This window comes from Epinephelus lanceolatus, chromosome 18 (genome assembly GCF_041903045.1).
Source record: "Epinephelus lanceolatus isolate andai-2023 chromosome 18, ASM4190304v1, whole genome shotgun sequence".
Lineage (NCBI taxonomy): Eukaryota > Metazoa > Chordata > Actinopteri > Perciformes > Serranidae > Epinephelus > Epinephelus lanceolatus.
Genome location: NC_135751.1, coordinates 33954580 through 34026446, shown reverse-complemented (window position 1 = coordinate 34026446; position 71867 = coordinate 33954580). Strand labels below are relative to the sequence as shown.

General features: G+C 40.1%; 4 protein-coding genes across 6 annotated transcripts in view; 1 reads left to right on the top strand and 3 right to left on the bottom strand.

Moving 5' to 3' along the window:
- Positions 1-12552, bottom strand: part of arhgdig (Rho GDP dissociation inhibitor (GDI) gamma) — a 61411-nt gene extending 48859 nt beyond the window's left edge. The window contains exon 1 of one of the 2 annotated variants that reach the window (XM_078161313.1): positions 12477-12552. The gene's annotated coding sequence lies outside the window, so the exon portion shown is untranslated. Of the gene's footprint in view, positions 1-9109; positions 9274-12476 lie in introns of those variants that run through there. The other variant, XM_078161312.1, reaches the window with a different exon arrangement.
- A 4331-nt stretch (positions 12553-16883) lies between these two features.
- clcn7 (chloride channel 7) lies at positions 16884-36592 on the bottom strand. 2 transcript variants are annotated; one of them, XM_033645097.2, is made up of 25 exons: positions 36349-36592; positions 35143-35220; positions 33024-33089; positions 32567-32632; positions 32283-32415; positions 30883-30992; positions 30294-30374; positions 30131-30193; positions 29778-29861; positions 28877-28970; positions 27926-27990; positions 27671-27787; positions 27521-27575; positions 27286-27346; positions 25260-25401; positions 23227-23320; positions 22877-23049; positions 22224-22275; positions 21857-21984; positions 21628-21713; positions 21306-21438; positions 19815-19874; positions 19547-19723; positions 18608-18688; positions 16884-18445 (listed from the first exon to the last, which is right to left on the bottom strand). In XM_033645097.2, exons 1-25 carry the CDS (start codon positions 36460-36462, stop codon positions 18359-18361), a joined length of 2400 nt encoding a protein of 799 aa, XP_033500988.1. In that variant the 5' UTR covers positions 36463-36592; the 3' UTR covers positions 16884-18358. The 2 variants fall into 2 exon arrangements, with proteins under 2 accessions (XP_033500988.1, XP_033500989.1); XM_033645098.2 differs by lacking the exon at positions 35143-35220.
- A 1554-nt stretch (positions 36593-38146) lies between these two features.
- ptx4 (pentraxin 4, long) lies at positions 38147-45538 on the bottom strand. Its single transcript, XM_033614369.2, has 5 exons — positions 45379-45538; positions 45072-45252; positions 42323-42501; positions 41076-42109; positions 38147-40863 (listed from the first exon to the last, which is right to left on the bottom strand). Exons 2-5 carry the CDS (start codon positions 45195-45197, stop codon positions 40166-40168), a joined length of 2037 nt encoding a protein of 678 aa, XP_033470260.1. The 5' UTR covers positions 45198-45252; positions 45379-45538; the 3' UTR covers positions 38147-40165.
- A 1224-nt stretch (positions 45539-46762) lies between these two features.
- slc2a6 (solute carrier family 2 member 6) lies at positions 46763-57584 on the top strand. The gene is made up of 8 exons (XM_078161317.1): positions 46763-47117; positions 48810-49081; positions 50909-51005; positions 51173-51272; positions 51413-51606; positions 52887-53062; positions 53176-53450; positions 55793-57584. The coding sequence occupies exons 1-8, from the start codon at positions 47067-47069 to the stop codon at positions 56119-56121; spliced, it is 1494 nt and encodes a 497-aa protein (XP_078017443.1). The 5' UTR covers positions 46763-47066; the 3' UTR covers positions 56122-57584.
- Positions 57585-71867: the final 14283 nt, after the last annotated feature.

The following is a 71867-nucleotide window of genomic DNA, read 5'->3' as shown; positions in this document are numbered from 1 at the left end:
CTAAACCAATATATACGGGTCAATAAAGGTCAATCACTGAATAATAGATATCAGCTGTGGTTCACCGCTGATCATACAAATGATTTAGATTCTTCTTCTACAGTCTCTTTAGGTTTCTTGAGAAAGCAACTTTAAGTAATTTACATTAAAAAAATTAATAAATTGAGATTATAAATACCTTGGCTCCAGATATTGACCCTGGTGGTGTCATGTCAGGCATGTACTGGTGTATTTTGCAAGAGAACATGAAAATATACAAGTCAGAGCATTTAATTGGCACACATCCGGTATGTGTTCTTGGAAAACTAACATCCTACTACATCTTACACAAACTGGGACATTCCCAGTTGCCTACAGTGACGGTCTCATCACTGAGCTGAAAGTTTAAAGGCAGAGCTCAAACAAATATGTAAAATATGAACCCAAGAAAAATCTGCACGGGCACAAACTGAATCTATTTTTGAGCCCGAAGGGTAAAAGAGACTCGAACAGGAATTTCAGTCTGGCCTGACCTGACCTGTTCTCCAGGTCCAGTCAGTGAATAATTAATGAGAAGCTGGAGGCCAGTAGAGACAGTGAGGTCACTGTGCTCTCAGCTATGATACATTCAACTAAATGAGAACTAATAGAGATTATTATATTGATTGAAGACCATCTTATAAGAAAAAAACAGAGGCATGTTTCATTGTGTATCGAAAATACACATCATCTAATCGTCTGAATGAATTCACATAACAGTGAGGTCAAAAATAATCAATAAAAAAAATCCCCTTAAACTGGCAAAAAACATGTTAACAGCCTGGTACAAAAATCACTTTTGGTCTCTATAGCTAATTTCAACGTTTGTGACAGCTGTACAGGGAGTGAATTTTGAACCCATTTACATTTTATTAAGACTGAAAGTTAGCTTTGACTGACAGGCTATCTGAAAGGCATCAACACAGGCTGATGTTGTGTTCACACTGCGCAAATAAAACATTTTGTGTGAGTAAATTACATGTAAGGTCAACGTAAAGACGCAATTAGACGCAAATTCTAACCAGGTAGTGGGATGGACGCAACAAACCCAACGCAAATGACGCAAATTAAGCGAGTAGTGCCATATCACGTCATATGCTTATTCATGAGAGCTGAAAAATCGAAACTTCGGCAATCAGTTCGTGCTGTGATAACCAATCAGCATTAAGATCCTCCGGGAACGTAGGACGCCGAGGATGTTCATTTATCAATATCAGCACAAAATATTCTGGGGTTCAAACTCCTGTAAGTAACATGACAGGAAAGTTCGTACCGCGTTTGGTGTGAGCACAACATAAGAGTCAGATCCACCCCTCGCTCCTCCGCAGCTCCACACTCTTATCCAAATGTTTGGTTCAATTGAACTCAAGTTCGTTTGCCCCCTTAGTGCGGTTCGTTTGGGCAGGTGTGAACACAGCAATCACACTCAGGTGCACACCAAAATAACCGGACCAAGACCTTTTTGAAGAGGTGGTAACAAACTGGTGCGGTTCATCTGTGGTGAGAAGGTGTTCCGACCTGAATCTGAACCAACTGCAGTCACATGACACATTGTTTGGGTTAAACATGAGCATGTTACAGTCCTGGAGGATTATTAATGTGCACCTCCTCCTGTACTGCCTTAATATGCACATTCAGCACATCCAGTGCATCAAAACATTGTTTTCTAGTTGGAGCCGCGCCTCGTTTTCAAACTGTATGGTTTGACTAAAATGAACAATGACAGCAATATAGTCCACGATGAGCAGCGCTAAAATCAACCTGCGTAGTTGTCCCTCCATTGTGACATTAGAAAATGTCACATTTATCTTGCAAGTGTACTCTTCTTCAGCGTTTGCGTTACTTCCTGGATTTTTCCCACATGGAAATTCTGACCAATCAAGAGCAGCTTTCTCACACAAGGCATTTGATCTGGTCCGCTTGTAAATGCTGCCGTGAGAACATGAACCAACTCTAGGTAATTTTACAACTTTGTGACTAAATTAGTCCCTGATTCAGACCAAAGCGAGACAATTCTAGGTCTGAAAGTATCCTAAGTTTGTGTTCTTGCATGACTTTGATGAATACAAACTTATCCTTTCAAAGTCACACAGTAACACACTAACTAATCAAAGCAGCAGCAGACCAGCAACTCCGGTGTTCAGCAAAGTTAAAAGCCAAAATTGTGGTTTTGTCTGTTTGAAGAGATGATAGATGTAACGGCTTCAGTTCCCTATTCGAAAGTGCTGTCTTACAAAAAGGTAAAGCACTGAAAATATTCTAAATATAAATCAATATTGATTTTTTTTTAGATGGCTAAATCACGTTTGCAGCTGCTCTCATTCACATCAGCAGCTTCCATGGCGGTATTCCAAACTAGGGGCGTGCTGACTGCAATCTACTGCATCTAATACACTGACTATGTTTAAGTACCTCATACAACCACACATCAAATAATCCGAACTGCCCCTTTAAGCCTCATTGTACAAATCCATCATCTTAAAATGGTAAACGGCAGTAAAACCTGATTTAATATCGTTGCCTTGCCCGACCAATCACCCCTGTCAGTGTCAGCAGCAGAGGGTCTTCCTCCTGTCTGTCCTAAAGCAAGCTGTGCTATAAACCCATTATATTCATATTGCTTTATGGAAATATAAATCATCAGCGGCAATGGTCCCCGGTGGAATGAGTGGCGTCTATAAAAGTGTGTGCTTGAACAAGGATGGTGTCATAAAGAGTGTGTCAGCGTAAGGAGCCCCCCCAGGGTTCAACCAAGCATAGCCACATTTTTTACTCAAACAGGAAAAACCTGATAAAACGCTCTGCAGGCACCGGCTGAGGGCCCGCTGTGCTGAGGTGTTATTGTCATAACATGGAGTCAAAAGCTCAACCTTCAGCTGAACCAGTCCATCACTCATCTGTCTGGACAAATACTCTCACTACTTAAAGGAGCAATAAGCGAAATTCATCATTTCTAGATTGAAGGAATTAAAAAATTGCTATGTGAAGAACTAGAGGTGTAATTTCATCTGGAGTACAGCATGACCTCACACACCCTCTCTCTGTGTTGATCTCCAGCCCCTTGTTTACAAGCCGGTCCGGCTGCGCATTCATGTACGTTCATGTGAATCCGTGTATTTTCAAAGTGAAATGGCAGAGAGTGGAACAAAACGTCCACCTGAAGACGACCAGGATCTGACATTACCTCTTAAGAAACAACAGTTGTTGGCAAAGAAGTTGTCGGATAAAGAAAGGGACAGAACTCAGATTAACATTGGCCTTGCATTTCCAAGGTAGAGAGCACTACAAGAGCTAAAGGGTCTACAATCTGACTCAGAGTTAACTCTTCTTCTCCTGGACAGGTAACAGTTAAGAAACAACATAAAGTCAGATGTCTGTTTTAATTAGTGTTACAGTAACGTTAGGCACATGTCGCTATGTCGATTCAGTTAAACTTAATGTTACAATCGTAGCATGGGTTAATGTCCGGAGCTTCGGTCCCAGCAATGGGTCAGGCGTTACGGTTGTGTTAGGTGTGTAGCCCGGCAGCCCAGCTAACATTTGCAATTAGCATTGTAAAATGTAGCCCGGCGGGCAGCCTGGTGGCTGTGTTTAGCTATTCCCCTGCCTACTTCAATGATGATGGTACCTGTAATAAATGCAATATATTTGCTGAGATGGAGGCGAGGCTCAGTGACTAGAAGAGCTGGTAGAAGCGCTCCATAGCTGTAAGTTACTCCAGTAGCCGTAGTAGCTCTAGTGCTAACTCCAGGAGCTAACGCTAACGTCCCTACTCTTCTCCGTGAGCCTGGCGGGCTCATGGGCTCACGGCTCCAGCTCACAGAGAAGAGTAGGGACGTTAGCGTGGCAGCCGACTAGTGCTAACGCTAACAGGAAAGCAGGGAAATAGCTAAACACAGCAGAGACCAAGAGTGAGTGAAAGACATCGCTAACTGTTAAACTAAGCTAAACTAAGTTGGCTGTTTAGGTTTTATTTCCTCGCCCCTGTGGCGAGTGAATCTGCCTGTAGTGAAACCGGGGCTAACCGGTGCTTCTTCCTCAGGCTCCACTTCACTCAGCTGCCAGCACAGCCAGTTAGCCTCTGCTAGCTTCCCAGATAACGTTAGCGCTGGCTCTCCATTTGGATCCAACCGGAGCACCGTGCCCTGGTTTGTTATTCAGGTTAATGTGGGAAGAAGCAGCAGTTATATCGGGCAGCTGAGTGAAGTGGAGCCTGCGGAAGAAACACCGGGACCGTCTGGATGTAATAGTCCGCGGAGGTGCTGCGGTGCCTGGCTGCATAGACGAGGCGAGTGGGGTGGGGGGTGGAGAGCAGAGGTAGAGGGAGGTGTAGCTCATGACACACTTTGTTTTGGTCTACAGGCAGTGCACAACAGCAAACCTAGCGGTGAAACGATTTCGCTTTTTGCCCCTTTAAACATACAGCTGGTTATGACAACAGTGTGAAGACTTAACGAAATGTCACTGTCAGATCAACATTAAATTGAGTTTAACCCAGTTACACATAAATATACGCAACAATAAAGCAAAAGTTTTGACATTTTGGGAAATATGCTTCTTCACTAACTTGCCAACACATTCTCACTCTGATCTCGTCACATATCGACATTTGGTCATGGACTTTCCACGTCCACATACGACGTGAAAGGTACCCTGGGTGCGTTGATTGTTGACGTTCTGGGACGCAATGTCAAGTTCTCTTCTTTCAAGATACACTTTTGTTTTCACAGGAAATTTAATATTCACATCCAGTCTCTTTCAAAATAAACACACTACGTTGGTTCAAAAACTAGTGGCATTTTATTTCCTTCAACAACTAACACACATGGTCGGGTGCAGGCAACAAAAGCATGCGGTTTGGCTTTATAACCTTACGGGACGCGAACACCGCTCTACTGGGTGAAAGTCTGTATTTGTTGGATCAACCCACACTACTCTGACTTTTGCTGCCTTAACTTTTGTTCTTTTGTGCTGAACTATAACGGTGATAGGCTGCATATCATGGCGACGTTAAAGGATGGCTTTTTACGTCAGTGTCTGACGCTGCAAGTCACTGCCCAATCACCAGATTTCGACAGCTTCAGACTGACACCAATTGATCTTGCTGAGAGTAAGCTAAGATGATTGATACCATTCTCATGACTGCACAATAAATATGAAGCTACGGCCAGCAGCTGGTTAGCTTAGCTTAGCATAAAGATTGGAAACATAGGGAAAAATTAGCCTTGCTCTGTGCAAAGGCAACTCAATCCACCTACTGGCACCTCTAAAGATCTGCAGAGGCCCATTTCTGCCAGTGTCATAAAGAAAAACAAAAAGATCCCGTAAGTCATTACAATAACGAAGTTTCTCTAAATGATAAATTATCTCAAAATAATGAGAAACTTTTTAAAATAATGAGAAACTTTCCTCAAAAAATGAGTTAGTATCTCGAAATAATGAGATTATTTTTGCTAAATATTATTGTTTAGCCATCTCTTCAAGAAGGTCTCGGTCTGGTTGTTTTGGTGCACACCTGAGTGTGATTGCTGTGTTCACACCTGCCCAAACAAAGCACACGTAGGGGCCAAACAAACTTAAATTTAATTGAACTGAATCAAACAGGGCAGGTGTGAAAGCACCCTAAAAGTCAATTTCTGCAAAGTCATGCAATTTCGTGGCCCTGCTTTGATTGTGCAAGAGACTGACACAGCAAACCAAAACTCTGACATGTAAGTAACTCATCAGAACATCCGACAGCTGGTCGGGAGCAGTTGACCATGATCAGTCCTCGCTCCCCGGTGTACACTGCACTGCACACGACACCTGACAAAGCTGAAATTTGGTTCAAATTAAAATGAGTTGCACAGCTCAAAAATCAGGTCAGAAATGTGCTCAAATCATACAATGTGTGCCCAGGCTATAGTCATTATTTCGATAAAGTTTCTCATTATTACATTATCACACTGGCAGAAATGGGTGTCCATACTAATTAACATGATAAATCTTGTTTGTTTAATCCGTACAAAATCAAAGAGTATAACCAATAAGCTGTGGTTTTACAGGGTCATGGAGTCCTGTAAAACCACAACTTCCTGTTTGAAGTTAATTTAAAGCTCCTCTTGTCTCACCACTGCAGGTGCCTGGCACTTCCTTCTGGGTACTAGGAGCGCAAATAGTCTTAGTTGCTGTACCTATCCCGCTGTTTGTAAAATCACAGACAAAAGTTATTTAAAAAAAAGGTCTCCTGTCATCTGGATAAGCCGCATGGGTGCTGCTGACGACCGAGGAAAAACAATTATCGTACAGTGTCACACCTCAAATTGAATTCACGGACTGATATCACATGGATTTGCAAGTGTAATCTGCATTGATTTGGCAAGTTATTCCATTAAGCTCTGGATACATGAGCTCTGGTAATTGCTTTCTCACACTCACACACACACACACAGATACAGTATGTAAGCTATACACTCGGGCTGCGTGTGTAAAAAAGTGCCTAAATGGTTTCCCGACAGCATATTGGGTGGGGAGCATTTATCTCTGCTTAGTGTGGAAAGAATAACGCAACTCATTTGGAGCCCATTCAAGCATAACCGCCTGATTCAGTCGGACTGAGAATGACTGAATAACCCAGACGTTAATTCTCTGAGGGAATGAATAATAATTTAATGTGGTAAAGTTATTCGCCGGGCAACGCTGATTGAATAAACACAAAGGTGTTTGTCAAGGAATGATTGAATAAGTATGGAGATGATCGGGGGTGGTAATCAGGTTTGTCAGGGGATGAGGAATGAATAAGAGGCTTTTTTTGTCAGGTGATGAGTGAGTATTATGTTCACGTATGTGACTCAATTTATCAAAGGCAGAGGAGGCGTTCCAGAGGGTAGTTTCAGCAATAATGGGACACAAACCCAGACGATATCATGATAAAGTGCACATTCTGTAAATACACACACACAGAAAGTCACATCCAATGCAAACGCAACATTGTTATGAAGGTATTGTTTTTAGCCATGTTAGCAGAGAGGCTCTAGCAAAGTCTGTCGATGGATTGGTCCACCACTTTGGTCAAGTAGAAATATCTCAATACCTACTCAATGGATTGCCATTAGATACTGTACACACATTCATGATTACCAGAGGATGAATCTTAATGACTTTAGTTGTCTCTTAACTTTTCATCTAGTGATACTATTGAGTCAAAATGTCAATTTATATAACTAAAAGCTGACCTACAAAACTAAAGTCAGTTTATGTTTAGTGCTGATAAGCAATGATGGCATGCTAACATGCTAAACTAAGCTGATGAAACATTAAACATTATATCTGCTTGTAGCATGACAATATTAGCATGCTGATGTCGGCATTTAGCTCCTTTAGGAGATCAATGCTATGTTTCCTCAGCCCGATGATTTTTTTTTTCTCCATCCAAATTAAGCCCCCTGTTCCCTCAACATCAGAGCCAACCCTTCCATAAACGGGTTATGGTTGCCGAGGATAAAATCCATCTATAAGTTTCTGAGATATCACTCTAACAATATTGATAACAGACAGACAAATAAACAAACACACGGATGAGCAAGAAACATCAATCGCCTCAATGTCAGGAGGTACTGATCTGAGGGAACACAGGGTTGAGGTAACATAGGGTTAACGGAAAATAGGGTTAAGGGAATGGGGTTGAGGGAACATAATACTGAGGGATTAGGGTTGAGGGAAATGGGCTGAGGAAACATAAAGCTGAGGAAACAAGGATAAAGGAACATATGGCTGAGGGGACATAGGGTTGAGGTGTTAGTGTTAAGGGAACAAAGGGCTGAGGGAACACAAAGTTGAGGGAACAGTGAGTGAGTTGGGGGAACAGAGCTGAAAGAACTTAGGGCTGAGGGAACAGGAAAACGGAATGTAGGGCTGAGGGAACAAGGATAAGGGAACATATGGCTGAGGGGACATAGGGTTGAGGTATTAGTGTTAAGGGAACAAAGGGCTGAGGGAACACAAAGTTGAGGGAACAGTGAGTTGGGGGAACAGAGCTGAAAGAACACAGGGCTGAGGGAACAGGATAAGGGAACGTAGGGCTGAGGGAACATAGGGTTGAGGGATTAGTGTTAAGGGAACATAGGGCTGAGGGAATATAGAGTTGAGGGAAGCGTGGTTTAAGGGAACATAAGGCTGAGGGAACACAGGGCTGAGGGAACAGGATAAGCGAACATAGGGTTGAGGGATTAGTGTTAAGGGAACATAGGGCTGAGGGAACACAGGGCTGAGGGAACATCAGGCTTATGGAACAGGGTAGAGGGAGCATAAGACTGAGGGAACATGGGGCTCGGACAGCAAAGGGCTGAGGGATTGGGGTTGAGGGAACACAGGGTTGAGAGAACAGGGTTAAGGGAACATGGGGCTTGGGGAACATAGGACTGAAAGAACATACAGTTGAGGGAACATAGACCCACTCTCCTCATTTAGCTTTGTTTGTTTTCTTATCAGTTGCATTTCGTTTTTACTAACACTAACGTGGATGCACACACACACAGACACGCACACAGAAGCATACAGTACATTATTCAAGATCATTCAATCAGATATCACTCAGATACTGAGTGTTATCTGAGCTGCAACCAACGATTACTTTATGAATTATTTAATTATATTTTGTGACCGATTAATTAACCATTTAGTCTATAGTGTCAGAAAATAATCACTGCAACATCTAAAAGCCTGAGGTGTGGCCTTAAAACCACTGGTTTTGTCATAAAACAATCCAAAAACTAAATATATTCAATTTATAGTGACCTAGAAATACAGAATAGTTTCAATACACTTACTGTACTATGTCACACATATATAATACCATGCATGTTTTAATAGAGATAGAAGAAGTGACTCATTTCCTGCACAAGTCAAGAAACTTTCAGTGCATTGCAGATTCTAATAATTTTTTAGATGACACACCAACAATTAGTAGTGACAGCTCTGTGAAGGAGAATATGAGGTTCACAGTTGTGGAGCAGAAATGAAAACTGCTGCCAAGAAACACACTCAGATAGTATCTCTTGATTTTGATGAAGCTGACATTCAAGTGATTTTTCAAGAGAAATAAATCTTTTACCTTTTCAGACAAGGGCAACAAACTCTTGACAGAAGCTGCTCTTGCTGCAGAGATGTGATCCCACTGCTCAGCTGTCACACTGACAGGAGACTTGTAGACATGAAGGCTGAGTGCAGGCCCAGCCCACTCTGGCCACAGATCACACTTCCAGTTTGCAGCCGTTGCTGTAAAAACACACTGTAAAAGTTTTTTTTTCTTTGGTACATTTTGTTCTGTACTATTCAGTTTCATGCAAAGAAAGTCACAGAGTATCCCGCCTATGTTTACTGGATACACTCGGCTCAGTGGACACAGGAATAACTTCTAACAGGGTAGAGATTGTAGCAATCAGGAACGTTGACACTGACATTTAGTCAACCCTTATTGCTACAGTCCTAATAATAGATACCAATCACTGAACAGCGTACATGCAGTATGCTGAAAGTTTAAAAGCAGAACCTAAAATATAAAGTCAAAAACAATCTGCACGGACACAAACTGAATTCAGAGGCCCAGGCTGGTCTGACATGACCTGTCTGATATGTTCAGTCATTAATGTGAGGCACAGCTGGAGGCCTGTATAGACAGAGAGGTTTGTGCCTCCAGATGTGATGAAGAGAGGAGATACTGTCAGATACAGTTAAGAATGACAACTACAAATCACGTTTACTTTACCAAAGAATACCTAGAGTTTTTGTCATACTTGAGAAAGGATCATTATATCTGCAAATATTTAGTCGCACTTATTTCCAGGTCGTCTGAGCCTGCACAAATGTGTAGACACTTATAAAAAAGGACAAAAATACACATTTTTCTCTTTACTTGTAGTGCTATTAATTTAATCTCGATTGTTATGTATATGTGTTGCTGAGTGTTGGTGATATTAGCTGTACTGGTAGCTCACCTAGCACCACTGAGCTAGCCAGCGTTCTAGCTCAGCAGAGCAGGATGCAATAAATGTTTACATCTCATGAGTACAAACCTCTCATCCATGAGTAGATGCACACTTCCTTCTGCGCGGTGATACAGTTAGCAGATGTAGTTCGGTAGAAAGAAAATAGTTCCTACATGAAATTGTTAACAACAAGGTATGCGGATTATCGTCTATCTGGTGACCGGGTCATGATTTCTGGAAAAAGACATTGCTGTTGAGTTTTTGGCACTTTGAGCACCACAATAAGGCCCCGATCACGCAGAAAGCATTTTAGCAGCTGGAGGCGCCTTTTTGTAATTGTTTTTAATGAGAATGAAGCTTTTTGCTTGCAGGTTTACGTTGGGCTGCACCTCGTGTTTCTGCGCTCAAGGCACCTGGCATTTTTTGAGTTGAAAAAACTTCAGTTCAGAGCGGAAAAGCACCCCACATCATCTGTTTTTTCCGATTATCCAATCCAACACATTCTCACTCCGACGTTGTCACATATTGCAATTGGTCATGAACTTATATAAATGCACTACATCGGTACGCATAGACTTTTTTTCCTTCAACATCAAAATCACAGTTAGGTATAAGAAAAAAGAACAAGGTTTGGCTTTACAATCTTTCAGGATGTGAACACCGCTCTCCCAGGTGAAAGTCACCATCACCCCTCCCGTCCACCCTCCTCGGATTTTTGCCGCCTTAACTTTAGTTTTTGTCCCACCACGCTTTCCCCTGACACTGCTGTTAAATTATAATGGCTTTCACCCTCAACCAGAGCCACAGCAAGTACCCTCTGTGCCCATTTTCTAGTCCCTGTTGAGTCAGCCCACCAACATGAGCTTAATACTTTCTAAGGATCGTCAGGTTTACCAAACTAATAAATACCCCATATATAAACACAAAACTGCTTTGCTAATAGTGATTATTTTAAAGATACTTCGGAGATCATTTAATAAAAAAATAGAGGTTTATACATGAAAAGTACGCGTCATTTGAGGTGGTTCTCTCATAAAAAATCCTTCCAACTGTAAAAAAAAACAAAAAACTGTACAAATCCATCATCTTAAAATGGTAAATGGCAGTAAAACCTGATTTAATATCATTGCCTTGCCCGACCAATCACCCCTGTCAGTGTCAGCAGCAGAGGGTCTTCCTCCTGTCTGTCCTAAAGCAAGCTGTGCTATAAACCCATTATATTCATATTGCTTTATGGAAATATAAATCATCAGCAGCAGTGGTCCCCGGTGGAATGAGTGGCGTCTATAAAAGTGTGTGCTTGAACAAGGATGGTGTCATAAAGAGTGTGTCAGCGTAAGGAGCCCCCCCAGGGTTCAACCAAGCATAGCCACATTTTTTACTCAAACAGGAAAAACCTGATAAAACGTGCATAAAAAATGTGATTTTAGTTTTTACTCTACACTGCTGTGAAAAATTAAAACAAAGCAAATAAACTGCTGCAGAAACATAGCCAACAACAGAGACCTTCATCAAATCATCCCACGTCTTCAGCAGATTGTAAACCCCATAATGAAGCTACCTCACCTTTTGGCTTCCTGCAAGACTGACAGAGTCATTTTGTTGCGTAACACTGATGTCCTTTGCTGGTTCAATACCTGGACGGTTCTGTCCATTAACATTTTAACAGCAGCTTGTCCACAAATAACAGTCAGGCTAAAAGGCTCAGCGGCAGTCAGACTGTCCCTCCTTCTGCTGTTTTTAGCTGATTGATTATTATACTTCAGGCCGTGTACTACTCCTGCAAGGAGGGTCATTTCTCTGTCATTTGTATAGATTTTTTTTACCTCTAACTTCAAAACAAACCCAACTGGAGCTGTATGTAACCTCAGCCGGCAGCGGGTGAAATTACAGGACAGATTAAACATTCAAGATACAACATGACAGAGTGAGGCTAGCTGTTTCCCTTTGATTCCATTCTTTATACTAAGCTAAGCTAACCTGCTGTGGGCTGCAGCTTCATATTTACAGTACAGACATGAGAGTGACAGTTGTGATAAAATATTTCTATAACAGCAAGATGAAAGCCAAACTGAAAGCTCTGAGTGCACTGATAGATGCATGCCCCTATCGATGAGCAGCATTATTTGTACGACACTTTCCAAAAGTCTTTAAAGGGGTAACTTTGGCGTTTTCTAACCTTGACCCTATTTTCCCATGTGTTTGTGTCTAAGTGACTAATGGGAGCAACAGTTAAATTGGTCCAGTATTGAGCAAGAGGACTGCAGCAGGCAGCTGTGAAACGGGCGAAAAAATCTAAGTCAGGGCATGTTCGCACTGTCAATGTACGTCAACTAAAGTGTCTGACAACATTATGGTAAAGATTCCCTGAAGAGGTGGACCTCTTTGTTAAAGTGTAGGATCCTTTTGTTTAACCAGAAACAGCCTCAAAATCTCCGTCACCAAACCCACCAGACTCCATTAAAATAAACAGTAATTTAAAGCAACCCTTACCTATCTTGCATTTCACACAGCTCTTTGAAAAAACTTGAACAGCAAACACTCCTCCTCCCTTGTATGCCCCACCCACCTCTTCCTCCTAACCCTAACCACTGCTGAGAACTACCTTTGATATGCACAACTGATGCTACAAAGTCAAAGCGTGCACAGAGTTCTCAGCAGCAGAGTTCTCAACATATGATCAGAGCTGCAGTAAATTCAAACATCAATGGGCTGCCACCAATATAAGCTAGAACTCATGCATGCTATATGGAAACATGCATGGATTTTGGCTTTGAAGCAACTTGGTGCTTCTAGGCCAGTTCAATAAGCAAGTGTTTTTATGTGGCCTTTTGCTGACATCTAGTGGAGACAGAGAGCAGTGATATAAAGGGTGGGAAGTAATGTGTGTGTCTGTAATGATTTATTCTGAGCAGTGACATCATTCCTCAGGGAATTACAGTATCTGATCCAGCCAGGTGTGTGACAACATACTACATACAGTGTGATGTACTGTTTCCCCTGTAAGATAACATTCCCTCTGCTCACTGTCGGCTGCGTAACTTATCAGCTCCCAGAGTATCATCTATTCGACTGAGGCATATCTGTTGGTGGTAAATGTATTTAATCCTGAGACACAGTTCTGTAACTGAAAGGACAAAGATTTGATCCTGGGAGAAAGACGAGACAAAAGACAAGCTCAGCTAACTGAGGTGACACAAACGTAGATCAAAACCTGGCATCGGGTGCTTGTGGAGAATGAGAAACAACAGGATGGACAGGAAGGAGGCACTGAACACATTAAACCTTTGGTCATGGGAGTGACAGAAAACAGAATCTCAATAAAAGTGAAGCTTTCTGGATCCATCAGCTGGATGCTTTAAAGTATCCTGGTCTCAATGAGGGTACAGACGTCACATGTTTTTTGTGATTTGTCATTATTCTTTACAAGCCATTATGTGGGTCATGTGATGGCCTCCGATTGCTTCCTGCCACTATATATGGGGCCATACCTGCGCTGTATGTTTTGAAAGCCCTGACGAAGGCCTGTAGTACGAAGCAGGATTTGGAGTTAGCGAGGTAACTTAAGGGTTAACTCAGGGTTTTCAGTACTATGAAGCTGGTTCTCTTTTTACCAGGATAAATCACCGTGGTAACTTGTGCTGCTCCGGGGCAGGTAATGTTCACGGTATCGTATCACAGCCCGTCAACACAGTGACCTCTGACCAATCAGATCACTGAAGAAAAAAGTATCCATGGACACAAGTCTGGAGTCTGAGGTAAAAAGGAGGAGCCTATATATTGTTAGAGGTCAGGAGAATCATGTAATTGTTTCAGGGCTCTGTTTCCACTGGTTTTAAAACCGAGCTTCTCACAAACGGAGAGATCGTTTACACACTAAACACAGGATTTTAACTTATGCAGTTTGTTTTAGTCTGCAGTGACAGTGTTGATATTTTACACTCTGCTTCCACCACTGCAGCTCAAAATAATGAGACACCTGCGTGATGAGAACGAGGATAAACCAGATTTTATTAATAAAATAATCCACACACTGTTAATTTGCTCCTGTTATTATAAATGCAACGTGTGGGTAAGAAAGATGTCCTCAGTCAGTAACTAGGCTACTTTTCCACTCTTTACTTCAGCAGCAGAAAGAGTCTGGTGTTACTTTAAAGTTTTATGGGACATATTCAGAGGAGTTCATCATCATCCAATTAAACATCAAAAAATACTGTATACTAATGTCACATAGGCCCATAGCTCAGTCATATCTGCACGTAATTCTCGGATGACAGTGAATTTATAGAGTGTTTTCAATGTTTCTAGACTTGTTTCTACCGTCTCATAGTTGCAGACACTTTCGCTACCATTTCATCTCATATCATATGAAGCAGCCTACTTCAGTCATGGCTCTGATGAGGTCGCTCGTAATCAACACTCCCGCCTCTTTCACATGAACATGCTCGTGGCTGGATAGGAAAATAAGAGTTGACTGAACTCGTTTATAACCAGCTTTGTAGTACCTGCTATCCAGACAGCCAATGTTAGGTTTAGTCAAACCAGATTTAAAAAAAAAAAGATATCCAGGGGAAGTTGAACTGGCTTCGTGGTACAGGCCTCTGCAGTGGTTGACACGTGTTGGCTCTTTTAATGATTTAGTCACTACAATAAAGGCTTTTTCAATATTTCCCTCCTTGTTTTTCTATATTTTTTCAAAGTGCCTGGATCGCCTTCCAGACGATAATTTTGTTGACTTTGAATGATGACTTGTTTAAACATGACTGTTTATCAATGGGGCGTTGGCAGCTTAGTGGATAGAGCAGGCGCCCCATGTACAAGGTAGCAGCCTGGGTTTGACTCCAGCCTGTGGCCCTTTGCTGCATGTCATTACCCCTCTCTCTCCCCCCTTCACGCTTAACTGTCCTATGTATAAAGGCAAAAATGCCCCAAAAAATATCTTAAAAAAAAAAAAAATTGTTTATCAATACCATATCAGCAAACATTTAAATCCATACTGTGGAGAGTAAAAATGACTGTTTTGCTTTCAATCAAACAGACAAACAAATGATATAACAATAGATAAATTTCAACTTTATTCATTCACAAAAAGGTTCATCCAGTGGTTATAAAATAGAGCTTAGTCTATATTTAAACATCTAGAACAGTACAACAGAACAAAGACCACAAATGAGACAAAATCAAAGAGTAAAACCTCTGACGTGCACAGAGAGAAAGAAATAACACTGATCATTGAAGAAATGTTAGATTTACAAATTCAAAAATTAAATAACTATAAATCTGTGTTGTGTGTGCTGACTCGAGTAACGTAGGATTAACTTGATTAGTTTGAACAGAGGCTTTGTGGTAAACAACGGTTTACATTCATATAGAGTTTCATGAGGGACACTTGTGTGTATTTCTCAACAAAAGGGGACTTTGTTTTCAGTAGTAGGCAAAGTGCAGACGTCTGGAGGTGTTAGAAAGGATGTACCTGTGAGCATTAGTCCATTTTCACTGACAGTAGTACAAATATATATATACTCGGTAAAGCTGACAGAAGAGGGAAGGAAGGATGTGTATCTTCATGTAATAACCCTTCTTCAAAGCACACTCGTGAAAGCATCTCAAATCCAAACTGACCCCACATGAGCCCAAACCAGACACTTAAAATATCAAACACTAACAATAAATAACAGCATTCGCTCAGTGCAAAACTACACAAAAATTGGAAAATATAAACTATTTTGGCACCAACAAAGACGACCTCACAGGGTCAGTGACGTCACAAACCGACTCTTGAATATGAGCACTCGCTTAAAATCAGGTTTTCAAAGCAAACCAGCGTAAATGTCTCATTACGTTCAATAATGAGACGTAAAAATCATCCATCTGAATTATCTGAAAACATGTCATTCATCAATGACTATAATGTATCACTGCAGACCGTCTACAGGATGTTGAGGAGACATGATCAAGCCCTATTTGCACGGGATTCACAGGTTTTTGTCCAAAAGTGGGTCGTGGGTCCATTCTGAATGGACCACAAGTGACCCGCAAACATGTCAAGTTTGTAAAAAAAACAAACAAAAAAAACAAAACAAAAAAAACACACTTTATTTTTAAGTACAGTGAATTTCCGGCACAGAGCTTTTATTCTGAAGTGCCATGTCCACCTGTAGAATGAGTGAGTGACTGACAGCTACTTGACAGAGACAGCAAACCAGCTTGACGACATCGCCAAACACAAATATGATGCTGAAATATATTAAACTGTGTGGACCTTGAACTAATGACTAAGGAGAAATCTGGACCTCATGGCTGGACCAGGTGGGAACCACTGTTGTATACTCATGACACACTGCTAACTTGAATCTGTCATAACCTGCCACATCTATTTAAATGTCTAAAGGTTGTGGTTCCTGTTTATGGTTGTTACTGTATTGTGTAACTTCCTGTTTTCAGGTCACTGAAATATTTTCTAGTAATTTGTGTTAATTGATTTGTCAAGTAAAAAATCTTCTGCAAATTACCAAGTTATTTCTCCAAACACAGAGGTCATGTGATAAAATAAGTCCCGCTGGGGTCACATCTTGGGTTTTTGTTTCCTCCGCGCCTCGTTTCTGCCTCTTTTTATGTAAAGTTATGTAGACTGTGTGATTCAAAATGAAAGCTGTGACAGTATTCAGGAGCAGGAGGTGGCAGAATCGGTTCTGTTTTTGTAACCCACATTTAAAAAAGAAATGAATGAAGGAGGAAATGCTGTAAAACACTGCTAGCGGTGTGTGTAGTGTTTGTTGTGCTAAGTGGAGTTGCAAATGAGCATGCTCATCATATTTGGGGAATAATGCTAGTAAACTTGAGTAAAATACCTACAGTATTTCGCTTATACCGTGTGAATATGCCTCACAAAGCTACACCTTTTTTTTTTCCCATTACAAATTCTGATACTTGACACTGTATTGGTCAGTAACAAGTACCACTACTAACCCTGTATGGATGCAAAATTATTGCTGGCATTGTTGTATGGTACGGCTCAGGTTAAACCCTAAAACTAGTGGGACTTTCCAGTGTAAAATATTGCCAAGTTGCTGACATTGTGAAGTCAACGTTAAACTATTCACTGGAAATCAATTCATCTTCATTGCATCATAGTTGCCAGCGGCTGAACAGTGCATCTTGCTGTTTAGGCTACTGTTTTGGAACCGCGAAGAGAACTGATTTCCACGAAAACTGCTGCTTATACAAGTTCCTTATTAAATCACCCTGTATCGGATCGATGCATAAACTTGTGTACTTGCTGATTGGGTTGAGCTGAGTTCTCGGATAAATAGCGTATTCGGTACAGATAATACACTTTTTTATGAGTATCAACCGAGTAAAATGTGTCAATATCTGCAATGAAGGAAAATCGTCAATAAAGCTCAATCCTGAGATCATTCTGTAAATAGTTTTCTGATAAATAATTAATACAGCAACTTCTGATCAATTTCAGGCTTCAATAGCAACTTCTGGTTCAGTCCCACCCATTTCCAGTTTTAGCCACACCCACTTCTGGTTAAATCCCACCATTTCCGAGTACAGATACAGATACCAATTAGTTGGTTGAACAGATACACATAATGGTGAACTCGCTCATCCCTACTCGCCAATACCAGAGCCAGCATTGTAAGCAACATCGAAGGCATTTCCGATATTGGTAAAGGAACAACTCTACACAAAACCCAGATGTGCAGATGTGGGAGTTAATTTCTAAATCCCGAAGACAGCCCGTAATACCAGTCCCGTGCAAACAGGGCTTTAGAACAGACAGTGACATACTGAATGTTATAATGTTTTTGCGAATAAAAAGCAGCGGGTTTTCCGTGTACCAGCCAACACAGATCAAATCAGTTCTTCTCACTGGGACTTCCTCTCCTCAAGCTGGCAGTGACTGTTTAATTTTATTTTGAAAATCTCCTGTTGTTCTGGCTTTGTTGACCCGTACATTAAGTGTCTGGGGGTGAGGTCTGTGAAAGTGTAAAGCGCAGGAAAAATCCTCCAATAAGGCATTTTTTCTTTTCTGTTCATTATACATTACTTTCTATACGACCGAAAGAAAAGGAAGTTCAAGAATCCTTTCAAGATAAAACATTTCACAAAGATCAGGGGGAGCTGTTTTTTTCTTCAAATGTTTTACACCAGGAGCAGTTTTACATTAAAAGTGTCTTTCGTTAATAACCCAACAGACCTGTATATGGGGGTTTCCTTGTGTCGTCACGGTGACCATTTTGGCATCAAAGAATAAGGGAGACCTCTTGGCCCTCGATGGTGTCCTGCATAGAGCTTATGAGGCATCAGGTGGTCATAGTTCAAGTGTGTAAGAGTGTAAGAGTGTGAGTGTGTGTGTAAGTGTACTATGTCTGGGCCAGCTGAAGTTCTTCCAGTCCATGTTTGCCCATGTGATATCTGGCCAAGTCTTTTCTGGTCACAAGTCCAATCACCTGCAGTGGGTCACAACAATCAGCGTCATCATCATAATGGCACTTGATTCATTACATGTTATTTTAATCAACAGATGAGGAGGTGTTCCTGTGAAGATCAAAAGCACACAGAGAAATGAAAGTAGGGCATTCAGAGATAGACACACAAACACACACTCTTACCCTGTTTTCATCATCCACCACGACCAGGTGTCTGAGGCCCAGCGCTCTGAACAGCTTAAACACACGAGGCAGAGATGTTTCCTGCAGACAGACCACCTCATTTTAGTCCAACTACATTCACTTGTACACAACTTTTATACAAACCTTTAAAAAAGGGTTTAACAGAGGGAAACAAAAACAGAAAAAAGACCGCAACACTAAAAACTTAATGGTGTGTTCATACCTAAGGCAAAGTGAATTTTCCAGTAACTGCAACTGAGAAATATCCGTCCCTAACAGCTGTGCTAACAGTTGTGCTTACTAACTGGAAAGGCAGCTAATGGCTAACTTTGCTGTAAAGTACAACCTATAGCTGGAATGAAGTGATGTGAGCACGGAAACTAAAGTGAACCGAGAGGGCAACACGTTTTATTAACGTTTACTTTCCACAATAAAAGACCAACTTAAATGACTAAATTATTACAGCTTACACAAGTCTCAAATACACATTTTCAGAACTTACCAGGTAGTCCTATGGCTTCACTCACTAATTACTAAGACCTCTCTTTGTTTGTCCTGTCTCTGTACAGTACTGACGTTGGGTCGTAGAGCTCCCACAGATAGCAACACCATTTGTCCTCCATTTCTGATTCTCGGTAACGTCAGGAGAATCTCAACTAGATCTCAATGCTAATAGGCTTTTGCGACACAGTGTCGCAAAAGTTGAAAAATGTCAACCCGCACAGATACAGTGAATTTGTAATCTCACCGCACGAAATGCTCGCTTCACATTCACTGTGTGCACACCCCATAAATTTAATAAAACAAACAATAACCGTACTAAAGATAAACAGAACAATAAAAGACGGTGGAACATGCAAAGTTTTTTAATATTTGTAAATATCTTTATTTTTTTTTTACTTTTATTTGACTATTATTATTATTATTATAAATTATTACCTGTGGTACAGTGTAAGGCGTTGCGTTCATGAACTCCGTGAGGTCCATCATACACTCCCTCTCGTCCTGGGAGACGTGAATGCTCTGGATCGGGGGGAAGCGGGGATAGGCGTCCCTGAAGTCCTTCAGCTGGAGCTTCCTCTGCGTCAGCCGGGACCGGGCCAACTCCACAAACACCTGCCAGGACGGAGCAGGAACAGACACTGACTGACTCCATTCAAATCATCACAACACAGATGAACATCTTTTTTTCTATCGCTGATGTTACCTTGTGCTTGAGGAGAACGATGAGCTGAGAGCGGAGGATGAGGCCGCAGAGCTTCGCTGGCTGAATGACAGAGAAGAACAAAGGTTTCATTAATAAAAGACAGTTTCTATTTGCCTTGAAGCTACATCCCATTCTGGTACACTATTATCTGTGTGTAATATTCTTCAGTGCCAGTCATCCTGAAAGTACTCTGATGACATGCCTGAAGTTGCAATGTACCATCTATACTGCGGTTATTCCCCAGTCTGACCCACACAGTGGGAATTGGCCTTTTCCATTCAACTCTGGACTTGATACGAGGAGGAAGTGGGCAGTAGGAGCAGCCATAGCTTCCTCAAACAGGTCCTGCGTCAGCATTGCATTCTGATTAGGGGTGTCTGAAACCAAGACTGAAACCGTAGAAGTGTACACCCTCGGTACCTAACCCGCTGCCACTGTGACCGCTGCAGCCCGTTGAGTTCTCATTAGGCTACGTTAAAAGGCAGAAGTCTCAGGACAGCTTCTAATGAACCTGAGACTGCAGATGTCCTGGGCACAATCAAGTCAGCAGTCAAGGAACTAGTGATGTGCGCGTCCGCACACAAGTTGGATCCAGCTAGAAAATTTAACTTTGGGCGAAAAACCATTGTTTAGAGTTAAGTTATTAATAACTTAGAGAAACACTGCATACAACAGTCCACCTTCCACCTTCTCTTATATTTGCCTTGAAGCTTCATCCCATTCTGGTACAAGAACATCTGTCTATAACCTCCCTCAGTGCCAGTCATCCTGAAAGTACTCTGACTATGCGCCTCAAGCTGTGGTGTACCATCTATACTGCTGTTATTTCCCAGTTTGACCCAGACAGTGGGAACTGTCCTTTTCCATTCAACAGTGGACTTGATATGAGGAGGAAGTGGGATCTTGCCCTCTCTCAAATACACACACACAAATGAAGCCGCTACGTCAGTTTTGAACAAACTGGACAGAATATTTTGGCTAAAAGAAGAACAAACAACTCCACTTAAAGCTTTCTTGAGAAGAAATGTGTTTTGCGTACTTCAAACAGGATTCGGCAGAAGTTCAATACACCAACTCATATCAGCTCATCTATGCACACTGTTGTCTGTTTACATTTTTCTCATGCTCAAGTGTTGTTTATTTCCTTTTGGCTTTCTGCCAAGTCCAGCCGTACTGGGCTTTGACTGGCAATCTATACTGGCGGACGTGGTTACTGGTCGCTCAGTTCACAACTGTGATGTCAGGGTAGTCATTTTTTGTTCCTTTTAAAAGCTCCACTGCACGTCCACTAGAATTATCTCAACATGACCTCACACATTGTCAGGCACTTGCACAAATCAAGCCCCAAAATACAAGTTTTCAATGCACCATCTAGTAAATACATTTTAACTATGGATAAATTCAAAAATATAATCCTTGAAGCCAGTTCATTGCTCTATAAAAAACAACCAAACTCAATTAAAAAGCAGAACCCAAGCCATCATGCCATACCTCATCACCAGCAGTGACCTGCACGACGACTGGGAAGCCGTTGTGATTGGTGGACGTGTTGCTAAGGGTGTCCACGATGGTTCCCACCTTCTCTATCCTGTTCAAACAGGTGACTGGAGAACTCATCACCTCTCTGCATGTGGAGGAGAAACAGAGGGAGAGGGGGAACAGTGAGGATAAAAGAGGTGAAACAAAGAGAACAGGAAAATCAGAGAGTGAGAAAAAATAAAAGTGCAAGTCAAATTGAACTGAATATAATTTAATAATCATCCCATCAACATGGCTGTCACTCTGAGCCACCCACAGAAGGAGAGGAACTTACCTGGCGGTCAACCAGTGGGAGGTGGCAGGAGCCTCCCAGTGCAGGAAGGGAACACTCTGCAGCTTGATGTGGATATCATACAGACCCTGAAACAGAAAGAAACAGATTACAGTCTCTGCCTGTGCCTTAATATGCTAACTACAGTATGCACTATATACTTATCTTTGTATCTTTTTTTAGGGTTATTATACAAGCAATTGACATACTTGACTGCTTGACGTTTACTCACCTCCACAAAATAGTCTCCCACTATCTTGGCAGTCATGAGGACGAGCATGATAGGAAGACCATATGTGACATTTCCTGTAGCCTCCACCATGATGACAGTCAAACTGAGAGTCATCCTCACAATGCCACCTGTGAGGAGCAGTGCATCATAACAAAACATTTATCTTTCATCTTAGTCTGGATTTAACAGAAGAGATTTATAAATATAGATTATTTAAAAAGACAATTCCTGAGTATTGATAGCTCTCTACAGGTTGGTCATTTGTCACTGTGATTGGTCATAAAATTACTATGGTTCATTTCTTATTTCCTGTTAAGCAATAAAGACAAACTCAAATAACACCAACAAGGTAAAGAAAGTTACTTACCTAACTGAGCTGCAGCTCCAATCAGGGCATATTTACCAGGGTCTGCCCAGATCTAACAACACAGACAGCAAAGTCAAGCAGTAAGTCACAGTAGTCAAATCCACAGGGAAAAATCTATAAAAACAGCCGTGGCACAGGGTGATGCATTCCTGATCTAATCATGTACGTCTTGAGTTTAAGCTGGAGTGCAGAACTTAACATAAACAAACGTGCTTTACAATCAAGTCCATGCCAAATGAGTTCATACAATGCTGATTTAGCCTTTCGCTGCCAGGGAAAGCTCTCTGTATTTCACAGTATACCAGAGCTGTGGTGTCTGTGGTGACTTTCTCACACTGGTGAATTGGAAGTGATGTATTTTACATCAATCAGCCAGATTAAAAGGAGGCAGGAATCACGTTGGAAAATACTGAGAACGGTCTGTAGCTGTTTTAGTCTTTTGCTCATATGAATAATTTTTTTACACACATTTACCTCATTATTTAAACTTTGGCCATGTTTGATATGAACATCTGATGTTGTAATATAATATATGTGACAGACAGTAATGAAAAGCACAACAGGCCCCTTTAATTCAACTATAATATGGTCTGTTTTTATATGGGAACTGAAAAGTGTTGTTTTGTCCTCATCGATAATACACACACACTGACCGAGCCAGTAGATGTGATGGAGGCCAACAGTATCCCACACAGTCTTCCCCAGGCTGCTCCTATTAGCAGAGATGGGATGAAGACTCCAGCGGACACCGCCAGGCCGTACGTCCAACACGCCAGGAAGAAATAAGTCAGGGTGAACAAACCCAGGGTCAATGGGTTGTAGGTTCCTTTCAAGAGAGATGGATGATAAGTGAACACATTAATGTTTGCAGTTTTATACATCATGATCCAGTTTCCCTCCACTCGGGCCCATGTGCAAAATAAAAGGGAAGAGAAATGGCTTTTGCACATCATGTTTGTACATAATTATTTTTAGCAAGCTTGCCCTTACTGACAGCTTTTACCTGGCTGGTTGTGGAAGAGACTGCGCACACTTCTCTCAGGAGTGTTGAAGAAGGCCGTTGCCATGGAGTTATACTCCCCATCTGCACAGAACAACTGAGAGAGAGACAGAAAATGATAAGAGTGACGCAACAAGGGAAGGAAGCAGAGACACAAAGAGCCTTCCTTCCTCTTTTTGTGTTGTTGTTGAAGCTTTTACATGCCATCCACCAGCTGTTAGGCAGTTCAAAACAAGGCTTTAAGACAGATAAGAATTAGTGAAGGACTGCCAGCATTTGGTGTTGTCGTGTATCAGTGGTTCAAAGTGCAAGAAATGTAAACATGATGCCCTGAGGTTTAATCTTCGTCACAACTTCGTCACATGCCACTCCCATCTCTCTCCAAACATTTCTTCTCTCCTTATTCTCTCTGATAAGATGAGGACGTTCCCCCAACCAAGCTAACCAAGATGTAGCATTTATTATTCAAATCTATTTAGTATTGCCACTACTATTGTCACATGTAACAGTTGGTCTTTGTGGTAGGCTGTCTGTCCATTGTGATTGGATAGCTGGGTAAAAAGTGAGTGATGAGCATAGTTTTTTTGTTTTTACCCAACGTTTTGAAACTCCTGGTGACCTGGCAAAAATATTAAACGTGCAGCGCTCAGCACAGACTAAACACTGAACACCTCATTATACTGCTGATGTTTATAGCAGAATATAAATACGCAGCGTTCTCATTGCATAATTTAACAAAACAAAACAAAACAAAAAACACTTTTCTTGAGGCACAGTTGCAGCGGCACTTGTTGCCATCTTTTATTTTGATCTGTGATGACTCATTCTGACTGTTTACCATTTGTTTTGTTTTGTTTTTTGTCTTGTTTGTACTCCATACCACAATTGTGGTGAAGAGTTAATAAATATGACTATGACTATGACTTCTACCTGTTGTTATTTTTCTGACATAGTAGGCGTTCTTCTTCCTTTGGCATTTAACGGTAGACTAGAACATTTGTAATCATTAAGAGCCATATACATGCCGCATCTGTAACTGCCTAGAACATAAGAGGTCGGGCATTGAGCGCTACTCTTGTGCCTAATGTGTGCCAACTTTCAAAGGCGTGGAGGAAGGCTGCGTCTGAGGTTCCTAAGCGACCATAACCAGCACCATACAATGGCCTTCTTACCAGAAATACTGAGTACAGAGCTGATCTTCTTACAGGAGTTGCTTTATACCTGTGTATGAGGCCAAAAATATTGTCTGTGAGAGATGTAAAGCTCTGGCAGTCCTCCTCAAAATGATCAACTTTTCCATATTTATCACAGACTGATATTTATGGAAAAGGGAAAGGATATCTGCCAGCTGTGATTGGTTGTTCCTCGTCACGTGACATGCAGTGCACACCGCTGCGTTACAAAAGGTGATCTCTGTACATCTCAAGGCACAGCTGTCGCAACCTGAAAAATAGGCGCTCGGGAATGTGTGCGTGCCGCAACGGCAGCTCTGGCATTTAAGCACTCCTGTCACACATCTACAACGCAGACAATGAATTTGAGGGCGCAACCAATGTGGCATGTGTACGGCCCCTTATGCTGCCCCGTCAGTTGAGATATTTCACTCAACAAAACAAATGCCAACCTCATGGTGAAAGAGATCATGAAAGTTTGTAGGATTCATCCTCTGGGGAACATGAAAGTCAGATACGTTGTACTCTTCTGAGATCCTTTGGCAGTATTGCTCTCATGGTGTTAACACTGGCAAAGCTTATTGAACTGAAACTGTTCTGTCTAACAAAACAGGAAGCACCAAGATTCACTGTGAGAAGGGCTCATCTTATGTGATTCTGCACTTGTGTCGGCCTAATTTGCTCAATCATGCTCATTAAAATGTCCATTTTGACGCCGTAAAGATAAGTGACTGTGCTTTTGACACCACGTAACTGTGACTTCCACAGCTTTATTACAGGTCATCATATAAACCAAGAAAAGTTGGAAGGGTATTGTTTTCAGACTGCTGACGTGTGTGTGTGTGTGTGTGTGTGTGTGTGTACCTGCAGTGGGTACTCCTCAGTGTGCTCTGGCCCCAGAGGCTGACAGTCATTGGAGAAGTAGATCATGGTGAATGATACTGCTGCGGTCACTGCAGCAACCAACATGGCCTCCATCACTTGTAAACAAGGGCGATGAACATACCTGTAACACACACACACACACACACACACACACACACACACAAGATGGCACTTAAGTTAGACATTTTCAAATCCCACACATAATGAACTTAATTGACCAGAAACTTCCAAAATGTTGACGCATTGTCAACCTCAGTTTGGACTTTCCCAAATGACGAGGAAACACTGAGCGAAATAAAAACAACTGACTGGAAAACAAGCGTCTCTGCCAAATCTGCCACTTCATGCCTTGAGGCGATGCGGCTCTATAAATGCCAAGCGGCATCCAATTATTGTGAGGAAATGTGACACAAATACAGACTTTATCCTTGTGCTTACTCACTGTGTCAGCTGACAGGAGTATTTTTAGAAGCAGCACAGCCCAGATGTGTACAGAACATCAAATACCAGATATGTCATTTTACTGATTGCCAGTAACGCTGACCAAAGTTACACAAACACCACATTACATGTGTATTTGATGGACTGTTTAATAAAGGCTTTGTGTGCACCCAACTTGACATTTACATGTTTATGTAACCCAGAGTTTCTAACACACACACACACACACACACACATATATAGAGTGTCACTCTGCTGGCTGTAAAGCCTTAGGGCTGCTGTGAAACTGCACCTACTTAGGGCAACAAAGTTTATCTTCGGCGTGTCGGTAACCAATTCAGCCAATTTAACTGAGGCTGAGATCAATGCAGTGCCACTGTCACTGATAATAGTCAAGGACTAAAATGTTTGCTGCTGTTTTTAATCACTTTTTATTATGACTTCTAGACTTTAAGCCCTCTTCTTTTTTGCATGGACGTTTTGAATAAATTGTGAACACTTTTTTTGTGGCTGTCCAGCTCAGTTGAATTGGTGTGCAGTATTTCTTCTGCCATACTCTGCTGGCCGTACTCATATTTTGAGAAAATACTAGTACTTAGGAATCGTATATATTTAAAGAGCATTTTTATTACAAAAAATAAAATGACATAAAGAGTGATTTATTGTCATCATAGTTTTTTAAAGAAGAAAGATGAGAAAAGGCTCAATGCACTCACTCATGATTAAACCTTTTTAAGGCTGGGTGCTGGATTCTTAGTCACCGTAATCACACAATAAAGAACAAGACAGTACTCCAATTTGAATTTTTTACAGTGACACAGACATTTCGGGCAAGACGCTCTTCTCCAGTGTGTATTCTTGCATCATGACACTGCAAGAATACACACTGAAAAAACGTCCGTGTGGCGAGATAAAAAATTCATATTAAAGTCCTGTCCTGTTCTTTACTTTAAAAGAAAGATATATCAATTTAAATTCGATGTCAATGTGCATCTGCATGCTTTAGTTACCATCGTAAAATTAGCTTTTTCTGACTTTGTCAGAGTTTGTAATTTATTGTCATACACTGTTGAGGAACAACCTCAAACTTTCTTTAAAAAAATGTGGTACCTCTTCCAAAAAAAAAAAAAGAAGCTATTTTTGCTTTACCACTAATCCCTGTAAAATTAAAAAAAACAAACTTTGCCACAGCTTGCCGTATGCACGTGTACCACTCAGCTCCAGACACGGAAGCACAAAACACAGAAATCTTAGCAGAAGTATTCTCCCCGACCAGCCAGATTATACCTGTTCTTACTCTGCCACTATTTTTAAACACCTCAGTCACAAGACGCTGACCTTATGAGAAACTGTTTAAATGCTCATCTGAAAACTTCCTCATCTTGCACTCCACCCTGTCTTTGACAGGCAGCAGTAAAGCTTTGGTGCCAACATGTGTTTGTTTTTCTTGGCACACTACGAAAACAAAGCAATTCTTTATGTTGTTCGTCACCTGACCCTTTGTTGAAGTTGGTGACAATTTGTTTTTTACTTATACGTATGTGATTGGTTTTTTAAAGCTCACCTGATCCTGAAGATGGTCAGCCAGTAATTGAGAACGTTGAACAGAGCTCCCAGCAATCCACCTGCACGAGACATAAACACATCAGCTGTCAGATTTTCAAACAGTAACCACATCACAAATACTCCTCTTCTTCTTCTAGTTATTACTGTTAATCATGGCCTCCACCCATTCATACAAGACTCCACAACACCCTGTGAATAACGGAACATATTTCCAGAAACATAGGAGTTTTTACCTATAGCTCCCATAGCGATGAACAAGGGAATCTCATAGAGGTTATAGGCCACACTCTGAAAAAAAGAGTACAACATGTCATCATTTACGCTGACTAACAGACAAAAAACAAAGCTGGAAAAACACACAATGTATAATAGAAATTTCTCACATCGCTCTCAAAGCGCCCAAAGTTGATGAGACCGGGGTTGGAAAGGTCTCCTGTATTGTTGTGGTAGACACTGAGGAAGAAGTTCAGGGTGAAGGTTGAGATCATGGAGGCAAAGAACTGCGGGTGACAAAGAAAGACAGGAAATGGTTTGCTGGTATTCAGGATTCAAACCTCTTGATTTGATTTATTTGACTATATTACATGACTGTTGACAATACATTTTTGATAGGGCTATACCAGGACAATGTGACTTACTATCCTCCACGTCAACATCTGGTTCCAGAAAGAAGCGCCCTCCTCCAGAGAGAATAGAACGCCACCTGTCGACCAAACAAACAAAATCACAGTCGAGAACCACAGACGCATGTTAACTCAATAACCCCTTTGATCCACTGATGACATGCTAGCTGGCACCGTCACACGACATCCTCCACACAGTGTGTCGATTGATTAGTGCGCAGCAGGAACTGAACAGTTACTGAGTTCACGCAAGTTCAACTGGAAGCAGTCTTTTCACGTGGCGGTAACAAATAAACTGAGACATACTTGGTGAAGTATTCCCACACTACAAGTGAAAGAAAAGCCTCTGTATGTTTAAGGCTGTGTTTTACCAAAAGCTTTACTATCACAACAAGCAAGTCAGGTGATTACGCCCTAAGAAGCATATTTATCAGGACTGAGAACTGAGACGGACAGAGACAAGGAGTGAGTGCTGGGACGTGTGTGTGTGTGTGTTTAAGGGAGAGAAAGGGGAAGAGAAGGCAGACTACTGCACACAATGTTTCTGTAAGTTATTAATAACTTATTAAGAATGCTGCTTTGTTACACAGAGGCTGTACTGACTGCTTCGGCTTGTTGCTGTGATAAAGCAATGCCGTGGCTTTATTGGACCAGGCAAGACTGGCAGTCAGTTTTTCAGAACAGAGAATAAAGCTCACTTTTTAACGATTTAGACTTTAATACTGCCTCAGGCCTTTTGAGGAAAATTAATCCAATGCTTTTTCAGACTTAAAGAAAGTCCTGATGGTGACACAGTCAGTCTGATACAAGTTTCCTCACAGGTGTCTTTCTCTGTAGTTTGGGCATGCAGCCATTATGGTTGGACTGTGGGTTTTATAGCAGCTAAACTGCCCACACAGCTACAGCAGATTAATAACAAAGTGCATGTTTACATTGTGCTCTAGTGTGAGGTTGCTGTGTTTTTACCAACTGGTGCTCCAAAAGCAGCTGAGACTCCGGCAGCGGCTCCAGCAGACACAAAGTCCCTCTTTTCTGTGTCTCTCCGGAAGTATTCAAAGATCTACAAACACAATCACACACCTATTTTTGTACTCAAAACACACTTTAACCATTGACCTGTTTAAAACATCAACAGTGCAAAACATGAACGATGAACAGTCATACTAAGTTTTTCACCTACAAGTCTCATGCAATGGATATGATCTCATTTCAATCTTTGCAGCTATCTGCACTTGCTGCATGCAAGCTGGCGTCTCACAGGCCTAACCACAAACTGACACAAACCACAAAGTGTTTATTTGCTCTTTATGTGTGCCCAAACAGGAGGTTGATACCCAATAAAACATGACTATATTGTTGCAATTTAGCATATATGTGAGGGTTTTATCATTCTGTTATCATTTTAATTATTAAACTTTTCTCATTATGTTTATTTTCTTATTATCTAACCTTGTTCTTTGATATTTTTAAAGCAGGTTTTCTCCTTTATTGCTGCGTATTCCTTGATTCTTGTTTAATTTTGATGTGTAAAGCATTTTGAAAAGTGGCACACAAGTAAAGTTATTTTTTATCCTTTCTCCTCTGCAAACTGCACATAAAGGTTGGCTGCTCCTTTGATTCTCAACGCTTTGAAATGCTCAGACTAGTGAAGACAGTCACCCCAACGCTGACGTGACATTTGCGATCTACACGGAGTAAAACCTCAAAATTGTGCAAAGCATCTTCAGTAGAACAAGTATACAGGGAGTGTTTTCAACAAAATGCTTCCAATTAAAAAGAAAAGTATGACTGTATTCCAATATACTTTCTTCTGTTAAGTAGCCTGAGACACACACACACAGAGTAGAAGCTCACTGCACACACTGACCTTGAAGTCTCTCTTTAAAGAGGTGCTCCTGCCCTGTGAGACCCCTGCAGCTACAACAGCACCAGAGTGAATCATGGGTCCTTCCTGAAGGTTTGTGGGTCAACAAGAGGACAGGTATTGAAATTAGTTTGTAGCAGGACTTGGCAGCTTTAGACAAATTCAATCAGTACAACTGTGAATGCAAATGATCTAAATCAGCTGCAAAACCCTACATTTCCAACTATGAAGGCAAAAAACATCAGTATGTGGTCTGTAAAAGAGGTCTGTAAACGTCTGTAGTAGCCATAATGTGCAGTTGACCCTCACCGACTCCTGACAGCAGCCTTTCAGCTGATAGCTTGATATTTTCTTACCTTTCCGACAGCAAGGCCACCGACCACAGAACAGATAACACCACACACTTTCACCACCAGTGTCTGTGAAGGATAAACACACGTGATAAGAACATGACAGTCCTTCCTGTTCAAAGGAACATGCATAAACTGATGTGTGTGTACGTGTTTTATGTGTCTGTACCTTGAGTCGTACCACCCTGGGAATCTTGACTCCATTTAGGTAACATTTTATCTGAGGAATGCCACTTCCTGCTGCTATGGGCTAGATGAGACAAAGGAGAAAGACAGGAGAGTTAGACTGAAAAAGGAGATGGCAGGTGGTAAATACAGAAACCTACAATATCTATGATATCGAGAACATGACTGGATGTGCTCAGAGAATAATGACAGTGTTTTCATACTCATAATGAAACCTCTCACTTGTTATTGTCACATGAAATGGCATTAACAGTGGGCTTTGTGAGAAAAATATCTGAACCACTTCTTTGATCCGATGGCAGGAAAAGAGAAGCACATCATCTTCATAAATTTTCAGTCTTATGCACTGCTGGAGTCAAAACTGGTGCAGACATGCTGTTGCTTAATTACTTTTCACTTCCACGCCTGTTTGAATGGCGTCTCATTCAGACATGGAAGTGGCACACTTCTTTAAAATCCACTTTCACACTCGAGTAATGTAATCGAACACAGAAAAAAGGAACAAAACTAAAATACAGATTGTGTTTCTAAATTTGAAGTCAAAGGTCACAGTACGTCTCCTTCAGTCTTACCTCGAAAAATGCAACTATGATGGCGCCCAGCATGACGATGGCAGAGTTGAGGACCGCCCAGAGGATGAGAGAGATCGACAGGCCGCCCACCTCTGTAAACTTCTCTATGTCTGTGAGGGGTCAGAGGTCAAGGAAAGATCTGGGAAGTCCTTATAGCACGTGAAATTAGCCAAGTATGGCCACACTGTTTAGAGGCCACCTGTGATGGTTTGGTAGCTATTATGAACGACAGATGGGGCTTTGGTAGACTGGAAGGATGAATAACTATCACCCACCATTCTGTACTCCTTTCTAACAGCAGTTTTTAGGAATCAAGGCTGCGGTAGGCAATTTAATTTTGGCATCACTGGACAAAAATCCCATTGTAAACCCTTGTGCATTTCTTAATTTCAATGTACTGAAAGAACAATAGAATTTTGCACCTCCTCTTGGCTCTGTCTTTGGGCTTTAGAAAATCTACACCGTGAAGGGAGACTTTGCCAATCACAGGACGTTCATACTGGCTGTTCCACAAATGCAGGTGCGGGCTCACGTCCCTTCGCTGGAAGCTTGATTCAGTGGCAGAGAACTCAGTGCAGAAAATGTTGCTTTTCAAGCTCTGGCAAAATCTGCAAAGCAGTGTAGGCAGTTATCAAAATGAGTCTAAAAGAGAGTCTGACAATAAAAGAAATGAAACACGTCAATATGGGAAAATGTTGCTCATAGTTTAGCCTTCTGATAACTGGAGCCAAAGGCTAATGGCTGCAACTTCAAGTTCAGGTTTATGTAGCTAACATTAGCTAGGGCCTTGAATTTGTGTGTCCTCCATCTCACTGCCACTACAGATGACCTCGCCAGGAGGAGAGCAGGTAGCAGCTTTGGAGATGTACCCACAGTCAGCTGTAGCAGCACCCCGAATGCAGTCTCAGGGGGCAAGACAGCCCTATCATCCCCGCTAGATCAGTAAACTTTCTGTTGCTGCCATTGCAAGGGCTAGACTGATGCTGTCTCTGGCTACCAGCCCACTATGCCGAATTCAAACCCCCACAGCTGCCAATTGGAGGTCCGTCTCTTGACGTGCTGCACGCTGTCCTTCCAAAAAAGAAGTCCACAGCAGTGGGGAGCAGGATGAAAGGAGCGTGGGGGGGGGGGGGGGGGGGCTAACGTTAGCTAATTCTTGTCTTATTTGCGATCTGATAAACACAGAGAGCACGAAGCAAGTACTGGCTGAGCGAATGCACTGCATGCAAGTGTACAATAAAATGAGATTAAATAAACTGATGTATGGGAAACAGCGTGCATATGACTGTAATCGTCTGGTGGAAGGGGCTTAGGACGGTTTTCTGTACTGTCCTTGCATAGTAAAGTCCCGCCATTAGGTGCTAACAAGTTGGCCTAGCGAGCACAAAAGTTAAGGATACTCTCTTTGACCACTTGGTATTTGATTCCAGCTAGCTGCTCCACCACAATATCTATAAAACAGGCGATGAGGCCAGTCAGAAAGCCGATTAGACCGCAGACCACCCAGCGACTGATCTCCAGACAGCGGAAACCCTGAAAACACAAGATAAGAAAGGGAAGGAGAGAAGGGCAGGAGATGGAGAGATGAGAGGGCAAGAGCAGAGGAAAAGAAGAAGGAAAATTTATGAGATTATACACAGTGAGACATCAAGGTAGTGCTTCAGGTGCTTCCCACTCCGCTCACCATGTGACTCATCCTCCTTTCCTCCTCCAGAAACAGCTGGTTCTCAATGTTATCATAGTCCAGACTCTGGAATGACACACACATAAAAAATAAATCAGCAAATAAAGATAGATAAGTTTTTATGATCAACACATGACCTAAAAATGTGACAGTTTATATGGCTCGACGTCAGGAAGTTCATAGCAAACCAAAAATATGTTAATACAAAGCTGATTTTGTCAGCTGTTGCCAGTTTCCAGTCTGTTTAAGAAGATTATTGCCCTGTTTGTTGCCCCAACATGCTGTTACAGTGCATGTTCTATACCTGTTACTGACTCATTTTACTGGTTTATTGCGTCTTTTATTTAGCAATACCTGGGTTTTTAAACTCCTTCACATACACGAGACTTAATTTAAAATCAGTCTTGTCCAATGAAATCTGTGGTTTCCAGAATCATCTAATGATCAGCATTCTTACCTCAAATTTAAGTGACAGAAGCTTCTCATTATGAGGGATCTCTTTCGGCCGCCCCCTAAGAGACTCCTGCAGGGGAAAACACAGAGGTCACCACACCAACACCGACTAATAACCTCTGACATTTTGAATCATGTGACGGACCGCAAGGAGCTGGGAACTAAGTTACTGACATCAGATCAGAGTAACAAAACATTTTGGACACAACAGTGGCAATTCAGAAGCATTTTAACAAACACAAGGAACGCATTTCTCAGAAGTCACTTCAAAAGAGAAAGAAGACAGGTTTGACAGACTTTATCCAACGTGGACACTGGAGCATTAATGGTGAAGCGGATGAAAGATGCAGTGACTGTGGAAAAAACACACAGCAGTGTTTCCTCCAGTAAAGGTGGTATAAAAATCTTTGAAACATAACCACAGTGAAGAAGGAGGTAATTCCTATAGGTATGTTTTTTAGTGTTAGTGATTATTCAATGTTGAAGGAAACACTGGTGCATCCTGACATGCATACAAGCCAGCTACAGACAAGTCATAAGTCCTCTATGTGCATGCAGTATGAAGCAGGCCTCGGTCACACAGCTGTGACCCGTCTATGCAGTGACACAATCAGCAGCAATTTAAGCAACTACATGTGACAACTGACCAAAAATACTGTAAACAAACACACTTTTGCTTACAGCAATCATGCAAATCATATGCGTGGCATCACATTCCCATCAGGCTGCGAAAACAGAACTGAATCTGATGGTTTCTGACACTGAGGAAAAAGAATGTGATGTCCTGCTGTGCTATGTGACGGCAAGAAAGCAGCAGTCATATGCTCCTGTACTAGGCTGTCAACACTGACTGTGAACTCAATCTCAAATTCTGTATTTAATTGACTGCTGAATTTATTTTTTTTGGCATTTATGGGAGAATTTAATGAAGTTTTTATTGCCTGATTGAACTTCTTAACTTCCTCTCCTTTGCTCTGAACTCTCACACACATTTCTGGCTTCGGATTGAAAGCAAGAGGGTTTTAATAAGGTCTTCGCTAAACTGTCTGTTGCTCTATTCTTCAATCTTTATCTGTTTGTTTTTCCTCAGACACTAGTGTGTCGGATCAATCGGTTTACAAGACAAACTACTGAATAGTTGAGCGGTCAGGGTCGAGCACATGGCCTGCATCAATTCATCATTTGCGATGCTTCACAGTGGAAACCTTCGGACAGTTTCCAATCACGTGTCTTTCATACACGCTGGATGAGTCAACTGTGACTATTACAGTAGCAGGTCATTTCTGTGTCAAATTCCCCAAGTCAGGCTTAAACTGTATTCAATGGAGGTCTATTCCACGAGTGTGATGCAAAAGAAAAAGATTCTGTCAAGTCATTTTAATGAAAGATGTTCTCGAAAGAATGACTTTGTGTTTCAAAATAATAAGAGACGCATTCAAAAGACTGATTTACTTATCTCAAAGTAATGACGTAGTATTTAAAAATAATGAGAACCTTTCTATGAATACTGACTCAGTATATTTTCTAATTATTTTGAGATACAAACTCATTATTTTAAGATTCTAACTCATTATTTCGATAAGGTTTCTCGTTATTTTGAGATACTAACTTATTATTTTAGAATACTCATTTTTTTTAATAGTTTCTCATTATATATTAAGATACTAAGTCATTATTTTGAGATACTACCTGTTATTTTAATAAAGTTTCTAATTATTTTTGAGATACAAAGTCATTTTTTCTTTTTTTGTCAGTATTTTGATTAAGTTTGCCATGTTTTTGAGATACTTATTCATTATTTCAAGAAACTTTCTCATTATGATGACTTGAAGGGACCTTTTTTGCCCCTTTCATCACACTGGAGGAAATGAGCATCTATAGTATTCAGCAAGGAGCAACTGAGATTGAGTTAAACACAATATTGTCTGAACCCTGAACTTGTATAACTTTAAGACATAACTGATCTCTTCTCCTTGATTTGGTTGAACATATAAGGGTTTATAGTTGCTAAACTCACTACACACTAAGAGAAATGCCACTAAGGGTCTTGATGGAGTGATGATCAATAGGAGCAACAGACACAGAGAGAAAGAGTGCGATAATGTTTCGGACTCGGACTTTACCTCATCTGACGTTATCTCTTCCTCCAAATCCACCGTGCTGAGTCTGCCTATCTGAAATATACTGCCTCCTCCAGACAGCTACAGACACCACAGACAGCAACAGAAATATATATGTATATATATATATATGGCTATGTGGAGCAATTTCCAGGCTTATGTTTTGACTTCACACAGATGTTGATATTCAGATCACCGCAACAGGGACTGCAATGGACACAACACTTTTCTGACCAATGAGAGCTACAAAGCCCTATTAAAGCTGAAATTCTGTTTATTTTATTGATTTAAATGAATCAATAACATATAATCCCTTCAACGTATAATAGGATAACCCTTCTCCATAGTACTTACTAACAAAAGAAGCGCACTTAGTTTACTTCCACCTTCCTCCTGCTGGTGCAGGAGGTAAAGGACCAGTCCTGGTGGCATTGGAGGAAAAAGGAAGTGGGATTTTCCAGTGGGTTTCGATATTAGATGGACAGCACACTTCCCTCAGTCTACAGACAGCAGGTCTGCTATCTCATTATATATATACGACATTAAGTGTTTGATATTATTTTTTAAAAATTTATTCTGCCCTAACACCCTAAAATCAACTTTATACAGGATTGAAATAGTGTCTTTAACAGACAAAAATTACCTGTTGGCCAATGTAACATGACTTTACGTCATTTTCACCCCTTCTTAAGTTAGAACTGACATTAAGCTGCTTACAAAGATGAATTTGCCCTTAATTTACCACCTGACTGCCTTTTCCTGTTTCAATTTAACTAGTGAATAAGCTCAGTAACAAGCGAGTGTAGGGACTAGCTTTTGCAAAGTCCCTGTAATTTGTTATTTTTTTTGTTATTTTTCTATGTAAATTAATCTAATTGCGTGCATGGTGTAAGTAATTTCATGAACACTAATTCAATTTCCTTTCATGCAGCCACATTCCGTCCCAAACAAAGCTTGTTGCATCTGATGCCCCACTGCAAACATACAATCACACGACATGAAAACACCCCCCAAAATGAGCGCTGTGTACGCAGCAATGCATTAAAAATCCATCACAAGCATACATGACCCATGCAGCATATAAAAACATGACTCAACGTAACCTTATACCGGCTAATAAAACCATGACACAGCATATTTTAACGCCGCGAAAGGTACAGGAGCTGTCAGGCTAGCTTAGCCAGCTATGCTAGCTTTAGCTAACGTTACCTGTCTGGAGTGTCGGGGCTGCTCGGAGCCGTTGAGCAGCGGTGTCCCCTCCCCGGCTGCCCCGGACTCCTCGGCCCGGCTGGACCACGACACTTTCTTCGTGATGTTCGCCATGGTGGCCTCCAGTAGCTCGCCGCCCGAACCGTCAGTAATTTATTTCATTAACTGCGGTTGTTGTCTGTTGCTAGCTAACTACTGTTATTCTCCCTCAGCTCCCCATGACCATTCCTGTCACTCGTGACGCTTTGTAAGGCTCGCGTGCATGGCCAAAATATCCGTTAGGCGCGTTGGATGCTGGGAGTGGTAGTTTTACTGTTTATGGGCGAAAACCGAACTATGAATGCAAAGACATGAATGCCAACAGTATGTTCACCACTGGTGCATTAAGTATCCATATCCTTTAAAGAAAGTAGTCTTACTGCGATATATAAAAGAATTTAAGTATTATTAACAAAATGTACTGTAAATTATCTGAAGTAAAGTAGGGGAAAATGCCCCCCTCAAGAACAAATCAATGTTAAATTTAAAAAAAATATTTAGATATAATTTTAGCATGTGCAGGGTGTTGATGCATAAACCAACGTACTGTTGTGAGATATAATTTGGTAGAGTAGCCAATTTCAAGTATCTCAGGTCTTATTCAGGGGTGAGGGTAGAATGGAGCGTGAGATGGATTGGCGGTTTGGTGTGGGTTCGGCAGTGATGCAGGCGCTGCCTGGTGAAGAGGGAGCTGAGCTGGAAGGCAAAGTTTTTGATTTACTGGTCCATCTATGTCCCAACCCTCAGCTCTGGGTAGTGACCAAAAGAATGAGATCGTGGATACAAGCGGTGGAAATGTGTTTCCTCCGTGGGGTGGCTGGGCTCAGCCTTAGAGATAGGGTAAGGAACTCGGAGTAGAGCCGCTGCTCCTTCGCGTCGAAAGGGGTCAGTTGAGGTGGTTCGGGCATCTGATAAGGATGCCTCCTGAGCGTCTCCCGTTGGATATGTTCCGGGCACGTCCCACTGGTAGGAGGCCCGGGACAGACCCAGAATGTGCTGGAGAGATTACATATCTCATCTGGCCTGGGAATGCCTTGGGATCCCCCAGGAGGAGCTGGAAGGTGATGCTGGGGAGAGATGTCTCGGGTGCTTTGCTTGGCCTGCTGCCCCCACGATAAGGACCCAGATAAGCAGATGAAAATGGATGGATGGAACACAAAAATAAAAATCTTATAAAAGGGGATCTTGCCCCTCTGTTACTGGGGCAAGACGCTCCCGCGATCAAAATAAGCCTGGGTCAAACACTAAATGTAATAGGTAATGAGGAATATATCACACTGCATGACTTTTCTGTTGTGATTTGTAGTTTTTGTTGGATGATTTGGTAGTTTTGTATTTTTAGATTTATGTGTATTTATGTAAAACAGTTGACGTCATGAGACATGACAATTTTCAGATTTTCTTTTCTGACAATAAAGCGAAATCAAATTAAATCAATGCAATCATTACATAATTTGATAATAGATCAACAGACTTTGCTGACAGTACATTCTCTGTTTCAACTTGTTATAGCAGGAGGAGCACAGGTGGTTAACCAATAATTTTAACAATGAATCTGTTCCATTTACTGTAGGTGTCTGTTAGTTTATTGTTGGTTAAATCTGTGCTTGACAAGTCAAAATATCAGGGAAAGATGCATTAATAAGTAAATGCTGAACCTTTGTGAAACTTTTTTATTTGTTTTTATTAAAGACAAAAATATTTGAGACATTCGAACATACAGGAGACACACACAGAATAACACACAGTCATGGAAAAGGGCAGCAACAATAAGCCAAACATAAAAAGACAACTATGTTCAGAATGGAGAATTAATGGGTCACTAACATTTCGGGCAGTACCACAGAGAGCTGAATAAAATTAATTTGTTATTTTCTGCAGTGATCTCTTGCTCCATCCAGCCCCAAGTACCTGCTTCACACTGTATGCTCATGACAGTTGACATCTACCACTATAGGCTAAAACACTGGAAATAACCCCAAACCTCCCACCCCAGTTTCTGAGAAGGGTGAGTCATTTAAGGCTCATCCCTGGGACTTATCCTGGGTTTTCTTGTCTTTTCATAAGAATGTTGTAAACAATTTAATTGCTGAACGCAGTGTTTTAGAAATGTGAGGGAAATTGCAGAAATAAGTAAAGATCATCTGTGACTCATTTTAACTACTTTTAATATACCATTCTGCCTACCTCAAGCCCTTTTTTAACTTACAAAAAGTCTGGGGTGGACAAAAACATTTGCATCCTGTCACCCTGTCTTTTATTGGACATATACCTATCCACACAGCAAAGAGATAAAACAAAAGCATCATGTGTTTTATCAAATATATTCATTTAAAAAATAAGTATTATACGTTTCTATTTGCAATCCAGAAGACAGACACAGTGGATATAAAAATAATCCAAAGACATCCACGAACAGGCCCTTTACCATTATAAAGTATTATGTTTGATAAAGTTAATATTAATAATAACAGGCTGTTTTATTATGTATCCTCTAATGTCTGACATGGATCAGGAGGAATGTGTTTCCGAAGTGAGCCTATACTGAGCTCAGATAAAATAGTCTTTAATGGACTTTACAGGTAAGTGACAAATAAAGACTAAAACATTAGCACCATTTGAAGAGTTTAATACCAAACTACCTATTCACTGGTGGAAACAGTGTTATATTCCCCCTTTAGAAGTGTTTGGCATTAAAACAATGGACATTAATATCACATTTACAGGCACACTTCTTTGTAGTGTTTAACTATTGTCTGATAGATCAATCACAAGTTAATATTGCATAGTTTATCAGTCTTACCAGTCCCAGTTTTGGTTAATCTATCTTTAATTCCAGTAAAAGTATACCGCTGCGTGTGCATCCAGCAATTTTGAAAAAATAAAATCTTAAAGGAAAAAAGTGGTTATTTGGCCTTTAAAGAGAGCCCAACCACCACAATAAATGTTGGCATTGTACGTCTCTGCAAACCATAGATATGTGACATTTGTACATTATTATGTAGAGGATATGTTGAAACTTTAGTTTTAACTGTGCTGTGCCTATGTTTAGGCACAAAAAGCACTCGATAATGGTTAAGAAATGCCATAATACATCGCTAAAAACCACCCAGGTTTGTGGGGACAAATGCTGCTGGAAACACCACGATGTCTCACTAAAAACACCCAGTTTTTTGGTGGCACAATTGCTGCAACGTGTTGCTAGAAAACACCCAGTTTTGGTGGCACAAACACCTCTGGAAATCCAATGATGTGTCGCTACAAAACACCCAGGTCTGGTGGCACAAACGGTGACGTGTTGCTAAAAGCCACCCAGGTTTAGTGGTACAAACACCTTTGGAAACCCCACAATGTGTCGTTAAAAAATACCCAGGTTTGGTGGCACAAACGTCATATTGTGTTGCTAATAGACACCCAGGTTTGATGGCACAAATGTTTCTGGATACACCACTGACATCTCATTAAAAAACAACCTGTTTGGTTGTTTTTGGTTTCAAATAGTGTTCTGCAGCTCGGCAGCTGTCTCACCATCCCCTCCACCCCCCCCAATGACAAAGTCAGCTCTTATATATGTTATCAGAACTACGTCTCTTTGGAAATATAGTTATGATATGTATGAAACGTAACATATCCATGGTTTACTGAAACTTACAATGCCAAGATTTTCTTTTGGTGACCGAGCTGTTTAAGAGGCAGGCAAGCAAGAGGCATTAACATCCCCTGCAGAAATTATGATTTAGAATAAAACTCTTCTTTTGAATCCCTCTCTGTGACGTGATCACACACAGTGCTCTAAACATTCACATGCCACCTGCTGCACCTCCCCATGTACCTCCTTTATGTCCTCCATGCCAAGCACCACCCCCCTGGGCACACCTCTTCCCTCTGCCACCCCTTCCACTTCTGACTCACTCAGCACTCGGTTCCACACCCTGAACCCCGCCACCTGCCCGACAAAACCTTCTGCAGGGTCAAACCCTCCACCAACAGTGTCCTGCTCCTGCCCCAGCACCACTGAGCCACCTCCAGGAATCTCCCAGCCCTTTCTAAAGTTGGAGCCTGAGGAAGCGAGCCGGCGGTCGCTGTAGTGCCAGAAACGGCCCTGGATGGACGACCAGAGGACACAGAGGTGGTGCCAGCGACCATCCAGGAGCGAGGACGTCGGGAGACGGCGATAGACAGGGTCTCCGATGACAAAGTCCAGGGAAGGGGAGGAAGAGGAGGCATAGAGGGGGTGGGAAGATGAGGAAGAAGAAAAGAAGGATGCAGGAGAGGCAGAGGAGTTTCGGCCATACAGAACCAACTGGTTGTCGTTGTCGTCTGTGGCATAAGAGAGCAGGGTGCCGACATGAGATGCCTCCACGCGGAGCCACAAACACACAGAGAGTTCTGGAAGGTCGGGGAGAGTCCGGAAGAAGGTGACATAGTTTTCCGCTGAGGCCGAGGGGAAGAACAGCATGGAGTCCACGTTACAGACTGCAGACAGAAGGAGATAGAAGATATTATCAATCTAATAAACGCTGGTGCTCAAATATAAAAAGAATTCTCTACAATGACTTTACCTTTTACCTTCGCCTCCAACCTTGGTTATCAAAGTGCTTTTTCATCCTTTAGTTAGTCACGTCAAGTAACATTGACTAACATGAATTATAAAGCAATGTAACAGTGAGTAAACAGACAACACTTACTGGTTGCATCCTTTTTTGGAACTGGTCTTGTAGGGATCTTGTGCCTCACAGGAAGCTGGAGGAAGTCCTCCTTTCCTCCATCCAACACTCTCACCCTGGGCTGATAAGACTCAGGCTGGGGCTGAGGGAGATCATCTGAAGCACCCTGTGGAGCACCCTGACTGTTCCCACTCTGTCTGTCTCTGTTGGGTTCAGGACGGGTTGGGGCGTTGCGCAGGGGCAGGGGCCAAGAGCGGTGACTGGGGTTGTGTAACTGGGGGTGTCTCTGGCGATATAAGTGAGGCTGGGATTGTTGCTGGAGCTGAGCATGAAGATTAGGCACAGTCTGGAGAGACTGGAGCTGCTCCTGGTGGATTGGGTAGGGCCTTATCTGGGCCGGCACCTGGATCTGTGACTGTGGAGGGTAACGGTCAGGCTGGGGTAGGTACTCTGTGGAGTGAGGTTTAGGATTTGAATACTGTGCTGGGTATTCTGGCTGAGGTCTTTGCCTCTGGGTCTTTGAATGTTTAGGCTGGTTTGGTGTTGCCTGGTATTGATAGGGCTGTGGATGTGGATGATCATCAGTCTGGGAATAGGCGATACCTTCTGATCTGGGTTGGGTGTCCAGAATCCTTCCAGGCCTCTCTCCTCTCTGTGTCTGATCTCTCCTGCTTAGATCATAGTTTTCCTGAGGTGTGATGTTGGAGCTGAAGGGCTCGCCCATCCTCCACAACCCTCTGCTTTTCCCTCCTCCATTCTGCTGCAGGACCTCGCCCACCCGGCCCTCCAGCCGGGTCACACGCAATGCCTGGTTCTTCAGGGATTCCTGCAACCCTTTCAGCCCAATGAGCAGCTCGTCACGCTGAACCTGAAGGGCAGCCAGCCGTTCCTCTTGGCTCTGGAGCTCCAGGGTGAGGTTGAAGAAATCCTGACCAGGTTCAGGCTCGGGCTTCTGTTTCTGCGCTTGGCGGCGGCTCTCTCTGAGGTTCCTCTCCATCAAAGCCAGGCGACCCTCCATACGCTTACTCTTCTTCTCCAGCTTCCTGCTCCACTCTCTGATAATGATAATCAATACGACAACACTCTTTAAAAATACTGTATTATTGTTTGTTTCTTTTATTCCAAAAAAATAAAAAAATGTACATGTCTGAAACGAAGTAGGAAGAAGTACACACTTATATTGGCCTACTTCTTCTCCATAACTCAAAACCAACCATCTGAGACATATCAGCCCACAGATATAATCACAGTTGACCTTTCGCTCTAACCTGAGACCCTCGATCTCCTGCGTCGTGGTCTGCTTGAGCTGCTCGAGGTCCTGTGTCATGTGGCGCCAGTGATCACTCAGGGCCTTAACGCGGCTCTCCAGCCCCCCTGAGAAGTTTCTGTTCTGGTTCTGGGCCAACATGTCCAAACGGGCCTGGGTCAGCGCCTGGAACTGCTGGAACTGTGTGAAGAAATGTGTTTTCACAAGTCTTTCTGCAGCTGTTTGGTAACTGATGTGAAGGTCGGGAAAATACTCAAGACCTCCAGAAGGAAAAAAAACAACATACAATCACTTCTGTGATGACTTTTCCTCTTGAGCAATCATCATTGTTGCAAGAGTTTTTCACCATTTTAGCTGCGTACCTGCAGTACTTTTACAAAATGATAACATATGTGTCCTACATTTGGAAAGAGTAGCACAGACACAGTCGAGTTGAGGGAAGCTGTTTAAAATTAAGGCTCTTTTCTTCACTGTGTAACAGAAGTACGAGTTGGAAAACCCTAATGCTATGCCTTTTAGCCCAATTATTAATCATTGTCACAGATCTTACATAACACACATTATAGAAAACACTTAAATGTGATTTAAAGGTAGGTGAAACACATCATGAATTCATCAGAGCCAGAGGCTGCAGGGACGGCAGCAGTGGTGGAAGAAGTACTTAGATCTTTTAGCTACTTAAGTAAAAGTAGTACCACAGTGTAGAAATGCTCTGTTAGAAGTAAAAGTCCTCCCTTCAAGGTTTCATTTTAAGTAAAAGTACAAAGTAGGCTTAGTAGCATCAAAAAATACCTAGAGACATACCTAGACATTTTTCTGTGGGCTGACGCAGAAGTTAGCATCCCTCGTCAAAAAGCCTGAGGGATTTTTCCATTGGATTTTGGATTATTGCAGAAAATAAGCTCTTTGGAAAACAAACGTGTATGATACTGACACATTTTGTTCACAAATACGCCCGCTTTCACGATTACCAAAGCCTAAATGCAATCGCCAGAAGTAAAAAGCTATTGTTAGGCTATAGACGAACTAGACTACAGTTGCATGACCTAACATCCCAGCCATAACAAGACTGTAAAGCCAAGTTCAGCGCAGCTCAGTGTGATGATGTTATGTAGTCTCTTTTAGCCACTTGTTAGCGACCACCTTTTTGAAGACAAAATTCACGAGTGGGGTGTTAATGACGTATTTTATGTCGTAAATGTGAAAGTCTGTTAAGCTTGTGCTAAACACAGACCTTATTTCAGGCATTTAACCACAAGCCCATTAAAAAAATCCATTGACTTCTAGACGAGGGAACTTTGAGTGCAACCTGGTCTCACTCCAAAGGCGTAGAAATCTGGTGCTTGGGCAGTGATTTAGGGTGTCAGACACTGATGAAAAAGCCATCCTTTAACGTTGGCATGATACGCAGCCAGTCACTGTTATTGTTTAATAGCGCTTGGTGGCATCAGGGGGAAACGTGGTGGGACATGAACGAAAGTTAAGGCAACAAATGTCCAAGTGGGGCGGGCAGGAGGGCGGTGGATGGGTCCAACAAACACCGACCATCATCCAGGAGAGCGGTACTCGGGTCCCGCAAGATTATAAAGCCAAACACTGTTCTTTTCCTAAACCTAACCATGTGCTTTAGTGTGTTTATTTTGAAAGAGACTGTATGTAAACGGTAAATTTCCTGTGAAAACAGAAGTGTATTTTGAAAGAAGACAATGCATGTAACAGGCAGAACTTGACACGGCGTCCCAGAACGTCAACAACCAATGCACCCAGCCTTTCACGTTATATCTGAATGTGGAAAGTCCATGACTGAACGTTGGGGTGAGAATGTGTTGCTGAGAGATACAGAAATGCTAACTCATTTCTGTGTTTTACGACTCATTCCACAGTACAGTAAGTACAGTATCTAAGTAAATGTAATCACTTAGACTACTTTCCACCACTGGCTGGCTGTAACTGCTAGCTTACTTTTCAGCTAGGCTAGTTAGCTTTTAGCTGGACTAGCGTCAGTTTATCACGTGTCACTTCATGATGATTTAAGATTTAGCTATTATTCTATTAATGTCACATAACAGACTCATCACCACTAAGATGTTGGATAATTAAAATGATCTTTTTAAACACAGGAAACAGGAAAAAGCAGACAAATTAGCTTTAGCTAAAATGCTATCTCATCAGCTAGCCCTTGTCAGTTAGCTAGTTCTTGCTAATTTAACATCATTACAGATGTCAAAAAGCCTGATTCTGGTTTAACTACATCTTGAACAAGTATGTAGTTAGTGTTTTTGATTTATTGGGCTGATATGACAAAATGTTTTTGGTTACATTTTTTTCTGTAAAGGAATAGGTAGCTAAATGAGGTGCAATACCTCATACTAAATGGTCTAAAAAGAGGTGTGTTTTTGTATCCATAGCACCTAAAATTAATGAATATTCCATTATGATAATTTATGATAAAAAAAATTGTTTTGTTTGTTGTTGTGGCGAAATTCAACTGTAGCGTTTATAATAGAGAGAGTTGCTGCTTAATGTGCTTTAATAGTGAAAGTGTAATCCATTTCAAATTAAACTTTAAAGGTGGAGGGAGCCACATTTTTGCAAAAGAAAGTCAAATAATTAGTTAGAATAGGCTCATTAAAGTTAATTCAACTCTAACTGTTCATGCACTGTTAAAACATCTCCTTTAATCATTTTGCATAATTAAGAAAAACGCCATAATAAAACACAGAAACATACACAGTCTGATTCAAACCAACCTGTTCGTTGAGTCGTCGTAGCTTCTGAGATACGGGATCAATTCCCTGCACCTGAACAGCCTGAATCTGCAGCAGAAGCATATGGAGCAGGATCAGGGGCCAGCAGCTGAAACTGAGGCTGCCCATGGTGCAACAGAGCTGGGATAGATGCAGCTGGGAGCCTGGGTCGCTGTGTGGATATCTGGGGGTGAAGGAACAAATAGAGGAGAGAAAGACATAGCTGAACAGGGCTGGTCTTGATACACAAAGTGTGTACACACAATGAACACATGCACACACACATATACAATACACAAAAAGCACACACCCACATGCTGGGACAAGAACACACTTTCCATTTTCCACAACATCACTGGGGACCTCAGAGGAAATGCAGATGGATTTAACAGGTACTCTCTCTGCCTCTCTCTCACACGCTCCTGCACAGATGAAGACAAAGAAAAGTGAACTTGTCAAAACAGCTGATGTCTGTTAGATGGTGTTTATCAAAATGTAGAATAATGGATCACAACACAGTTACATTGATGTTTAAATACTGAGAGTTGTTGCTCTGCAAACATTACTTTGGTTTTTCTCCACTACAATACCACTTTCATAACCGTTCTGTACAACACATTACAGTTCGATATCTGCAGAAGAGGGAACAGTATATGTGTGTTATTGTAGGCTATTTGCATGTTGTGCATGTTGCTAATACCAGCAGTAAATCTCATGATGCGTGGGCTGATGGAGAAGCAGCATGTACTTTCCTCTTTCCCTGACTCAACTCGCAGGAGGGATCTGACTCCTGTCTTCCTCTTCTGCTTTCTCTTTGATTGACCCAATACAGGAATCTTCCTTTGTATCCCTCCCTTCTGCTTTCTGTTCATGACCAGGTTGCAACACTTGGGCTTTATTAACACTAGACTTTTATCATTCACATCCAACATGGATCTTAAAAGACAATGCAGATACTCTTAAATCTGTAAATAGTCAATATTTTGCATCAACATTCTGTGACAGTTATTATTCCTAAAATGTGTAATACTGAGCGTATTATTTTTGCACATCATGCACAAATTGTATTTGTTTCATATTCTGAAACAGCAATAATTTACATATTTCTTATGTAGTACTTGTTTAACGTATCATTTTTATTATTTTTATAGTGATTTTTCTGCTCCATACTTACTTATTTGCATTATTTTTTATTTCTCCTTAATATTTGCTGTTTTGGTTCATACATTAAACAAACAATAAACATTTAAATCTAATTTAATTTAATTTAATTTAATCTTTTATTTTATTTTATTTATTTATTTATTTTAATTAATATACCTTTTTTGCCCTTGTGGAGACATAAAGTATATAAAATTAAATCAAAATTAAGAAAATAAAATAAAATTAAATTAAATTAAATTAATACTTGTATTGTACATTTAATGTATGCGCCAAAACCAAAAGCAAATTCCTTGTAAATGAAAACCTACTTCGTAATAAATCTGAAATTCTGATGAAAAAAAAATAAAAAAATAAAAATTATTAATTAATTAAAAAACAAAATAAAAAATAATCTCTTCCACAGTTACTGCAGCCTATTAGAAATATTCAATTATTCACATATTCCACTGCAGTGTCTCTTGTGAAAGCCCAGTGTGGACAGAGTTTCCAGTTTCACTTTCCTTGTGACTGTACTTAAAGCTAACCACCGTCAGTTTCAGTCTGACAGCCTGGAAACCCCTGGAGCACACACACAGCTTATCACCTGAAAAGTGCAGATATTAGTCTTTGTATTTCTCCAGCCTGCTTTCATTTTCTATCCTAGCCTGCGAAAGAGGATCATCTTTATTGGAAGCTTCACTGGAGCAAGATGAACTTTAGTTTTTTTGTCTGGCAGCGTTTTTAGAAGGCAGAAGTAGTACTTCACCGCTTGGTGAGGAGAACAAACAGAGCCGGGAACAGAATATTCAAATCAATCACCTCTGATAAGGCTTGGCTGTGCAGGCTGCTGCAGACATGGGTGAAGAGACTCCACTGCTCAACAGACCAACATCATCTGAATCCAGGGTATGAAAAATCTGACTTATAAATAGCCTGCAAATGTACTCCGTGATTGACTGATTTAACATGAACAAAAAAAGATAAATTCTCATCATGTTGAGGGATTACAGTGGAATTTATTGTGGGGAAATCACAGTATTATTTCAGACAAGTCTGTAGTGTTCAATCAGTCCTAACTGTGCATTTGTCTAATGCAAATTAAACTAGGGCTGCAGCTAGCGATTATTTTCTCAAGTGATCCAATTGTTTGGTCTATAAAATGTCAGAAAATGATAGGAAAAGATGGTCAATGTTTCCTTCCTTCCTTCCTGTCCTTGAATGTCTTGTCTTGTCCTCAACCCAAAGATATTCAGTTTACTCTTGTAGAGAAGTAAAGAAACCAGAGAATATTCATTTATTTTTCTTAAAAACATTAATCAAACTGATGGATAGGTTATCAAATTAGTTGACAATTAATTGAAGAGTTGAAAGCTTGGAGCTTTGAATAAGCCAGGATAAAAACTGTGGAGTGAGTCATGAGAGGAGGAGACCAGGGTATCCTGTGGAAATACAGCAGTGAGGAAACAGTTAGTTGTTTTTGTTTGTCTTTTTGTTAATCCTGATCTTGACCGTTGACTGAGCCCGAGCACAACATGTGAGCTCTGCTAAAGGTCTGCACTGCACTGAGATTTATTATTACTGGAAGTTTCTTTGTATTATGTTACACTCTTCACTGAGTTATCCCAATAAAATGTCCTGTAAGTATTTTCTGCAGAAGTGAAGGGAGCTGAGCGGTCAGCTGTGTTTCTTAAGTCTGAATTCATGGCAATTAGTGCAACTAAATGTGGTCAGAAACTACATGGCTTTGTGCAGCAGATTAATTTAGACATCTATAAGACGCCCCAGCCCCAGAGAGTCTAGAAAGTGACTCAAGGTCATTGCTGAAGACTAAAAGGGTGATTTATTCACATACTGTAATAAAGATGCATGTGCAAGAGTGTAGATTTCGTTTCAACATTCAAAACTCATAATCAAAGTGAGGCATGACCACATGTGCGCACAGCTACATGGAGATCCTTCCCTAAACAACAACTTCCTTAAATAGTTCCTATAAACTACTGCACAGTCTGGTCTAGGCTGAACCACATTTTATCAGGTAGTTGAAGTACTGGCTAAAACAAAAAAAGAAGCACGCATTATTAGTGGTACAAATAAAGAAGTGTGAACTGAACTGTTTCTGTTGATTAACCCGATCAACCTGACTTGCAGGATAGGCCATCTAATTGTAAAACATAACTGAAGTGTTGCTGGGTTGCAAGAAATTCAGTCTGGTTTAAATGTTGCACTTGCAGAAAGCATCATGGCTGAAACAGAAGCTTTCAGTGCAGTAAACGTACAGTACATTAACCAACCTAAAGTCAGTTTAAATCCTTGCTGTCACACTGTGGCCCTCCGTTTTTTTTTTTTATATCAAGGCACAAAGTTGGTTAAGTAATCATTTCTGGGAAGCTTCTTACTGCATTTTCCAGAGACCACATGTCCTTATGCAAAAAAGTCTGTGATGACTTCATCTTTAGATGTTCTGCAGTTAACTTTGGGTCAAACCAGAAACAAAAAACACACTTCCCTTCTCACCAAGATTAGCTCTGAATCATAAAATATAGTGTTTACTGTAGTTATTTCATCTGGTTTTAACTTGTCCCCATCCTTCCACCCCAGATCAATAACTCCAGACTGTACCTGGCCGTCTTCGCGGCCGTCCTGGGGAACTTCAGCTTTGGTTACTCTCTGGTCTACTCGTCTCCGGTCCTGCCGAAGCTCAAGAGCCCTGATGCTGACCCTCAGCTCAGGATGGACACGGAGCAGGCGGCCTGGTTCGGCTCCATCTACACACTGGGTGCAGCAGCCGGAGGGCTGGGGGCCATGCTGCTCAACGACTTGATCGGACGGAAGCTGAGCATCATGATGTCAGCAGTGCCTTCGACGATAGGGTCAGTCACAATGTACAGACATCAAATTAGGCAACATAAGGGAAAAACCCTGTGTGAACAGACTGTAGGTGAGCAGCAGCTATAAATTTTCATACCAAATGAAAGGTCGCTTCATGAAATACTTTGCAATATTGCTGATTAAACTAAACTGTATGATAAGTAGCTCAAATTTGCTTTATCTTGATGAGCTACGACAATATCATGCTACTTATACTTTAATGTTTTGTGGTAACAAATGAATAATTTAACACTGACGGTGTCCACTCCTTGTAATAAGTACTGCAAAACTTTAATTAATAACCCGGGCTATTATTTGCTTAAATCACTGAAATCAACAGGTCTATATTTGGGACAGGCCTTTAATTCCTTTCACACAAAACTGTTGTTCAGCGAAGATGGAACATACAATCAAATTGTTTATTTAAACTAGTATGAATATTCTGTGTATAAAAATTAGGCTTAGGAAAATATATTAGTAATGAGTCATTCATTTGGTCATGCTCGGACAGACAGCGCATCAGAGTGAGAGTGAGTTATGAGAACACATTCTCACTCCGGCCTTGTCACATATTGACATTTGGTCATGGACCCTCCACGTCCAGATGCGACGTTAAAGGTACCCTGGGTGTGTTGGTTGTTGACGTTCTTGGACACCGTGTCAAGTTCTGCCTGTTACATGCATTGTCTTCTTTCAAAATATACTGCAATATGTCGGTATAATAACGCAAATTGACGTTTTTTCCTCCAACAACTAACGCAGGTGGTTGGATTCAGGCAATAAAAGCACGTGGTTAGGTTTAGGGAAAAGAACAGGGTTTGACTTTATAATCTTACAGGATGCGAACACTGCTCTCCGGGGTGACAGTCAGTGTTTGTTGGGCCCATCCACCACCACTGCTGCCCACCCTACTCAGACTTTCGCTGCTTTAACTTTTGTCCTTGTCCCATAGCGTTTACCCCAGATGCCACGTAGTGCTATTCTACTATAACGGCGACCTGGGTATCATGCCGACGTTAAAAGACGACTTTTTCTTGTCAGTTTCTGACGCCACAAGTCACTGCCCAAGTACCAGATTTCGCCAACTTCAGAGTAAGACCACCTCATTACGGCAATTGCGGATTATGGCACCCAGCACTTTATCCTCTAAAACATTACTCACCACTTTTTATGAAAAACGCTTTCGATTCTTTTGATCTGAGGAGCCTTACAGACTAAATAAATAAGAATAACTTACAGGGTAATCGAGGAGTGGACACATAATTTGAGGCAGTCAACAACCTCGTTTCTATAAAAAAAAAAAAAAATTAAAAAAAAAAAAGAAGAACTGCTTGGCAACCAGACCAGGCCTCTAATTGAGACAGGCCTTTATTTTTCAAAATGTGTAGCCACACTGGGCATGTAAAACGTTTAATTGTGACTAGGCTTTTAAATGAAGTTTTACCCTACTTTACTTTTGACACATGAAACACAATTTTTTGATAATAGTAACTTTTACTTAAAGTGGAGACAGACTTTTAGTTAATAGACAATAATGACATTATTCTATAGCCATTACATTGTGCAATTAGCATTTACTTCTTAATGATAATTTAAAGCAAAGCATGTATTTCCACTTTGAGAAAAGTGCATTTGCATTTTGAATGCAGGACAAGAAAACCCAGAGAAACATCTGCATATTGTGTACTGCAAAAAGGAGACATCATTAGATAACTTTACTGTACATTGTCTGTTCTGAGTAAATTAAAATCCATAGATGGGTCATGGTGTCTGTGTTTGAGTCTGAGTGTACTGTTAACTTTAAAAACTCCTCTCTGTATGTGCCTTAGATACATGCTGATGGGAGGGGCTTTCCACTTGTGGATGCTTCACGTGGGCCGTTTCCTCACAGGTGTTGCTGGTGGGATGACCGCAGCATCCATCCCTGTAGGTTACCATGGTTACAGGAACTTTTATTTTAACCTATTTGTGCAAGTTTTTTTCTTTTTGTCCCAATTACCTCTTTTTTTACCAAATAGTTTATTATGATGATGCTGACAACAATTGTGTAAAGTTTGTGATTGTATGTTTTTGTTCATGTGGGTAAATCGCAGGTTTACATCTCAGAGATCTCCCACAAGGCAGTGAGAGGAGCGTTGGGCTCCTGTCCTCAGATCACTGCTGTGTTTGGGGCACTGGCGCTCTACGCCATGGGTAGGAACATACCAATATGGCTGCATAAATACTAATTTCGAGCATTGTTTATAAACATTAAGCTGACACTCCTATCCTGAAAACGAGTCTACTTCCTGCTTCCACTCTCTCATAATCTGAATATCACGTATGATGTGCAGGTCTGGTGATACCTTGGCGGTGGCTGGCAGTGGCGGGGGAGGTGCCAGCTTTGCTGATGGTTGTGCTGCTAGCGTTCATGCCCAGGTCCCCCAGGAGGCTCCTCGTTCTGGGCCAAGAACAGAAGGCTGAGAGGGTCATCCGCTGGCTGAGGGGAAAACACTACGACACACAGTCTGAGCTCAGTGCCATAAAGGTAAGAGGGTCATGGTTTTAAGACTGCAACATCATACTCAACCCAATTGCCAGAATAAATGTCTGCGTTGTCTGTGTTTCTGCAAACCACACACATGGAACATTTGTACGTTATCATGAGGTGAAAATGTTGAACCTTTACATTTCTACAGCACTGTGGTTATCATTTAGTTATGCTTAGGTACAAAACCACATAGTTATGGTTAGAAAAAGATCATGCTTTGGCTTAAATTAACCAGTTTTGGTGGCAAATCACAGCTGGAAATGTCGCCAATGTCAAACTGGTTTGGGTGGCACAACCGCTGCTGGAAATGGTCTCTTTCAGTCAAACTTATTCATGGGCACATGGAGAACAGACAAAAACATAGGAGGCCCTTAAGGTCTGCAGTAAGTAGTTGATTAAATTTGTGGTAGCAGGCTTGGAGCAGTACAAAATATAGTGTATACAGTATTTAAGTATGAAGAAGAATGTGTGAGTTTGTGAGTGCACAAGTGGAAATGTGTCTGAATACCCAGGTAGTAGTAGTATGCCCTGTAATTGTAATTTGCAGTGTCGAATTTGCACCAGTGAATGTTTTGCACGGGTCCAATGTTTTGTATTGTAATGTCTGGTTTGACGCAGCAGTTTCCCTTTATCCAAGACAAATGTCTCCCAAGGGAGAAGGGAGAAGGGAATAAAGTAACCTTGAACATGCTAAAAACACAAAGAAAAACTACCTGGTTCTGGTGGCAATAACCCAGCTGGAAATACCGCCAATGTCTTGCTAAAAAAAAAACTCAGTAAGTGGAAGTGTTGCAGATGTTTTACTAAAACACTAAAAACCACCTGGTTTTGGTAGCACAAGCATGACTGGAAATATTGCCAATGTCTTATTAAAAAACAACTAGCTTTCTAGGTACAATCACTGCTGGAAATACCACCAGTGTCTTGCTAAACACACTAAAACACCTGGTTTTGGTGGCACAAGAATGGCTGGAAATACCACCAATGTCTTGCTTAAACCCCCCCTGATTTTGGTGGCACAGTTGCTGCTGGAAGTGTTGCAGATGCCTTGAAAAACACCTATTTTTGGAGGCAAACTCACAGTTGGAAATGCCATTGATATCTTGCTAAAACAAACTGCCTGTTTTGTTGTTTGCTGGTCTCAAACATCGGTCTGCAGCTTGGCAAATGTCTCGCCTAGGTGTCACGTCATCCACTTTTCCAATTGAGACTTTTAAATAAATGTAAAGATGTTCGCACACATGTTTATCTGTTTATCTGTGTGTGTCCCAATGCAGCACAGCATCAACACACAGGGTAAAGTCACATGGTCAGAGCTGGCCACACCCAACTACTACCGGCCAATCTTCATCTCAGTGATGATGCGTTTCCTGCAGCAGATGACGGGCATCACGCCCATCTTGGTGTACCTGGAGCCCATCTTTTCCAAAAGCAAACTTCCCCTCGAGGCCAGGTCTGTTCTTTATTTATGTCTATTATGTATCTATTTATTCCTCTTTTATTTTAATCACAAAATCTGTTTGGTCTGTTCCTGATACTGATCCCTCCGCGTTCTGTGTCTGTCAGGTATGATGCTGCCATTGTGGGTGCGGTCCGCCTCTTTTCTGTTGCCGTGGCAGCCTGTTTAATGGACAAGGCAGGACGGAAAGCCCTGCTTTACACATCCAGCATGCTGATGTTCCTGTCCACGCTGACTCTGACCATGAACTCCCATACCACACCTTGCCCTCCAGGCCCCGTCCCTCCTAATGTCACTGTGGGTTTGGACTACACTTTGGCTGCTAGCCACCAATCTGCAGCAAGCCTCATTCCTCTCATCAGCACCATGGTGTTTATATTTGGTGAGTGTTTCAGGAAACTTGTTTTGATCAAAATCCGGCTCTATCTAATCACACCTTTGTCTTTAGCCGTGGTAGCAGCAATGTTGGTCGTCATTCAGTGCACCACTTTAAACTGAAATATCTGAACAACTTGCAGATTATCATGAAACTTGCTTTAGATATTTTAGGACCCCCTCTAATGAAAACATTTTTAACCTTGTTAACACGTCCACATAATGTTTTTCATATGCTACAAGACGTATCATAAGTGAAATAAGCAGTCAACGCCATGGCTGAGCATTTCTGCCGTAGAACAGCAGTGTACCAATGAAAAGCACAGATTCAATCAGCCAGGGTTTCTTACGTCACAAACCTAAGGAACCAATCCTGTCAACTTGCATGACAAGGCTTTCCATATCATTAGGCAAGGCAAGGCAAGTTTATTTGTAGAGCACAATTCGTACACAAAGTAATTCAAAGTGCTTTACAGAACAAGAAAATGCATTAAAATCACAATACAAAATAAAAACATAAATAATCATTATAAAATGAACTTTAAAAGAGAAGAGTGCAGACAAGATCCTTTCAGTCATATGCACAGTGAAATAGAGCTGTTTTGAGCCTAGATTTGAACATTGTCAGAGTAGAGGCCTGTCTCACATCTTCAGAAAGACTGTTCCAGATTTTAGCTGCATAAAACTGGAATCCTGATTCCCCATGTTTAGTCCTGACTCTGGGCACCAGCAGGAGGCCGGTCCCTGAGGTCCTCAGAGTCCGAGATGGTTCATATGGCACTAACATGTCAGAGATGTACTTTGGTGCTAGGCCATGGAGAGACTTGTACACAAGCAGAGCTGCTTAGCGCATAAACAAGGGCTATCTGGGCTGCCCTGGTTCCCTCGTCAAAAAGCCTATGGGATTTTTCCATTGGATTTTACATTATTGCAGAAACGAGGCCTTGTGGCAAACAAACGTTTATGATACTTAAGCATTTTGTTCAGCAGGATAATCTTCACAAATGAACACCACTTATATGATTTTTAAAGCCTGAGTGCAGTCTGCAGAGGTAAAAAGTTAACGTTAGGCTATAAATAAACTACACCACGGTCACATGACTTAACATTCCTACCACAACAAGAATGTAAAGCCGTGTTCGGGGTAGTCTCATTTAGCCACTTGTTAGCAACCGTCTTTTTTAAGACAAAAACTTCGAAATTCATGAATGGGGTATTTACTGATGTATTTTTGTTGTAGAACAAAACATGAACGTTTCTTAAGCTTGTGTTAACCACAGACCCTATTTCAGGCATCTAAAGCCCAGTTCAGACCAAAGATTTTCGACAAGTACTTGGAATACGTCGTTCTGTCACATTGTAAAAAGCTGCTGGTTCACATTAATGCAACTAGATGAGACGGTGTATCATCTCTATGCAACAACTCTCTGTACTTCTGTTCTGCTTTGCAGCTTTTCAGGCTTATTTTGTGGCTGAATATAATTCATAGCTTCTTGAAATATGAATGAGGATAGTGATAGTGAGATACTGGCTACAGTTGCATTTGTAGTGGTAATGAAACAGAAGGCTCAGCAGGGATGGAGCACCTGCCGCAGCAAGCCAACACGCCGTCTGCAGTCATTTTGACTTAACTAGCGTACGTCACTACAAGTTGACTGGCTGTAGAAACAGGTGACGTGCTTTACATTCTAAAACCAGCCACCACCAGTATGACTAGCTGAGTTGCAGGCGACACCATCAGCCGGCTTGAGTCGAGCTCTGACGGTCAGTTCATACCACTGCAACTTTTCTCTGCAACATTCTAAAATGGTTTAGTCTCGTCGTGAATCTTTGGTTTGAACTGGGCTTCACCAAAAACCCATTGACTTTAAGTTGAGGGAACTGGGAGTGCAGAAACTCATTTCCAAGTTTCAGGGATTCATTCCTGGAGCACACTATAGACTCTTGTCTTTAGTTTGAGTTCACACCGTCAAGATACGAGCAAGCTGTAAACAAACATCATATGGAGACACAGATACAGCTTGTTTGTTGGGGAAAAATTTCATAACCTGTCAGTCATGTGTTTATGTATTTAACAGAGCGTGCGCATCTTGCCGCTGCACGTCAACATCCATCTCCTCATTCATATTCTTTAAATGTCTTAATTGAGAAACATCATAGCGTGGTTATGTGGCACTACTTAGGTTCAAGGATATTGCAATCGTCTCTCCAAACTCAAAAGCGAAGGACAGAATGAATCACTTTAGTAGTTTTGTCATAGCCATGCTGTGGTTGTGCCTAACAATGACTCTCTGTGCTTTTATTGGACATCATCTGCTTACCTTGTCACCATTGTTGGTTGTCTCCTAGGATACGCCATGGGATGGGGCCCAATCACATGGCTGCTGATGTCTGAGGTGCTGCCGCTGGTTGCCCGGGGCGTCGCCTCAGGTCTGTGCGTGACTGTCAGCTGGTTGACGGCCTTCATGCTCACGCACGCCTTTGCACACCTGGAGGACAAGTATGGCCTGTATGTGCCCTACCTGATTTTTACAGTGGTGTGCGTGCTCTGTCTGCTGTTCAACGCCGTGTGCATCCCAGAGACTAGGGGCCGCTCACTGGAGGAAATAGAGAACTATTTTAGGACTGGACGTACGTTCACCATCAACCGGAGTCAGTCCACCACACAGTCAAGCTGAAGCCTGAAGATCCCTTGAGTTATTCCAATGATGGACCTCAACAACAGGGATACTGCAAAGTGATTTTTGATTGATTTTTGATTTTCAGTAACAACCAGGGTGTGTGTTGCACAAAGCCTGAGAAAAGGACTACTAGAATAATAAGAGAGCACAAATGGATCCATTATTCAAAGATCACTGCGACTGATCACAACCAGTCTAAACCAAATTTCAAGCATGGGAATGCATGCTGCAGCACAGGTTTTAGATGATACACAGCCAGAAATCTTTGATCTATGTTGTTTATAACTGAACTTTTAATGGTATTACCTTTGTCTGTAGGCCACAGCACAACAAAGTAGGAGATGACAACATAAAGCACAGTTAATAGCCTTGAATTGCCATTGCCAAAGAAACAGTTAACTGCATACCCTGCCTACTTACTTATGGAAGAAGCACAAACATCAAGAAAAAAATGATCGAACCAACATATTCTGCAAGTCTACAAAAGTGGGCAGGCAAACTGCTGCACTTATGAAACGCTCCATGCGTGGTATGATGCAGTGAGGCTAATGGGACAAAACAGGGTCCTTACAGTCAAGATGGCAGCGAAGGTTACAAAAACATTGGGATTTATTCACCTTGTATCGTGCCTAACTTTAGTGGATCTTAACATATCGGATATGGAATTAATCTGCAGATGAGTGATTTCCAGAAAGCTTGCAGCCCTTACTGCCTGGTAAAAAGGAGTGAGGAGTCAGCAGTTAATGACGGTAATGACAGTCAGTAAAACAGGTTTTTCAACTGTAAATCACTGCTAACACAAGAGGTGCTTGACTATAGAGTCATCAATGTGAACACAACATATTAGGGTGATAGGCAGGGGTGTGTATATAGACAGTGCAGCTGCAGTAGCATTCAGATTGTCACCCTGAACTACACCTGTGTTCAAAGAAAATCTCACATGAAATTAAAAACTGATGCCATTTGCTATAAGCTATATGCCCTCAACCTATCTCCGTCATGATTTCGTCATGGGGCCCGTGGTAACTACCTTACGCAACTTGGTGATAGGTCCAGTAGTTTGCAAGATTAGCTGTGGACAGACAGGAAGGAAAGATCCTTGTAGGGCTCAGACATAGAATTGATCAAATTCAAAATTAATTGTCTTGACAATGGCGTCACATGATGTGGGAAATTTAAACTGTCATCATACGGTTTGAGTAGCGTTTCAATCATTATATTTCAGTGTTTATGTTGTTTTTTGTTTTTATTGTCACTGCCATACAGACACATTTTTGGCATGAATTTAAGACCAGGGGCCAGTTGCACAAAACACCTTAAGCTAAAGTTTTCCTCAAAGTTCAAGTTAAGGTTTCCCCAAAATAAAATCGGTTGCACAAAACACCCTTAAGCCTTCTCCTTAGCTTTTTCCTTTAAATATTCACTTAAGTATTTATGGTCTTCTCCTTGTCTTCATCTTATACTTAAGGAAACCCCAGACCGTTGTACAAAAGACCTTAGCAACCAAAGCAAGGTAAAACAAAACTTAAGGGACCTCTGACTCTATTTTAACTGCAACGTGACCGAGGCTATGGTGATGAGTGAAAAAAACTAACACACCTCGAGAAAAGTGTTCTACACCCAGGAGAACTTGATGGATACACTTTAGATTTGACTCCTACAATCGTTTTGTTTTTGGGGATCAAATTTACTTTGTAGTATGAGCTTTCAATGACCGTATTCCTCCAGAAGTTTGATCTTTACCTCCTCTGGCCAATATGGTTTTCTTGTTTTCTCTTTTTCTTCTGCCATTTTTTCACTCTCTAACTTCAACTTTGTGAGACAATAACAGGCGTCACAAGCATGAGTCCAAGCAAACAAACAATGTCCATGGAAACTTTTACTGCTGTAAAATCTCTTTCAACTCAGTAAATGAGTTAATGTTTTTCCTTAACTAAGGAAACCTTTTAAAGGGATTCTGTGCAACTGTGTAAATCCCTCAGCTAAGGAGAAATTAAGCCTTAAGTGTCATGCTTAAGGAGAAAACTAAAGGTGTTTTGTGCAACTGGTCCCAGGTCTATGCTAGCCTAATTTAGGATTCTTAATATGGGAAATCCCGTAGTTAGGGTAATTCTGTAATGGCTAACTATCTCAGGATTTTCCTAGATGTAGTTTAGGATGGTGTAACACTGTAATACCAAAGAATACATTTTTATCATTAAAGACCTCGTTCATCCACCAGAATTTTACATTTGCAGACGATGGCTGTGACCAGAGACTAATAACACTCAAATATTTCAGTAAGGGGGCAAGTTGTGGTTGCATTATGTCTACACTCTCCAAACAATGTATTTGTCCATGTTGTATTTATCCATTTAACAGACTAAATTTGAGTGCTAATTGCACAAGATGCTCTGTTTGCACAAAAAAAACCCTGTTACAGTCTCTCTCTGATCGTGCTGCATATGTTGCAGTGATTAACAACAGAAATCAGCTACAAAATCTAAACATACATGCAATATAAGAGCAAATAAATGGCACAATATCCTGAAGTGCTCATTAATCATATGAACAAACAGTTTGCCAGCTGTCAGCTGAAAAAAACTGGTTTATCGTCTTCTCTGGGCCTAATAAAGAGGACAGGAAGTGCTGTTGCCAGCATGCACCGGTGGCTCAGCAGGCCAGGTCACATGCCACAATGTCGTAGGTTTGAGTCTGACTCACAGCCACTGATACACGACATTACTGCTTCCCCCTCCACCCACTTCTCCAGTTACAACATACGACTCATCTCCATGTTGCTAAACTATGGCTGTTAAATACTGTCTGGACTATGGATGTTAAACAACTAGTTTGGACAGATATTCTTGTCACAGTATTGAAGTATACACAATTATACAAATACAAGTGTGAAGAATACCAATTATAAGGGATGGATATGTCCATTGATAAGAACTCTGTTATAATTTTGTTACTGTTATTGTATTTATAACACAGTATGTATGAGTGGTTCGGAAACTGGTGTTTTAAACCATTGAATTTTGTGAGGAAATCTGCAGCTGATTTTACTGAATCAGGAATTGTTTACTTTGTATGTAAGTACACAAGAATCCCATAAATTCATGGTCTTACTTTCTAATTAAAGTCTTTTAACCAAGGTAAAACGAAAACATTTAATCATCTTTATTTTCTGGTAAAGAATCTATAGTAAAGTACATTATACTACTACTGTCGATAGTAGAAAATAATTTATGGTTAAAAGGTACTGGGGGATAATAGAAACACCTCTCTAAGACAGCCTTAAATACCCTCATAAAGGTGGTATTGCAAAGGATGTGATTGCACAACACAGTCTCACAGAAATATGTGAAAAGGACATGACCTCTTAACAAAGCCTTGAAATGTGACATGAAATGTGTTAAAATTCCATGTTGGCAAAATAAACAGTGCAAATGCAAAGTCAGTTCACAGTTTAGCTGTGAAGCAGTTGCAGGTTGGTTAAGTTAAGAGAAAGATAAACACTTTTAGAGAGGTTTAGAGAGCAAAACAAAATATTTGGTTAAGTTAAGGTAAAGAAAAACACTTAGAGAGGTTTAGAAAGGTTAAGAGAGCAAAATAAAAAACTTGGTTAAGTTAAGGGAAAGAAAACTGTCAGAGAGGTTTAGATGAGTTAAGAGAGCAAAAAAAAAAACTTGGTTAAGTTAAGGGAAAGAAAAATACAATCGGAGAGGTTTAGTGTGCGAAAAAAACTTGGTTAAGTCGCATGTTGTTTGAGTTAAAAGAAAGAAAAACACTTTTAGAGAGGTTTACAGAGCAAAGAAATACTTAGTTAAGTTGCCAGTTGGTTAAGTTAAGGGAAAGAAAAACACTATCAGAGAGGTGTAGATGGGTTAAGAGAGCAAAAAAAAAAAAAAAAAAAAAAACTTAGTTAAGTTAAGGGAAAGAAAGACATTATCAGAGAGGTTTAGATGGATTAAGAGAGCAAAAACAAAACTTGGTTAAGTTAAGGGGAAAAAAATACAATGGGAGAGGTTTAGTGTGCGAAAAAAAACAACTTGGTTAAGTTGCATGTTGTTTGAGTTAAAAGAAAGAAAAACACTTTTAGAAAGGTTTAGAGAGCAAAGAAATACTTAGTTAAGTTGCTGGTTGGTTAAGTTAAGGGAACACTATTAGAGAAGTGTAGATGGGTTAAGAGAGCAAAAAAAAGCAACTTGGTTAAGTTAAGGGGAAAAAACACTATCAGAGAGGTTTAGTTTGCAAAAAAAAAAAAAAACTTGGTTAAGTTAAATCGCAGGTTGGTGAGGGTAAGGGAAAAAACAATTTTAGAAAGGTTTAGAGAGCAAAAAAACATGGTTAAGTCGCAGGTTGGTTAAGTTGAGGGAAAGAAAAACACTTTTAGAGAGGTTTAGAGAGCAAAAAAGTCACAGGTTGGTTAAGTTCAGAGAAAGAAATACACTTTAAGACAGGTTTAGAGGGGTTTAGAGAACAAAAAAAATTTGGTTAAACTTGGTAAAAACACTTTTACAGAGGTTTAGAGAAAAAAAAAACTTGATTAAGTAAAGGGAAAGAAAAACACGTTTAGAGAAGTTTAGATGGGTTTAGAGAGCCAAAAAAATAAATAAATAACTTGGTTAAGTTAAGGGAAAGTAAAACACTTTTACAGAGGTTTAGAGGCGTTTAGAGAGCAAAAAATACTTGGTTAAGGGAAAGAAAAACACTATCAGAGAGGTTTAGTGTCCGAAAAAAAAAAAACTTGGTTAAGCTAAGTCCCAGGTTGGTAAGGGTAAGGGAAAAAACAAGTTTAGAGAGGTTTAGACAGCAATAAAAATACATGGTTAAGTCGCAGGTTAAGAGAAAGAAATACACTTTAAGACAAGTTTAGAGGGGTTTAGACAGCAAAAAAATACTTAGTTAAGTTAGGGGAAGTAAAACACGTTTACAGAGGTTTAGAGGGGTTTAGAGAGCAACAATAAATAAATACTTGGCGAAGTTAAGGAAAAGAAAAACATTCTTAGAGAAGTTTAGATGGTTTTAGAGAGCATAAAAAAAATACATGGTTAAGTTGCAGGTTGGTTAAGTTAAGAGGAAGAAATACACTTTAAGACAGGTTTAGAGGGGTTTAGAGAGCAAAAAAACTTGGTTAAGTTAAGGGAAAGTAAATCACTTACAGAGGTTAAGAGGGGTTTGGAGAGCAAAAACAAAACTTGGTTAAGTTAAGGGAAAGTAAAACACTTTTACAGAGGTTAAGAGGGGTTTGGAGAGCAAAATAAAAAAAACTTGGTTAAGTTAAGGGGGAGAAGTTTACAGAGAAAAAAAACGTGATTAAGTTAAGGGAAAGAAAAACACTTAGTTTAGAGAAGTTTAGATGGGTTTAGAGAGCCAAAAAAATAAAAAATAAATAACTTGCTTAAGTTAAGGGAAAGAAAAACACTTTTACAGAGGTTTAGAGGTGTTTAGAGAGCAAAAAATACTTAGTTAAGTTGAGGAAAAGACTGTGGTTTTAGTTAAAATAACTAAAAGCGGTCTGTAAGTGACATAAACTTACATTGCAATGTTTAGAATTCATGTCAGTGTTATATATATCTATGAGACCTGACTGTACTGCAATACACTGTCAGGTGTTCTTGTTATTTTGTCCACCCCCCTGATAGCAGATATGACTTCAGAGAGTCGGAATGGAAGTATGCAGAGATGATTGAGTGCAGAGTTATGCAAACCTGTGTTGTCTGTGTGCCATTTGATTGACATGGTGAGTTTTATCAGAGAAGAACACAACATGAGTTTCAGTGTGTGTGTGTGTGTGTGTGTGTGTGTGTGTGTGTGTGTGTGTGTGTGTTACTTTGATCCCTTCAGCCGCACCTTACTGAAGCATTGTGTTCATGTATGGCAGGCAGGAGAAAAGCTTTAATGCACCATTAGTGCAGGGATGTTTAGTTTGTAAATCCATTGTGCTTGTACACAGTCAGTACAATGAAATGCAGCCTACACAGTGCATCTCAATAAGAGCAGGAGAAAAAGCCCCTTTTTTCAGTATGAAACAAAAGATAAAGGGATGTGACGTTTAATTTCTGAGCTCAAGTGACAGTATATATTTCTCACTGGATTACTGGTCAGACATAGATGGTGTTGTTTTCTCCAGCAGCTACAGTGGAGTTAATAAAGAGTCCCGCCACCAGATTTCAGATTGATGTCTTGGTGCAAGTTGCAAACGCTGCTTGACTATGGGGTGCCGAATGTAAACATTTGGGTACATCTTTATTTTGAATATTTAGCACACTTTCCTCACATTATGCTAATTTTTCCTCATATTTATGCAAGTAAACATATGTTATTGTTAAAATTCTTATATGTAAAAAAAAAAAGAAAAAAAAAGTTAAATCTAAGTGTTAATTGTTAAATCTAAATAGGCTATTAAATTTAGATCTAAATGTTAGATCTGTATATAAATGTTAAATATAAATGTTATATTTAAATCTAAATAGTAAATCTAAATAATAAGTGAAATATTGAATTCAGATTTAACATTTAGATTTAGTACTTAGAGATAGATTTACTATTAGATTTTAACATTTTTTAACATTTATTCTTTTACGTATAAATATTGTTAACAATTGCATATAATATGTTAAATATAAATATTAAATCCAAATCTAAATATTTAAAGTGTTAAATTTGTATTTAATATTTCAATTTTGAGTTAATGTTTAGATTAACTATTCAGATTCAAAATTTAACATTAATATTTAACTTTTTTTATTTATAAACCTATTGTTAATATTTGCACACATTCATTTAACTTTTTTTTTTTACATATAAACATTTTGTAAACAATTGCATATAACATTAAATTCAGATTTAACATTTAAATTTAATACTTAGAGTTAGACTTACTATTTAAATTTAAACATTTTAATTTTTAACATATGATTTTAACATTTATTCTTTTACTTATAAGTATACTGTTAAAAACTGCATTTAATATGTTAAATATAAATGTTAAACCGGAATCTAAATACCTATTTTAAGTGTTAAATTTCAATGTAATATTCCATTTCTGGCATAACTTTTAGATTAACTACTCAGATTCAATATTTAACATTTACATTTAACTTTTTTTGATATATAAACATATTAATATTTGCACATAACACATTATTTTACCTGAATTTCTGTCTTAAATGAGGAAAGTCTGGTAAATATTCACAATATATCCACGAAAAAATTGCAACCAAATTTTATAATCAATAATGAATAGAAGCTTCTGAAATTTTGTCTCTTTGTATTCGGTCTGACAGTAATCCACTTTTTATTTTTATTTTTTACTGTTTTTGTATTTGAACTTTATGTATTTAATTTCCTGTTTTGTTTTTGTTTTTTGCGCATATGTGTGTGGGTAATTTATTTCATTTTTTCCTATTCTTTTTTCAATTCTTACTCTAATATTACTGTACAGGAAGGTTAAAATACTGAAAGAAGGACAACTGATTTTGAACCTTGAATATGAAATGGAATCAAAGATATTTTTCTATGACATCAAAATTAGGAAAGCATACTTTAAAATCCAAATCTGTACTGCGACTGTTGTTGTATTTCTGTTTAACACATATCAAGAGTCAGTTCTGACGTATCACTGGGTGACACATCTATTCACATAATTTCTCACTTAAGAAAAAAGAAGCTTTAGAATGATACATGAAATAATATGATGACAATAAAAAGTTTTGTTTTTTTTTGTTTGTTTTGTTTATTGTCAGCTATTGTGTCAGCCATTTTGTCTGCTCATATCCAGGCTAATAATAACTTTAATTTACTCTTCCAAATGTCCTTGCTGGAGTCTTTTTATTACAACAATGAATAATTTTAGCAGAACACATTTTCTCTATGATCAGCTTGCTGCTAATGGTACCCAGCTGTCTTGAGCTAATGTGTGGATAATACAACAAGAAGTAGCTAATTATTGAATGACTGTTGGGATATTTGTTGTTAATTTAACTCTTTCTACTTTTAAAAGAAACTATTAAGGAGAAAAATGCCTTAAGGTCGGCCGAGCTTGTCCTCAACATCAGGTCACCATTAAAGCAGCTTGTCAGACAGGACACATTCCTGACATCACTGCTTATAATACTACACTACGATAAAGGTGATAGTCATCGACACACACATATGACCCACTGCCAAAAGATACATGTTGCACTGGTGGATTTGCATCTCGTAAGGTATTTAGATATGTGCGTTCGGTGCAGTTAAAGTGTTTGTATTTTAGTTCTTGAATTTTCTTGTTAATCATATTTGTGATTTTTTATGTGAAAATGCACTTTTGTTTGTTTATTTGTTTAAGAAAACAAAATCATTAAGTCCCAGCAACACCAGGACAAAAAGGGTTATATCTTTTACAGTGTGATTTAATGTGTGAAAATAATTTGACTTAAACATCAACTCTTGAAAATGATAAAAAAAAAACTAACAAACGTTAACAGAAATCTGAGTGACATTAAACATGAATCTGCAAGCAATCTTAATAAAACAGGAGTTGAATTTTTATGTTGTCCTCCGGATTAAAGGGTAAGACAACTAAGAAACAGACGAGCAGGTAAACAGGTGCGTAGATAGACAGATAAGGAAATAAGGAAGACAGGATAAGCGAAAGAGGTAGAAAGAGATAGACACATCGAGTCATCAGTGGATAAACACAGACACAAACACTCTCTCAGCTTCTTCTTCCGTTCTCTCAGTATTTATATACCTGCTGAGTCAGAGGCTATTTTTATACCTCTGATTATATCCTCCTCCTCCTGTCCGTCCCCTGATCAGCCTCCATCACTCCCTCAACACCTGTCTGCAGTAGATGACCTTTTTGTTGCAAGTGTTTTACCACTATAAAAAAATATTCAACATTGTAGTCATAAGTAATCATTTGTGGTTTTGTTTATATTAGAAATATCAGTGTTTCGAGTTAAGTGCTCCCTAATGTGTGATGCTTCTTATAATTTTAGGACTTCTGTATCGGCTGTCTTTATTCTGCATCGTCTCATTTCACTTCTATAAATAACCACGTCGTAATGACAACTGCTTATTATGTTGAGCCGGCTCAGTAGCAACGCCAACAAATGAATGGTTAATCAACCGTGATGCTCCGCCGTCCTCGTTTATTTTCTCAAACTGAACATTTCACAATAAAAGCTTCACTTCCTGTTCATTTGTCGCATACGTACAGTAGCTGCACAGCACCAATGTAAAGATTCACAGAGGTCAAATAAACAGGGGCAAAGCAACCTTACATATTTAACAACCTTTTTTAACATTACACTGAAACATATTTCTTTCTATATTGCAGTAAGTCACAGCATCTAACAATAAAACAAACTTATCACTCATAAATGGTGCTAACACTACAAGTGAATGTTTTTTTTTTTTATTCAAACAATAACCATATTCTTCTTGCTTGATGCCCTTGTCTATAAATTTGCCAAAAACAAAGTCAGCACCTCAGCAAAAGAATAAATTCATGTGTTAATATTTTGGGTAAATTTATGTTCAGTCAATGGGCTAACAAATCTACTGATATGTTTCAGCATCAAGCTCATATCATCTGCTTTTTTAAAAGGACATGTAATGTGATAACCAATCAGAGACAATCCTCTACTGCCCAATGAAAAATAAAAGACAAGAAAATACGAATTAAATATATCTATGTATACAAATATGTCTGTGTTTCTACTTAAATAACATAGTGTACCACAAGGCTCAATACTAGAACCACTCACAAGCTTTAAAATGAAGCCCAGTGCCAAAAACTGCAGTTCTTTGAACGGCAACTTGAGGTTGGCTCCAAAAGCCAGTCGGTCCCCATAGACCTTCATTTTAAAATGCCCAGGAAAGTTGTTTGTTTACTAGTAGTTTTATAGTTTGTTTGTTTGTTGCACTTTTGCAAGTTGTATGGAAATGACATACTTCCAAATATTCCTAAATTTTGTGGAAAACGAGTTGGTGCAATAAATCGGATGTGGAAATGCTTTGCCAGATAGGTTCTGACGTGGCAAACATTTAACTCACATGACTGACCAGCTTCCTCTGCTGTCAGCTTTTTCTAGTGCATTAGAATTGTAGCCAGTGTTTATAGGTTACACCTAAACTTATCCACATTTGGGCATCACAGCCACATTCACACATTCTGCTTTTACCTTTCACAATAAAAGCCAAACTTAAATTCACTCAAAGCACCTCACTACTTGTCTTTGTCTCTGGACAGCATGAAACATGACCAATAACAATTTTTGCAACATCTTAAAAGTATGTTTAAAATGTAATGGAAACACGACTACTGGCACAGAAAGAATTAGACTTTGATATGTTCCCCCTGGTCTCTTATTCACTTTAAACAAGCTATGACTGGCCTCCAGGTTGTTTAAGCACAGTAAGAAAGCCCCATAGCTTTATCGATAACCTGTCAGGCTCTCTGGGGCTCTGCTCCAAGCTACATCTCACATTTTTTAAATACCTTTGAAATCAGAAAGTGTCTTTAAGGCTTTGAGCATCACTTCTCCTGTCAGCTTCTGTTAAAAAGATAAAAGACTAAATAATAGAGGTGATGGATCACTGCTCTGTCAGGGCAGTCAGGTTGTCTAAACTTTGTAATTCTCCACATAGTTCTGGGACCCTGAGGACATCTGGGGCCGACCTATTGACCATCCCAAGAATCTGGACAAAATGTGGTGAAACAGCGTTTTGTTATCATGCAGCACAAACCTGGATGATGTTAGACAGGCCCCGACTCTGAGCACGAGATAATAACATTCCTTTTTTACTCTGCCTGCTCCACCCTGTAATGCAGTCATTTTAAATAATCTTTTTTAATCTTTGCACATCTTGTCTGCACTTTTGCTATTTTTAATGGTGATTTTTAAAACTGTAAATTATTTAGTAATTAATTTTACATTTTATATTTTTTCTCTTTACTCTTTTCTGTATCCTTTGCTTTGTTTTATATATTTATGTATATTTTATATATATTATTGCTCTGTAAAGCACTTTGAATTGCCTTGTGTATAAAATGTGACATACAAATAAAGCTGCCTTGCCTAGTTAAGGTCTCAATTAAAAATGCCGTTTTACTTATTTTATTTATTTTATTTTAATTTATATTATTTTATTTTGTTTTATTTCATTTTTGCAGCTTTAACAGTGAACCTAAGCATTTTATTTCTATCCCCTTATTACTATAAATTCTACTTAATTCTATTTGACCTATTGTTGTTATTTTTACTTGTACTCATGGTTTTAAAAGTGCCACATACATAAAGCTCAATTTCATTAATATTATTATTATGAGGCACCAAATGTGAAAGTTCAATTATCATTTTCTCGTGGATATATTTTTAATATTTAGCACACTTTCCTCCTCATTTTTCTCACATTTTCAGATACAGTTACAATAAAGCAACATATTATATGGAATTATTAAAAATATGTTTAAATGTAAAAAAAAAAGTTATCTCTTCATGATAAATGTTAAATCTAAACAGTACATTTAAATGCTAAATGTAGACGTGAAATCTAAGTTTAACATTTGTAAATAATATTTAGACTTTTTTTAACTTATGAACATTTCTCAACTTTTAAAAAAAATGTTTAATTTACTTTTTAAATTATAACCTTATTATCAATTATTTAAGGCATTTTTTCACATATATTTCTATCTCAAATGTGAAGAAACTGCACTAAATATTTAAAATACATCAACTAGAAAATTGTCACATATTTTCTACATTTGGTACTCCATATATTAACTCCTTCTAATCTCAGTAGAACCAACAAAAATGTAATTATGTGTGTTTTATCTTTAACTGGAATAACTGGAAAAATGTATGAATTATTATTCTTAGCTTTTGCAATAGTATCAGCGTTAATATTGTGACATAGCTATTAAGAAGGAAAGGGATCAACCCTGGCTCTGTAATCACTCAAAAATGTCCTAGTTTATACAAAACATCATAACATACACACACATACACGCACACCCACCTCGGGCTTTTTACGGAATGTAAAACTCTCTAGGGATTGGTCTATTCTCTGGAATGTTGTTCATCAGGCCCATCGAAACACATGCTCACACTGACACAAACAACACACGGTGCCACCTCTCCCAGTTGACATCATTAGCAGAGGCAACACCCCACACTCTAACACACCTTTATCACTCCAACTGAGGTGCTGTGGGGTGAAGGGAAAATTGATGTAGATGATGTAGCCTCCTTATTTGATCTCTACTGCAGAAATAAAAAACCCACCATAGTTTTGAATGTGTACTTGTGCAGCGTTAGTGTGTAATGCTAAAAGGACTGTACGGTTGACGCAGTCTGCTTCTAGAAATGGACTGTGTTAATAGTTCATTGATTCCAATCCTTACTCATGATAGAATTTTATTTTCCAGCCTCCCTCAACATACATGTACGGTGTGCGTAGGTAAGGCACCCAACCCCCAGCAGTACTTGTGATCCAGTGACCAACAGCAGAAAAATGTAGTCCAACTGGCCTGCTCCCAGCTGACTGAAGTAAATGCATATCTTCCCAGACATCTTTTGAGATTAAATTCAATGACGTTAACATTCCAAAAGGAAGTTTTTATATTCCAAATGAAACTAAATGTGCCCTGCTCAGAGAGGCGAAGTGGAAACAAAAGGCATACCTTGACATTATGTCGTCATTGAGCTGTGTGCAGTTCATCTCAAGTCAAACACTATTTGTAGAGCGCATTCAAGAACAACCGCAGTTGACCAAAGTGAACAGTCATAACATACTGTAAAGAAAAGAGGTGGGTCTCTACTAGTGACTTAGGGTGCTTTCACACCTGCCCTGTTTGGTTTGGTTCAATCAAATTCAAGTTCGTTAGCCCCCTAAATGCGGATCGTTTGGGCAGGTGTGAACACAGCAATCACACTCAGGTGTGCACCAAAACAACCAGACTGAGACCTTCTTGAAGAGGTGGTCTCAGTCTGGTTACAAACGAACTCTGGTGCGGTTCATTTGTGGTGAGAATGTGTTCCGACCTGGATGTGAACCAACTGCAGTCACATGACACATTGTTTGGGTTAAACATGAGCATGTTACAGTCCTGGAGGATTATTAATGTGCACCTCCTCCTGTACTGCCTTAATATGCACATTCAGCACATCCAGTGCATCAAAACATTGTTTTCTAGTTGGAGCCGCGCCTCTTTTTCAAACTGTATGGTTTGACTAAAATGAACAATGACAGCAATATAGTCCACGATGAGCAGCGCTAAAATCAACCTGCGTAGTTGTCCCTCCATTGTGACATTAGAAAGTGTCACATTTATCTTGCAAGTGTACTCTTCTTCAACGTTTGCTTTACTTCCTCGATTTTTCCCACATGGAAATTCTGACCAACAAGAGCAGCTTTCTCACACAAAGCATTTGATCTGGTCCGCTTGTAAATGCTGCCGTGAGAACACGAACCAACTCTAGGTAATTTTGCACCTTTGTAATAAATGAAGTCCCTGATTCAGACCAAAGCAAGACAACTCTAGGTCTGAAAGCACCCTTAAAGGTTTCTAATGTTGGAGCCGTTTAGCTCAGGGGCAGCCACGGCAAAGGCTCGGCCATTGCTTTTTTTTGTGCCTACATCCAGGAGCATCTGATCAGTCGGCCTCAGTGCTTTATACAGATACACATCTCAACACTGCATCATTCACCACCTCCTCGTCACCTGTTGTCTACTATAGTAAACAATGTCAAGCATTAGTTTGATTTGTATACTGTATGTCCTTTGTGTAATTGTGTTTGGGATTTAGTTCCATAAAGTTTGTTTGCAGCATCATTATAAACAAAAGTTTGAAAAGAGCAAAATTAAATATTCATCTAAAGCATCATGTCAGTCTTTAAGAAATGGTTTGGCATTTTGAGAAATACACTGAGTTGCTTTTTGACGTTGAGCCAGATATGAAGGTTGATACTGCTCTGATACCTGTCCAGTAGGCAATACAGGTACAGCCAGCAGCTGCAATATTAATTTAGCACACAGACTGGAAACAGGCTCACCAAGTAACATGTTGTATCTTGTTCTGTATTTGTATTCATACAAAACCCAGAGTGTAAAATAGCTGTTTTGTAGTTCATTTACTGCACTGTTTCTTTGCCAGGATCAGCCAGCAAGTCATTGAATCTCCGCTGGATGCCTGGCAACTGGTCGAAGCAAAATAAAGAGCCTGACATAAAAGCCCACCAAATAGTTTTCATTAGTTTATAGTCACCTGAAAATAAGAATCATTGTGTTTTCATTACCTTAGAATGAGCTGTTTGTATCTATCTATCTTTCTACAGTAGCCATGAACAGGCAGATCAAGCAATAACTCTGGACAATGTCATTTGCCTTTCTGTCTTGGCTACTGTAGTTCTACATTCTTGGTACATGAAAGAAGTTTTGGTTCTGCAACCTCACTGCTAGATGCCACTAAATCTTAAACACTGGACCGTAAATTTGTGAGCTTTAGAGGTGCTGGTTGGTGAATTTTATTTCCGCTGGACATATCATGGTGAGCTGTTTTCCAACGTTTTTAGTCTTTATGCTAAGCAAAGCGAACCAGCTGGTGCCTGTAGCCTTACATTGAATGGACAGATATGTGAGTGGTATCAATCTTTTCTGCAAGACAACAAATAAACACATCACCAAAAATGTCAAACTTTAGCTTCAACTACGGTTTTCCAACTCAGGGACCTGAATCAAAGAGAAGAGCTCCACAACCCTGCCAGATTTGGGGTCACCAACTGTCCAGTGTGACACCAAATTGTTTTCCCATTTCCACATGTCTTTTTAAAATAAGAGTCAAACTGAAATAAACTTTATGTCTCCAATGTTGTGTCTCTGATAATTAATTTAAACAAGAATTACATGTAGTTTGCGTACAGAACGCAGAGGAGAAGAGGAGGAGTGCGGGACTGCACATTTCTGTTCTCTGGGTTTCTTAAACAATATTTAAAGGTTATTTAGAGGATAATTATAAAAAATAGCGGGTGAATGAGGAGAGGAGGAGACGAAATTGAGAAGAAGAGAGCAAAGGAAAGGATTGGAGGAGTGGAGAGGAGAGGAAAGGAGAGGAGAGGAGAGGAGAGGAGAGGAGAGGAGAGAGCATGTTGAACACCTGGGATGTTGACAGTATTATTGGCTACGGACACCTAGTTGCTTGCCTTTGCCATGATGTTATATACACCTTGGTGTAAATAGTACCAAGTTTGAATAAATTGCCTCAAGGTGATCCTGAGATATTATGTTCACAATAATGAGACGGACAAAGTCATGGTGACCTTGACCTTTGTCCTATGACCACCATGGTTGAGTCCAAGTGGACATTTTTGCCAAATTGGAAGAAATTCCCTCAAGGCGTTCTTGAGATATCACATTCACAAGAATGAGATGGAAACAAGGTCACATTCACCTTGACCTTTGACCACCACAATCGAAACAGGTTATCGTTGAGTCCAAGTGAATGTTGTGCCAAATTTGTGCCAAATTTGAAAAAAAAAAAAAAGCCTCAAGGTGAGGTTCACAAGAATGAGACAGGCAAGGTCACAGTGACCTTGACAATTGACCCATGACGACCATCATGAAGTTCAAGTGGACCTTTTTGCCAAATTGGAAGAATTTTCCTCAAGGTGTTTGTGAGATAGCGTATCAAAATAATGAGATGGATGTAAGGTCACAAAGACATTGACCTTTGACTATTAAAAACAAATCAGTTAATCGTTGAG

Excerpts from the sequence above, each read along its gene's own strand:
- clcn7 (XM_033645097.2), bottom strand. The coding sequence starts at position 36,462 with ATGGCGAACATCACGAAGAAAGTGTCGTGGTCCAGCCGGGCCGAGGAG. Across the intron at positions 23,321-25,259 it reads CTGAGGAGTACCCACTGCAG|TTGTTCTGTGCAGATGGGGA; the intron begins GTACACACACAC and ends TCTCTCTCTCAG. Across the intron at positions 21,714-21,856 it reads TGGGAGACTATTTTGTGGAG|GGTCTGTATGATATCCACAT; the intron begins GTGAGTAAACGT and ends TTTCTGTTTCAG.
- ptx4 (XM_033614369.2), bottom strand. The coding sequence starts at position 45,197 with ATGGGCAGCCTCAGTTTCAGCTGCTGGCCCCTGATCCTGCTCCATATG. Across the intron at positions 42,502-45,071 it reads TACGACGACTCAACGAACAG|TTCCAGCAGTTCCAGGCGCT; the intron begins GTTGGTTTGAAT and ends TTCTTCACACAG. Across the intron at positions 42,110-42,322 it reads CAGGAGATCGAGGGTCTCAG|AGAGTGGAGCAGGAAGCTGG; the intron begins GTTAGAGCGAAA and ends TATCATTATCAG.
- slc2a6 (XM_078161317.1), top strand. The coding sequence starts at position 47,067 with ATGGGTGAAGAGACTCCACTGCTCAACAGACCAACATCATCTGAATCC. Across the intron at positions 51,006-51,172 it reads TGACCGCAGCATCCATCCCT|GTTTACATCTCAGAGATCTC; the intron begins GTAGGTTACCAT and ends GGTAAATCGCAG. Across the intron at positions 51,607-52,886 it reads CTGAGCTCAGTGCCATAAAG|CACAGCATCAACACACAGGG; the intron begins GTAAGAGGGTCA and ends GTCCCAATGCAG.